Consider the following 72,089-nt stretch of genomic DNA (forward strand, 5'->3'; position numbering starts at 1 on the left):
ACTAGTAAGGAAGTGTGGAAGGTGAAACCAAGAAAAAATGAACCCAATATCCAGTGCATCAATGTTTTCTGCATAACTGTGGCTCTATCCTTCAGTTGAACCTTTGAGTAATAACGTAGAAACTGCTTCACAAGCGTCCTACCAAAGATGGAGAGAGTCTAAAATATATAGCCACAAAATCCTATACCCCTACAGTTGGAAATTGTCGCAGGGGGGTGTTAATTCCTCTGTTTAGTCCTCCAATTCCAGGTTGTGTCTGTTTTTGGCTACATGGCCTTTCGAGGCAGAGAGCAAAACAGAGAATGCCTTAGCAGAAAGCCACAAAGTGCAGGGAACTATCCACCACCACTGTGCTGAAATCAAATGGGCAGAAGGAATATGGTATAGGGCACCACAAATATCAGCTCCAGTCTTATTCTGTTAAGCAGTGAATAGGCAGGCCCTGGTTTTACACTAGATGGAAAAAAATCTCTGTTGGCCTGTCCATCTCTTCATTGATAAACTCTCTTCTTATTCTTCCCCATCCACCATCCTACACTAACCTTCACACAAGCCCTACTTGCATCTTGCCATCATGAAACACATTATGTGCATCAACAAAAATACTAAAGTGGTGTTAATTGATAAGCTATATTTCACAGCCACAATTAAATTTTAATCACCTGCCTTCAAAGAAGGGGAAGATTCATGGAACAAAGAAATGTATTACATGACAGCTGGATCGTGAGACCATCATTTTAAGGCTGGGTTTTATTCTACCTAATTAAAACAGGGATACTGGAAATGAGAAAGAAAAATAAATATGTTCAGGGAAAATGTGTTCACCAATTCACTCTCATTTGTGTTTGTAATTATTCAACACTGCTTTATAAAGGGCCTCATATGTCACAGACATGGTGTGGGATATTACAGACACTACAAAATACAGCTTAGAACAAGCTTAGAACAAGGTGGAAAAAGTCACAGGTCACAAAACTCAAGTAACTTTGGCTTAGAGAAGAGATATGATGAATATGTAACAAATAAATTAATGGGACAATTGCTTATTCCAGTAAGTGTTATGAAGGAAACCAACACAGTAATAAAATAAAGAATTACTGAATAGGAAATAATGGGTAGGAGAGCTTTACACATGGTTGGGAGTAAAGCCCTCTTTGACCATATATACGCGAATTTCCTTAGAATGGAAAAACAGTCCACCATTTTCAAAAACACCCGGAAAACCAGTCATATCACAGTCCAAATGAATGCTGTCAGATGGGGCGCCTGGGTGGCTCAGTCGGTTAAGTGTCCGACTTTGGCTCAAGTCATGATCTCGCGGTTTGTGAGTTTGAGCCTCGCGTCAGGCTCTGTGCTGACAGCTCAGACCCTGGAGCCTGCTTCAGATTTTGTGTCTGCCTCTCTCTCTGCCCCTCCCCTGCTCATGCTCTTAACAAATGAGTGTTGTCCTTGGAGTTGTGTTGTGCACAATGCATAGTCATATGTGATAGCATTGATGGGAAAGAAGATTTGGAAAGGAGCTTTCTAGGCCAAACAAAGAGCAAACATAAATGCTCTTAGTTGGGAAATTATAAGTTTAATTTTGGAGATGAATGTGTGCGGGAAAAAATAGGGAGAAAGTGGTTAAAAGAAACAGACAAGAGTCAATTATACAGAATCTTGTTGACCATGAGAAGGGGGGTATGAAGAAGATGGGAAAAGAGAAAAAAAGGAAATAAGAAAAAGATGGTGAGAAAGAAGAAGAGGAGTAAATAGAAAAGGAGGAGAAAATTAAACCAGATAGAACCAAAGAACCAAAGAGTGGTAATACCGTCGAGGGATAAAATCGAAGAGCCCAGTGATTTAGGAGAAATTATCAAGATGCAGAAAACAAAAATGGTAGAACTCATCGCTATCTTAGAGAAGGGAATACCCTAAAAACCTTAGAAGGTATAATAAGTATACTTTCGGATACGTGAAGAACTTTAATCTGGAAGGAAAACTGATGAAGAGGTAGGAAGCGTTTACTCTGATTTACTGAGCTTTTAAATTTTTTCTCATGTTTGTTTGTTTGTTTGTTTTTCTCATGTTTATTTAGAGAGAGAAAATAAGTCGGGAGGGGCAGGGAGAGCCCAAGCAGGCTCCGTGCTATCAGTGCAGAGCCCTACACAGGACTCAGTCCCAGGAGCTGTGAGATCATGACCTGAGCCGAGATCAAGAGTCTAACACTTTACTGACTGAACCACCTACATGCACGTATTCTGCTTTACTGGGATTTGAAAGCCACGCTTATTCAGTCGTCCTTATGGAGACAAGTATGGACAGACAGTCCTACAAAATCTGTTAAAAAAATTCCAGTCTCTTGTACTATATTTTATTTATACTATAGTAATCCCAGGAGACAGATTTCCCATGTTCTTGTGTTGACTTAATTTCAAATGTGTGGAAAAGAAAAAAAATCGAAGCAGTTATACAGCTTGACAGGCACAAACAGGTTCTGCTCTGCTACCCACATATTCTGTAAGATTGTCATTCTTTTTGTCTTTGCACTTGGCATTCACAATGTACAGTACCAATTATTCAGTTGTGGAGAAATTCCTGTGTTGTTTTGAAATGAGTTATAATCAGTTATAAAATTTGACATGCATGTAATGTAATGTCCAAAGACATTAGAGCTCCCGGATATGTTTTCTATTTGTGGTGGTGATAGGGACAAGATGAGGATTTAATTTGCTACTTCTCACCCAGATGAAAGGTGCAACCTTTGTTCTTCTTTCTTAAATTTCTCTGTGGAGAGATATGAAAAAATCTGGCCTCTGAGTTCATTGTGTGTTTCGTGTTTGATTTAGCAGACGGAATATCAGACGGAAGCAGCACCCAGCATGATGGGCATAAGAACACATATGAAATACATCTGGCCAAGAGTCACTGGGCTTGTCAATGGCTGGGCTGCTTAAAAAGAGTTTAACATCTTAGATCAAGTGCCCAGCACGTGAAGAATTAGGACAGGACTGCTTGCCCTCATGGATGCCATTTGTATGAACGGAAGGGCTAATGTATCCCCATGCCTCGTACATACCTGGTGCTCTCCCATGGTCATCGCCAGCAACCAGACTGCCTTCTGGAAGGAGCACGTCATGTTGACTTAACAATGGAACGCACTTGGTGTTAAATTCTATTATTGCTTGGCTACCCTAGAAAGTGAAGCCCCAAATCCACGAGAATCTCATGTCCGTGTTAGCACCCATTTCTTTTTCATTCCTTCCATTCAATTGCTTATTCGACGAAGATTTATTATGCACATGTTTTGTACCAGGCAATGTGAGAGGGAATGGAACGTCGAATTCCCTAAGATCCCCTCTGTGCAGTATGGTGCTACATCAAATCAGCCTGTTCCAGCGGCTGCCCCGGTGTTATTTCAGATCTTTAATGGCATCATATCGTAGCGATCTCATGGGAGGGCTGAGTGGGATTCCTCACTTCTCATAATATCAGGAAATAAAATGTCCAAAAGCTCATGAGACCAAATCATCTATGAAGCCTGAATACCTGCAGTTAGATGCTGTGACTGTCTCTAGTTTGTGAACAAGAAAACTTTAGGTACTGAATAAGTAGAAAAGCCTGGACACGTTCCTGACAAGGTGCTTTGGTCCATAGGACAATTTTGATTTGTTCGCTGTTCGATGTGAGTTTCCTAGTTGGAAATAACAGTCTTTGAATAAGGAATCTGTGAATATGCCTCAGAAAATAATGGGTGGTATGGCCACTTGTTTTTAAGTGTAAAACACGCAGTATTTACATCTAGAAATGAGCTGCTTAGAGACAAGCCTCTATAGGAGATGCCGTCTACCTAATGTACCAGAGTCAGAATTTCATCTGATATTCAGAGTTGAACTTTCTTGCGCGAATAGTGATATGCCCATAACTACAGCTATGTCTATCTATTTAGCAGTTTTCGTAACTGTACATATATGCCCCGTAGGATGAATTATAAACTTTGGACTTCATATAAAAAGTGTTTATTTAGAGGCCCCTGGGTGGCTCAGTCAGTTAAGTGTCTGACTCTTGATTTCAGCTCAGGTCGTGATCTCATGGTTCATGGGATCGAGCCCTGCTTTGGGCTCTGTGCTGACAGCCAAAGCCTACTTGGGATTCTTCTCTTTCAGCCCCTCCCTGGCTCTCTCTCTTTCAAAACAAATAAATAAACATTTTTTTAAAAAGCACGTATTAAAAAAATGTGTGTGGGGGGAGGCACTCGGGTGGCTCAGTCAGTTAAGCGTCTGACTTTAGCTCAGGTCATGATCTCGGGGTTTGTGGCTTTGAGCCCCGCATCTGGCTCAGTACTGACAGCTCAGAGCCTGGAGCCTGCTTTCGATTCTGAGTCCTCCCCACCCCTTTTCTGCCCCTCCCCTACTCCCTGTCTCTCTGTATCTCTCAAAAATAAATAAATGTTAAAAAATTTTTAAAAAGAAAAGAAAAAAAAAGTGTGTGTGTGTGTGTGTCTGTGTGTCTGTGTGTCTGTGTGTATTTACACTGGGATTTAGGTATTCTCCCAGACCATTGCATTAAGTGATGGATCAGTGACTCTTATCCTGTGTTTTTTGACTTCAGTTTTTAGACTCCAACACCTCCTCCCACATAATTAAAATCTAACCCTTATAATAAGTTAATTATTTAAAAAAAATAAGTTTATTTATTTTTGAGAGAGAGAGAGAACAAGCATGGGAGGGGCAGAGAGAGGAGGAGACACAGAATCGGAAGCAGGCTCTAGGCTCTAGGCTGTCAGCACAGAGCCCGACGCGGGGCTCGAACTCACAAGACATGAGATCATGACCTGAGCCAAAGTCAGACGCTCACCCGACTGAGCCACCCAGGCGCCCCTAATGATTCTTATAATACCCAGGATGGGTGGGCTTCCAGGTTAACTTTTGACTGATAATATGTGGGGTGGATGGAGGAACAATAACCTGTGCTTTAAATGGATCACTCTGGTGTTTGGAAGGCGTGTAAGAAAGAATTAATAGGCCTTGCTAAAATGTTAAAATACTTTATAAATATCCATTTTTAGATTTCTGAATCTTGAAAAATGTAAGGTTCTGACAATATTGGCCAATGATGAGCTGAGTAGTTGCTTCCCCTTAATTGGAACAGGTGGCCTGTGGTTTTTCCCAGTCTCCATTGGTCCTTATTATCTTATACATTTCCCATTTTCTTCCTTGACAATACACGTCTGGTTCCTCTATGTCAGCCTTTTCTTGAGTGTTTAATAAACAATACTCTTTTTTTCTATGATGCCGTTATTATTGTTAAGAGGTTTCGTGGAAGAATGGAAAGAATATCGGGCTTTGAGCCAGAATCTCGGAGCACAATTAATGTGTCACTAATTACTCCAGTTACACTGGACCTTTCAGAATCTCCTAATCTGTAACAGTGAGGATAGAAACATCTGTTCCACCTCCCCACAGAGCTGCTGTGAGGATCTAATGGGGGCAATAACTCTCCTTCTCTGGCTTTCGTACCATGCAGAGTCTGCCTCTCACTTTATTCTGCCTCCCGTTTTAATTCCTCATGTAGTTTGTACGTTGTTCGTCACCACGAGGTCGCTAAGTCCTTGAGGACTAGTAACGCGCTCGATTCATCTTTGCAGCTCTCGTTGTTGAGCAGAGAGCTTCAAACACAGTGATGCTAAGTAACAATTTAAGTTTGGTAAGCAGTGTATAGGAGATGTTTTATAAACTGTGAGCGGATCCAAACATATAAAAGTTTAGCACATTCCTGAGTCTACATCTTGCTTCTCGGACTACCGGCCTGTAATGGGATCACCTGAGCGGTATGGGTAGGTCCACCGTCAACCCGAATCTACAGGCTGAGCCTGACTGTAGCCGTGAGTTGATCGTGTTGGCAAATTTCAAGAAATCCAACTCAAAGTGACTGAAGCTCTGAGAGACTGAGAAGCTCACAGGTTGGAAATGGTCCAGATGTGGCTTGATTGAGTACTGCTGGTTCTTCTCTGATTCTTATGCCTTGGCTTTTTCTCTGTATTTCTTGTTTTACTTGAAACTGGATTGCCTAGTTGTGAAATGACAGGCATAAAATGCTGTAGCAATTTTAGGTTTCATATCTGCTCACAACACTATATAGAAGAGACGACATTTGTGTCCCAGAACTCCTAGCGAATATCCTGGTATCCATGTTCATTGGACACACAGGGTTTCGCAAAGGAGTAGGTCACCTCGAAATATGACAAGATGGGCTGCGTGACTTTGGATGATACTCATAAGGGGTGTTATTGACTTTTTTGGGTGTAACATTTCTTTTTTATGTGGAAACATGCATATTTTTTCTTGCTGCCACTCAGTGTAGTGGCACCTTGTAGGAACTGAGATAACTGAAAATGTCCCCCTCTGACTGACTTCACTTGGGGTGCCTCATTGGTTAAAACTAATGAGAGTTCTTTCCTAAAGCTGGCGTGGAATCAGATGCTGCTATGCATTGAAGAAATTGTGGAATATCTGTCGGGGATTCAACTAGAATGTCTGTAATGCACTGAATGTCCCTCAGCCCCACTTCTGCCCAAAGTCATATATTGATATCCTAATCTCCAAAGTGATGGTGCTTTGAGGTGAGAACTTTGGGAGGTATTAGAGTTAGATGAAGTCATGAGGGTGGAGCCCCATGATGGGTAAGTGCCCTTAGATGAAGAAAAGCAGAAGAAGAAGAAGAAGAAGAAGAAGAAGAAGAAGAAGAAGAAAAGAAAGAGGTGGGGGAGGAGGAGGATTAAGGTGGGGGAGAAGGGAGAGGGGAAGGAGGAGGAAGAAAGAAACACCATAGTGCATGCACTCTTGCATCATTTCTCTCTCTCCCTCTCTCTCACTCTCACTCTCGCTCTACCATGTGAGAATATAAAGAAAAGGAGGACATTTGCAAACCAGGAAGGGAGCTTTCCCCAGAACCTGACCATTCACTCAAATCATGGGACTTCCAGCCTCTAGACGTGTGAGAAATAAATTTCTGTTGTTTAAGCCACCCAGTCTATCATATTTTGTTATGGTGGCCAGACATGACTAAGACAGCATCCAATACATTGTCAGGCAGCCAGAAACCTCAATGAGACTGGTGGCCACTTCCGTTATGTAGAATCACAACACAGAGGCCAAGAAATACTTCTCTTCCTCCAATTCCATTAAGAAAAAAAAATGGCAATCATTTATCGCCATTACATTAGGCACTTTATCTCATGTAATATTCCTAATAATTCTGCAGTCAGTGTTAACATCCCCCCTCAGATAAGGAAACTGAAGCTCGTAATGTGTTAGTAAATTTTGCGTTGACACAGCTGGTAGGAGGCTATGTCAGGAGTCAGCAAATGTTTTAGGGACAGATAGTTAATATTCTAGGTTCTGTGGACGATAGTGTCTGTCACAACTACTCTGTCACAAAAGCAGCCATGAACTATATGTAAACAAATGGGCATGCAGCTTGCTCCAATAAAACTATTCATAGCCACTACAATTTGAATTTCATATAATTTTCACGTGTCATTAAATAATGCTTTTTCTTTTGATTCTTTTTAACCACATAAAAGTGCCAAAACCATTCTTCGATCATGAGCACATGAAAAGAGGCAGTACGCTGGGTTTGGCCTGTGGGTCATACTTTGCTGATTCCTGAGGTACACCATATTGCCACCCAGAAAAGTCTCACTGGATTCTAGGATGGAAGTAGGGGAATTTCTGTGGCCAACTGGTTGTGAAGGCACCACTCTTAGCTTCATACCCTATGGAAAGTGCTCTCGATAACCACGTTGTCAGGGATGCACAGTCTAGAGGTTCTTCAGGACTTTTTCGGCTCTTAATGACTCTTGGACCATTGGGTCAACCCATTTACATGGATTCAAGTCTTCAGTTGTCACCAGGGTATGTTCTGTGACGACATCATAGAATGCCTGCCTCAAATCCGGCCAACGATGTCTGTCACCTCTTTGCTGTGCTACCATTGTTTATAATTTTGCATTCATTAAGAAAACATATTCTTTAGCCTGATAATGCCTGTTAATTTTTCTAACGTATGTTTCTTTTAACACAAACATTAAAAAGATACATTTTAGGACAAGTGTTTGGTAGCTCTTTTCTTCCCCCTTTAAGAATAATCCCAGGCCACCAAAGGCAATCAGGAACCGACACCTGTCATTTAGCACCAGTTGGATTTGCTCATCAGTGATTCATCCTGGACCAAGTTCAGGACCAGCCTGAGGCAGAGGCAAGTGAGGCAGCTGCCTGGGGGAGAATCAGTACAATGTTGAACAGGTGCCTGGAGGCCTGAATACTTCAAATATTTAAGATGGGAAGCTTGCCCACAAATAATTTTAAACACACACATTTATCTTCTGGTTTTGCCTTCAAGTCCATTTTTGTAAAAGCATTTCAGTTTCCTTCTGTAGGTTCACTCTTCATTTTAGAAAGTTTCATATTTTTTTCTTTTTTTTAAGATGGAAAGTCAACATATTGTCAAATACTCAGCTTAGTGAGCTGTTTTACATTACACACACACACACACACACACACACACACACCCAAGTCTCCAAACTAAGGGGGAGAAAAAGACTGAATCCTATAAAATCTCTTATTAAAAGTGCAAGGTAGATAATTCTGCCTTTAATATTCCATTGTAATTCAGTTCTGAATTTCCGTTGTATGAACCCACTGACTTCTAGACACAGCCATAAGGAGCCATTTATGAGTACTTGTGAGCTATGGCTGTACTGGGCAAGCCTTGGTCTCCTGAATGCAATTTAAGGTAAAGTTTAGGCACTTAGAATGTCTGGAGATTTCTTTCGGGGGTCAATATCCAAATCATGTGGCCCTGGGAGTTCGTTCTCATGCCCATCTGGACAGGATCAAGACTGTTGGAAGAATGTTATTTAAATACCTTGCTTTGTGATTTTGTTTGCTGTTTGCTATCGTTATTTTTTAGTTTCTTTTTGTTTTGTTGCTTGGTCGCTCTCATTTCATAACCTCAGCATTACCCCACTAAATGTAATTCACATTTTTTTTTAATCTCAAAGAATAAAGGCACAAGTTTGGCACATTAACAACTTAAGAACATGTCAAATGTCTTGGGCCTTTATTTTGTTTTCCTCTTTGCAAAATTTTTATTTCGTTTGATGCATTTCTACTGAGTTTCTTATGTTGCTATTATTCCTAAGAAATGTTACCATTGTTCTAGCATGTCTATCAACAAAGAAGCATTTACTAACACATGTTGATGGAAATGTTACAGACAGTAGGAAAACCATCCACTCATCCTTTTACGACATTATACTGACTGAATTTCTCCCACATGTTAAGCCCTCTGTGGATGCTGAGGATACAGTTTAAAATAGGTCAAACACATTTCCCTAACCTGATGCAGTCACCGATCTAATAAGGGAGGTACAAAATAAGTAATATGGGGTTATGTTTTAGAATATAATGTGGTGTGTGAAAATGTCATTAAAACCAAGTCTAATAGTGCTAAGTGTCCTGCCCTCCCCAAATACATGTGTGACTGACTGTGGCAGTACCTGGAGAAGGAAAAGTTGATGGGTAGATCTGGGCTGAGTAGATACTAATAAGGAATAGGACCATCAGAAAATGTTTTATGAATACCCACCTCAGTTATGAACTGGGGGTACCATCCCAGTTTTTCAACTGAAGAAATTGAAGTTCAGAGAGGTGAAGTGCCCAGGAGGGTTTGGCACTAAGTGCTCTGGCCAAGATTTGGAGAGACAGCCTCGTGCACATGTTGGTGAACATGCACGTAAGTGGAACCTCTGCCATTTGCCGGCTTTGTGATCTTGGCATGTTGCTTAACCTCTGTGTGACTCAGTTTCTTTATCTATAGGATGGGTGTATGAAGAATCCCTCCTTCATTTAAATTACTGTGAAGATTAAATAGGTAATATTAGCCAAGAGTTTAGAACGGGACTGGTATACAACTAGATCCACATAAACATTTGCTAAATAAAATTAATTTAAAATATGAGTATCAGGTCTGTCTGACTCCAGAACCTGTTGCTTTTATACTCTGCCCTGTGCTATCTCTTGGGGCGCAGCTACTGGTACTAAGTTTATCCCTCTTTCCTTCTCTTTCCCACCAGCTGCAGCCTTGTGAGGTCAGAAGAAGAGACTCAGAGATAGGGTGGAAGTAAGGAAACATGAATTCTCCATTCTGGCATTATGACCATCATGCTTACTTTTTCAAAAAAAAGGACGAAATTGGGTTTGTTTGGCAGGACAGGCTAAACAAACTTATTGTTTCTCTAGGGCCTTCATGGAAAGAAAATAAAACCAAGAAGGAACAAAAACCTTTCCTTTGTTTTAATGCATGACATTTCATTTGGAGGGAAGATTTCTTCCATCCTCCAACTGATGTTTTTAGACAAAACAGTTAAGTTCATATAAACAATTCCATGCCTCCTCCCAGAGGGTGTATTAAGCTAGGTATTGTAGCTGGGTAGAAGTTGAATCATCTAGCAACTTAAAAAAAATTTTAATGTTATTTATTATTGAGAGAGAGAGAGAGAGAGAGAGAGAGAGCAGGGGAGGGACAGAGGGAGAGGGAGACACAGAATCTGAAGCAGGTTTCAGGCTCTGACCTGTCAGCACAGAGCCCAACGCGGGGCTCAAACTCATGAACCGCGAGATCATGACCTGAGTAGAAGTCGGATGCTTAATCGACTGAGCCACCCAGGCGCCCCATCATCTAGCAACTTTTAGACAAGAATTGAATAAATTAATGGCTATTTATTTTATTTTAAAGTATGTATTTAATTTAAAATAAAAATATTTATTTATTTTTAACCAGTACAAAATTTCTAGCCATTGAGGGCAAAATAATGTTGCTGTGATAGCTTTGAATGTATCTAGGATTATTTTACACCATAGGGCGCAGTTATATATTTGGTTACAAACATTCTGGTGGAAAATAGTCTCATTTTATCAATGAGATAAAGGGACTTGAAATAAATATCACTTTGATCTGCTTAGTTATTTATAACCTCTAATAAAATAGATAAATCAGGTTAGCCAGTATCTCCTTGAAGTCCAGAAATGCTGTTTTCTAGATTTTAAAAAAAGTTACCTATCAACACTCCATAGAACAAATAAATCTTATGATTAATTCTCCATAAATAGTCTGATTCATAACATTCCCCGGGCGCAGAGTAAATCAAACTGTAAAAATGTCTGATCTGCCATAACAGGTTGATGTTTTATCAAATGATGCTAAATATTTAAGAACTGGAAAAGTAACTTAGACTGTATGCATTCTATTGTAAGCCTTTTAAGAGTGTAACACCTTATTAAGGTAGAGTTACCACTGTAAATCCAATAATTCGAGTTTTGTATTAAATTGTTTTCTAAAATTTATCCATGTGCCGGCCTCAATAAATCCATAACAAGTTTAATGAAAAATTTTGAAAGATACACCAGCTTGTGCTTCTCAGGGAACTACTCGGGTGTCTGGCTTCACCTTTATAAATGAGCTAAATCGATTTTAAGTTTCATTATTTTTCTTTTATTTGTCATCTTCTGGAAAAGCTTAATTTCTCTAGCCCCTACACTGTCCAACTTCTGGCTGAGAATACCAAATCCAACAATTGCAACTCTTTGAATCACAGTTTAATCCTCTCTGCAGTGGAGAATAATTTTACCTCTTTTATGGTCTTGTGAGAATTAACTAAAATTCTACACGGAAAGCTCTTGGAAAAAGTACTTGGCAAATATTAAGCACTCAATAAAAAGACACTACTGTTAATATTAAAATTAAAAATGTACATTCATGCACCTGCCCAGGCACAAAGTGAGACTTTGAGAAATGTTTTCTCTTCCTTTCCAGTATTCTTCTTCTTTTTCTTCTTCTTCTTCTGTAGGATAAAGTAATTTTTAAAAAATTTTTAATCTCTATTTCCAAGAGGGTATCATGTTTTTGTTAAAAAAAATTTCAACACATAAATGTAAGACCTTTAAAGGAAATGAAGTTGATTAATTGATACATACATTCAGCAAATATACCAGTGAACCTCTCTGTGACAGACTATACTCATGTTCAGAATAAACAAAAAGGATAATGAATGCACTATACCTCTTAGTCCAAGCACCTCACCACTGAAAGGGAGATAAGGTGCAAAATGGTTTTTACAATTTTGCCATTCGTGGGTAAAGTGTTATAATGGGAGTATTAGAGAAGTTTGGTAGAACCCAGAACTTACTAAGTTTTAAAGCTAATGACCAATGTTTGTTAAGCACGTTACCAATATCTGAGTATTGGTTGCTTACTTACATCTACTTATGTAAAGATTGGGATTTTTGTTCCTTGCCTTTGTAGTTCTCACAACATAATCAAACAGTAAAAGTATATAGTATCAAGAGTGTAGTAATAATACAAATCAGCAATATAAGTAACGTCAAATTGCAGCGAAAAACCACCTCAAAGGAGGGAGAAGTCAATTAGGGTCGAATTTTCTTCAAAAAAGACTTTCTGGTGGGAAAAGGGCTTTAACTGGTTTTTGATATATAGATAGGACTGAAGTACCTAGAGACTATAGAAAGGAGATATTTCTAGGCTTGTGTCAAGTTTTTAGGTTCGCCCAGGTACCGATACAAAAAAATGCAAGTGGAAAGCACTGGGCTGGCCGGTGCTGCTTTTTGGCTACGCGAAAGCTTTGTGGGAGATTTAAGAGACAGCCCGTGGATTCTGAGGTTCCTTGATTACAATGTAAGGCAATCATCTCTTGGAGGCATAGGAGAGGGTTATAGTCCCCTCTACATATTAGGTAATTAATAAATAATTCAAAATAAAAGAATGTGTACCTGCTTGTATTCGTGCCCTCACAAAGTGCATTTTGAAAACAGGAGGTGCTAAACTAGAGACCCAGTTAGGGATTGAGCTAATAAACCAGCAAGAGACAACTAGAAGTACTTCCTGTGTGCAGAGTTGAAAAAGTCATACTCAATAGCTTTATGCTAATAGACTGCAGTAATTTAAAATGGCAAAGTTACAGAGGACACAAAGTTTGAAAGCCTCAGTGAAATGAATCACTGAATTGAAACCACTGGTCCTTTGTCTCAGATCTCAGGTGAGTACCATGGAAGGAGGAGCACCTAAGACCTGGGAGCACCCGTCCTTAGGTTCAGATTTTTACTTCTCTACATACAGTTCGCTAATAGTATTAAGACAATATGTCAATAAGGCACTGATTTTGCCCCATGACTTACTATTGTGCAACTGTTTTTATTTTCTTCCATTTCCCTTAGTCTTTACCCTGTGAAAAGCTCTTTTCAAAAAGTCTTCGTCATTAAATACCTGCAATTTTGTAGTCTTTATTTTCACCAACTCCATTGCATATATTTATCTTGTTGCTTCGGTAATCATCGTTACAGTTGTAACGGTTATCTGATGTTTTTTTGACTTAATGTCTTATCATTTACTGTCTTTCTATTGTTGGATACTTAGGTGGTTTCCTCTTTTTTATTTTACCAGTAGAGTTAATGCTGTAATTAATAATTGTATGCATCCAGTCGTGTTCCTTTTTTGAATTATTTCTTTAGGATACACTCTCGGGAGAGATATTACTGGGTCAAAGGTATAAAGGTTTTTATAGCTTTTCAGACAGGTTGCCAAATTGCTTTCCGAAAGGATTTTACTACATCAATTTATAATACCCCAGGTGCCTCTCCTGATAATAATGCGTGTATTTTCACTCACTTACTATCCCATGCTATCCATTACAGCATCGTCTATGAGTATCCAAGCTGAGGATCAGGTGGATTATTCTTATTTCATCTCTATTCTCCCCAAGATAATCATGTCTTCTTCTGTTGCTTTAATACCGTGAGGAATCTCCTGTTCCCATTTATGGCCCCCTGCAGAATCACTATCATCTAGGATTTTCCTTACGATAGGCAGAGGATAATTGGGACTTCTGCCTCATTGAGAGAAATTTTTGAAAAGACTTTGCAGAGGGAAGAATAATGGATTAAGACAGAATCAGTGACACTCAGTATTTGTTGAGCCAACTAGGTTTCCCTGGCCTCCCAGGATGTTAGAATCTAATCTAGTATTTTATCTTTTCGATAAATTATTTATAAATCCATGATTACTTGTGATTTTGTCCAGACCCTCTGGTTCAGGAAAGCATTATTATTGCAACATTTCCTCCTCAAACACATAAGGCACAAGGATCATTAAGAGTGCTCATTTGGCGGAAGACCTGGCCTCAGATTCTGATGCCACAGCGTCTAAACCTTGAGGCTATGGAAACTGATATGAATTCTCTAATCCTTGAATTTCTCATTCATTAAAAGAGGATGATATTAACTCCTACGTTATCCTACTGTGAAGACTGAATGAGATAATGCAGGTAGAGAGTTCTGTGGAATGCTTAGGACATGGCACACCCCCAATAAATATTAACCCTGAGAAGACAATAGCACAGATTAAATATGTTTTCTCCATTAAAGCTAGTTGAAATATACCAAGCCCAGTGGTGGGAAAATCTCACATACTGTTTCAAATATCCTGAGAGTATTTCTGAAACATTTTCCAGCCCCGGGTGTATGAGAACATTTGTTGAAAGCTATCAATCCTCTCTCCCTAGAAAAATACAAGCTGCCTCCAAGCTCTCTAAGCTGAGTTCGCTAACCTCAGGTTAAAATCCCTCTTTTTATATTTAATTACAAATATGAAGAAACCAAGCCTCCAAGAACTTGTGTAGTCTGTTCAATATTGCATAATTTTCTAAAATCATAAAGCAGATCAGAATAACTATGCCTGCTATTTTTCTAAAAATGTATATTCAGAAGCATCCAGTGACAGCTGAACTTAGTTTTTTTTTTGTAAAGACAAAGACTGTAAAACAAAAGTTCATTTTTATGAAAACAGAATTTTCAGTCATTTTGACTACTTTTTTCCCTACCAGTGTCAAGGATTACATTTGCTAGACAATATAGAAATTTTACTTCTTTGGGGTGCATGGGGAGCTCTGTCGATTAAGTGTCCAACTCTTGATTTTGGCTCAGGTCATGATCACATGGTTCCTGAGATCAAGCCCTGTGTCGGGCTCCCCCTCCTTCTGCCCCTCCCCTGCTGGTGCCCATGCACACACACACACACACACACACACACACACACACACACACTGTTTCTCAAACAAACAAACAAGCAACCAAAAATAATAAAAAAAGATATTTCACTTCTTTATATTTTCTAATTCACATTTTCTGGTGTATCATTCCTGCCCAGCCTCTGTTACAGACCAGGAAACATCAACACATTTAGTTATACGGTATCAACTTTCAAGATTATTGACTCAGAGGCAAGTAACAAAAGAGAATTATTTTCCCCCGAGGCTTAGTTCTTCATAGTGTCTAATTACATTTAAAGTTCTGTACATCCTAATGTTTTCAAAGTTCAAAGAAATAGAAAAAGCAACTCATATTTCCTTAAAATCGGGGGGAGAGATCTACAGTGAAAGGAAGATGCCTGATCCACAAATCCTTAAGAGTTAGTAGATAAGTAGGTTTATAAAAATAGTAAGCCATGTACTTAAGACACTTCTTCCTTTATCTAAAAATCTACCTTTTTGTTTATATGGCAAATAGATAATGAGTAAAAAGTAGAGAATATGGAAGTAGGTCCCGGAATACCTGTTACACATGTCAATATAATTTAATATATTATAAATTGATAGTTTACTTGGTGAAATTATTCTATAGGGTTGCAAATATGACCGGGTGCCTACATAATTTAATAGATGTGTCAATATAATTTAATATATCATAAATGAGGTATTTTATTTGGTGATATTATTTCATAATGGTGCAGGTAAGATGGGCTGCCTATCTGGTAAAAATATAAGATTGGATCCTGTAGCGGATGCTATGATGTGTTTCCAGATTCCTCCTCTCTCCCAGTGGCTGAGAGGGTTCCTTATAGACAGTCTTGTCAATCTTGTTTGGAATTGCCCAGCTGAAAAAAACTGCTTAACCCAAGTTATAGCACCTACCTGGGGCAGCCGTGACCAATAATTGGACCAGCCTCCTCACTCTATTCCAGTTTCGGAGGCTTCACGGACTTGACTAGAGCCCTCACTGAGATGTCATGGCCATCCAGCTACTCCCTCAGCCCAATCTTACTTCCACAGGTTATAATCCCAAGAGCATGCCATGATACACTGTATGCTCAGTAAATCTTCATTTTAGAGTCAGTGTCCCAGGGAACCAACCTGTGTCAGACTCCAGTCTTAATCTGAATTTATCAATTCTGTATGTAAAATTAAACAATACAAATAAAAATATGGTCAGAAAATCTAAAAGACTATATTTACCTACGGGAGAAACTTTATTAATCAGGACTAGAAACCCAAGGCATTAAAAAAAAAAGATGGACATACATTAATACGATTAAAATTCTTCTGTATGACAAATATTTTTGGTTACTCCTTTTCTTCCTTTCATTCTTTTAAAAATCTGTTCCAAATAGGATTTTGTCACATCAAATATTTTTAAGTACTTGATAAATGTGTATTGCATTAATGAATAAATAGATAGCAAAAAAATAGCAAAATAAATTCTAAAGATAAACATTTGATTTTAGAAAAAAAAGTATTTTTGATTCAGACCTCAATTTATAATATTCAATAGCTCCTCAATTTTGACTAAAAGGAAACAACCCAACAGAAAAATGTGTAAATGTGGGAAAGCAAAGAAGCAAATGTAGACATATCACAGACATATGGGAAAAAAAATGTTAAAGCTCAATAAAATTCAAGGAAATGTAATTCCTAATGAAATTATATTTTTACATCCATTACGGTAATTTAAACAAAGAAATAAAAAAAGAGAAAAAAAATCTATTGCTGGTGAAAACTTGGAATTGTTAGAGTTTTTCCAAGAATACTCTCATAACATCTCTAGAATTAAAAATACACATACGTTTGGAACAAGAAATTTTATCTTGAAACTTTTCTTGACAGATAAAAAAGTACCAGAACCTTGGAACATAAGAATTTAGAGTAGTAAAGCAACTATGGCCAAAAAAAAGAAGAAAGAAAAGAAACGGGAATGTTCTTCAGTAAGAAAACAATTTGATCAATTATGAGACATGTACACATATCCTGGAATATGTTACAGTTATTGAAGATAATGAATTAGAGCTGTATGCCCACTGTGGTGTACGAAACAGGTGTGGGAGGAGATGGTGGGGACAAATTACCTGGATAAAAGCAAGAAGGTGGTTCATTGTCATCTGTATGCTCAACTCCAAGTCACCCCACTGGCTAGTACTTTTGTATGCTGGTGATTCTGATAACATTAATGGTACATTCTTCACCAGTCAATATCCTTCTCCTATTGACTGGTATCCCATTGTGTTCTTGGTATCCCACTGCCTTGCTCTTGGTATCCCATTATGTTCCAGTTAACTTGGGAACCTTTCCATAAAGTGCTGTGTTGAGTGGCAAAAGAAAAATACAAAATTTGTATATCATGTATTCTATTTTTTTTAAATAAAGGTCAAAAATCCTGTACCTATACCCAAATGTATGTGAGGATACATCACACATGTAATGCATTGCAGAGATATTCATACATGATTAAAAGGATTATCTGAGCATTAGAAGAAAGATTGAAGGCCACCTACTAGACTGTGAACATGGGCTCTTGGGGACTGGGAGACAGCAGTGGACAGGAAGGAAAAGAGAAGGCAGGATAAGCAAAAACTAAAGTTTCAACTGCTGCATTAAAAATGTATATAGGGGGGCACCTAGGTGGCCCAGTCGGTTAAGCATCTGACTTTGGCTCATGATCTTGTGGTTCTTGAGTTCGAGCCCCGCATCAGGCTCTGTGCTGACAGCTCAGAGCCTGGAGCCTGCTTCAGGTTCTGTGTCGCCCTCACTCTCTGCCCCTCCCCCGCTCACACTGTCTCTCTCTGTCTCTCAAAAATGAATAAATGTAAAAACATAAAATGAAAAAAAAAAGCAGAAAATAACAAATTGTCATACCTTCTTTTTATGCTTATTTTTCTATTTCGAGAGAGGAGAGAGAGCAAGAGAGCAAGAGGGCGGAGGGGCAAAAACAGCGTGCGTGAGAGAATTCCAAGCAGACCCCATGTGGGACTTGATCCCAGGACGTTTAAATCATGATGGGAGAGCTGAAACCAAGAATCGGACACTCAACTGACTGAACCATCCAGGCGCCCTAATGTTTCACACTTAAAAAAATTTTTTTTAAATATTTATTTATGGGGCACCTGGGTGGCTCAGTCGATTGTGCGTCCTACTTGGGCTCAGGTCATGATCTCACGGCTTGTGGGTTTGAACCTGGCGCGGGGCTCTGTGCTGACAGCTCAGAGCCTGGAGCCTGCCTCGGATTCTGTGTCTCCCTCTCTCTCTGCCCCTCCTCCACTTGTGCTCTGTCTCTCTCTGTCTCTCAAAAATAAATAAATGTAAAAAGAAATTTTTTTTAATATTTATTTATTTTTAAGAGACAGAGAGAGATTGCGAGCAGAGGAGGGGAAGAGAGAGAGAGAGGGAGACAGAGAATCCAAAACAGGCTCTGAGCTGTCAGTGCAGAGCCCAAGGCGGGTCTCAAACCCACAGACCATGAGCTCATGACCTGAGCTGAAGTTGGACGCTTAGCCGACTGACCCACCCGGGTACCCGCCTCCCCCAAATTTCTGTACTGTTAAGCTGAAATTTTGGAATCCGGATTTTGGAGCTCCGTACCGTGTGAAGATTTAAGGATCTGAAATCCAATGTGAAAGGCTGCACTGACAGACCAGGGTAGGAAGAGAGCTGATGAACTCATACGTGCCCCTAAAATCCAAGGTTCCCTTCATCAGGGGGATCCCACCACCTGCTTACCTAGCAAGTGGAGAAAACAGATTCATTTAGTGCAATATGAATGCATATCCAGGATACTTACACACCACTGCAGTGCAAATTAGTATTCAGAATGAAGACAAATTTTCAACCTTATTTTCTTTAGAATGAACATAATCAAATGGTTAACAGAGAGTTCCAATCGTTTTGACTTCCTCATTTCCCGGTTTGTTTGCTTATGTGTTTAGTTATCCAGGAAATTCTCACACAAATGACTTAGATTTTGACTGGAAGCTTTATAAACACAAAAGCTAAGCCTCTACTAGTTCGAAGAAAGCAGAGCTGGGGCGAGGTTGGGGGTGATAGTTTGTACCTGACACAAAGCAAACATTTTAATTATATCTAATCAGAAACAGATTTTGTTTTGAATTCCAATGTCAAAGCCAGCAGTCTGCATTGAGGAATCTGCACGGAGGCACAATAGATTTCTCCATTAGTCATTCCGGCTGCTTTGTTCATGTCACTGTGACCTTTCAGAGAACACAGTATCCTTGGAGACTTTAAAATCATGTTCTAGGTGAACCTCATAAAGTACATGAAGGCTATAATCCTACCCCGTGTAAAATATTGTGAATTTCCTAACAAAAGAAAAAGCGTCTTGTTTTGTTTTGCTTTGTTTTCTGGATTAAGAGACATGTTGGGATTTAGGGAGTCTATTGCTTGTATCTACGTTACTGGATTCGTAACATCAGCAACTTACTACAAATAAATAGGAAGGGTTAAATATTTTTGAGTTGAGTCTTTTAATTTTAGGCAGAGAGACAATATAGCAAATCAAAAAGGATGTTTGGCAAGTACAACCTTTCAATTCCATGTCTACCTTAGTGAATGGGTAGTGCTGAATTCTTTCTAACAAAGAAAAACAAAAATTGATTTCTATAAAGAGCTTCATTTTCAGGGCGCCTGGGAGGTTCAGTCATTTAAGCATCCAACTCTTGATTTTGGCTCATGATCTCATGGTGCGTGAGTTCGAGCTCTGCGTGGGGCTCTGTGCTGACAGCATGGAGCCTGCTTGGGGTTCTCTCTTGCCTTCTCTCTCTGCCCCTCCCTCTCTCTCACTCTCAAAACTAAATAAATAAATAAACAAACAAACTTTTTTAAAAAGTTAAAAAAATGAAGAGCTTCATTTTCAATCTCTGCAATAGGGTTTTGCCACACATTGCTTTAATTAAATACTTAAAGTCCATGTCATAAGACCACTTCCAAGTCTTTGAGATTTTTGAGCTGCCAAACTCATATGAGTGCAGCAAGACTGGGTCATGTTGTTATTCAAATTTCTACACCTCAAATAGAATTATATCAGGGCCTATATTATTTTTAGAAAGAAATAAACTTCTATTTTGCAGACGTGGAAGCTGGATTAAGAATTTGGATCTGTTCACCTCAGCATAGTACGTGTCACTTTGGAGTCTAATTCCTTGTCCATGTATGAAAATGGGTCATTCACCCCAAGCCAAAATTCTGATCAGGCACCTTTTCCTGGAACATTCTGAAATTCGATGGCAAAAAATAAAGGCAATTAAATATTTCCTCAGATTGTAAGCAAATAGCCTGAGTCTTGCAATGACTACTTGACAAAGAATTTTGGCTTGTAGATTTTCTTAGCAAGCTTCTCAAGAAATTATTACAGTTGTTGACTTGAGACCCATTTAGTTTATTTTTGTTTCATCCTTTTGTTTTTTTTTTTTTAATTCAACACTCATGGCATGAGTTTAAAGAACCAAAGGCAATATAACTTATGTTTAATTTTCACATCCGTGTCCCTTAATAGTTACATTATTAATATCTATCTGAGTTTTTAATTTTCACATCCGTGTCCCTTAATAGTTACATTATTAATATCTATCTGAGTTTTTAAAATTAGAGATATAGAAAAAATAATCTAGGTCTAAAAGAGCTTTTGGAAACAGTAAATTTTATAGATGACATGTAATGCTTGGATATATTTGAGAAAAACAAGCATACTGTTGAGTTGAGTTTGATACTTTTCAACTTGCAGAAGAACCTTTCAACTTTTCAACATGGAGAAGATAACCAACCTATAAACTCAAGCACTGACCGTAAATGCAAAATTAAAAAGAAAATTACATACAAATTTAATTAGACAAACAAATTCTAATGGTGTTTTGGAAAATAACTGAATAGGATTCATTTCCTTCCTATTCAGCTAAACCTAGTTCACCTAGTCATAATGATGAACATTTACTGCAGGTCTTAGTTTGTGTTGGGAACTCTGGTAAACTCTTTATATGCATCATTTTATTTAAGCTCCTCAACAACCCTACGTAGTGTGCATTTGTATTAATTATAAGAAAGCTGACTGCTATAACAATAAAACCCCGTAATTTGTCTCTTTATTAAAATCCATTTTTTTCTCACTCATAACATCCAATTAATCACAGTTTGGAGCATGGGAAGGTACCTTTTTCACACAGCCATTCAAGGACTTAGACTGAAGGAGGCAATACCATATACAAAACACATGATTTCCAATAATCACTATGGACAACAAAATCCACCAATCACATGGAGGAAAAGAATGGTTGGAAGATAACATGGGATAATTTTATTGGCCAGGTTTGGAAGTAGCATACAAAGAATTCCACCATACGGTCCCATGTTACTTTAAAGAAGGCTGGGAAATGTTGACTAGCTCTGTGCCCAAGAGGAATGGGAAACTAGCAGATTTGGTGAGTAGCTAGTCAGTCTCAACCACAGAACAAGTATGGATTCTACTGTTCTGCTAAGGAAACTAAGGCTTTGTTAAGTTTCAGCTCTAGCATATGACGAACAATAAGGCATGTCTTTTTCATGGTCTTGATTTGTGAATAGCTTAGTTTATTACCTGAATAAATCATTTATATTCTGTATTTATGTGCTGGACAAAGTCTATTATGTCAGTCAGAGACAGACAAATATCATGATTTCACTCATATGTGGAATTTAAGAAACAAAACAGATGAACATAGGGAAAGGAAATGAAAAATAAAATAAGAAAAAGAGAGGAAGGCAAACCATAAGATAACTCTTTTTTAAAATTTGTTTTAGTGTTTATTTATTTTTGACAGAGAGCGAGAGAGACAGGGTACAAGCCGGGGTGGGGGGCGGGCAACAGAGAGAGAGGGAGACACAGAATCAGAAGCAGGCTCCAGGCTCTGAGCTGTCAGCACAGAGCCTGACTCGAGGCTCGAACTCACAGACTGTGAGATCATGACCTGAGCCGAAGCTGGTCGCTCAACCAACTGAGCCAACCAGGTGCCCCATAAGATAACTCTTAAATACAGAGAACAAACTGAGGGTTGCTGGAGGGAAGCAGGTGGGAGGATGGGCTAAATGGGAGACGGGTATTAAGGAGGGCACTTGTTGCGATGAGCACTGTGTGTTACGTGTAAGTGATGAATCACTGGGTTCTACTCCTGAAACCAATGCTACACTGTATATTAACTAACTTGAATTTAAATTAAAAATATATATATATTTAAAAAGTCTATGCTCCTTGATATAACACCCAGTTTGTATGTAATAGATGTTCAATAAATAGTTTGATGAAGTCGGTTAAACATCTGACTTTAGCTCAGGTCATGATCTCACGGTTCATGAGTTCGAGTCCCACATTGGATGAGCTTGATCTCTGCTCTGGGTTAGCACGAGCCCTGCCTTGGGTGAGCCCCACTTTTCTCTCCCTCTCTCTCTGTCTCTGCCCCTTGTGTGATTCTCTCTCTCTCTCTCCCTCTGCCCCTGGTTCACTCGTGCCCTCTCTCTTAAAAAAAAAAAAAAAAAGTTTGATTAAACATTTTTCAAGTAAACTCAAAAAAACCACTTTGGGACTTGTATTTATTTTTATTTTTTGACTTATTTATTAAGGGAGAGAGAGTGAGCATGAATAGGGGAGGGGCAGAGAGAGAGGCAGAGCGAATCCCAAGCAGGCTCCACACTGCCAGCACAGAGCCAGACGCAGGGCTTGAACTCATGAACTGTGAGATCATGGCCTGAGCTGAAACCAAGAGTCAGACACTTAATGACTGAGCCACCCAGGCGCGCCTCCAAGTAAACTTTCATTTTATTTGGCAGCTGGTTAAATCCTTGTAGGTTTTCAGTAGCCAGATACATAAAAATTAAGCATGTGATGAAACTAAATAGTCAAAGGAGTCTTGATTGGATAATGGCTATATTTGGCAAGTCTAAACTGACTGACAATCAAAGGCAATGAAATGACAACCTGGGGGCGCCTGGGTGGCGCAGTCGGTTAAGCGTCCGACTTCAGCCAGGTCACGATCTCGCGGTCCGTGAGTTCGAGCCCCGCGTCAGGCTCTGGACTGATGGCTCAGAGCCTGGAGCCTGTTTCCGATTCTGTCTCCCTCTCTCTCTGCCCCTCCCCTGTTCATGCTCTGTCTCTCTCTGTCCCAAAAATAAATAAACGTTGAAAAAAAAAAATAAATTTCTAAAAAAAAAGAAATGACAACCTGGTGTAGCTGAATGAAAGACAGCATATATCCAGACCTGCACATAGTGCCTTCCCTGAACTGTAGGCAGGCTTGACGGACCACCAGGAAAGGGACCCGAGAGTCCAACAGGCTGTGAATAGCCCAGCTCACCATAGTCTCTTCTCTGAGCGTCTGAATCTTTACCTAAGCAATTCAGGGATGAAGAAAAGATGGGTAAAATGGATTCTTGTAAAAACTGAAGTCCTTAAGAGATTATCCATTAATTTGTGCTACCTGGATCTGGATAAGATCCAAGCTCTTGTCCTCTCTGAGGCCAAGTTGACTTTGAGCTATTCCTTTGACTTTGTGAGCCATATTTTCAACAAGTTTCTCTTTTGAATAATTTTGCTGCCATTTCTGTTGCGTTCAAGTTAGAACAGTAGCAAAAAATATCATATGTATCACCAGGGTATTATTTTATTGTATCACTAGCCTCAACAGCAATTAGAAAGTAAACTGTTTATGAATTATAAGGGGTGCCTCATTGGCTCAGTTGGTTAAGCCTCTGACTCTCGATTTTGGCTCGGGTCATGATCTCGCAGTTTGTGAGATGGAGGGAGCCCTGTGTTGGGCTTTGCGCTGACAGCCCAGAGCCTTCTTGGGATTCTCTCTATCTCTGCCCCTCCCCAGCTCATTCTCATTCCCTCTCTCTCTCTCTCTCTCTCTCTCTCTCTCAAAATAAATGAACTTAAAAAATAGAATTTTAAGTCAGTTTGGTCACCCAGGGAATAAAGTGTAAGAGAGCTAAAACTGTTCTTTTATCAAAAGCCAATCAAGTTTGGCTTTTCCGTGCCTAGCACAGCCCTGGCTTGTGAGCCCAAGAAGCAGCTGAAATGTGTAGCAGCTCTAAAGCACCAGATGCTGGATCAAGTGAACAGCATGTTTGCTCCTCGCTTATCTGCCAGTCCTCCAAACTGAGAGAACGTCTCCCCCTCATCATTCTCCCAAGGAACAGAGTCGAGTGTGCCTTGTCAGGAGCTGATGTAAAGAAGACCTGAGTGCCGTGGTTCCTCAAGATTGATGGCAAGGTCTGAAATGATGCTACCTACCCTGCCGGCTTAATGGATGCCATCAACATTGACAAGACTGGAGAAAAGTTCCATCTGACCTAGGACACCAACTTTTACTTTGTTGTTCATCATTTCACACCCGAGAAAGCTAAGCACAAGATGTGTAAGGTGAGGAAGATCTTTGTGGGCACACACGGAATCCCTCAACTGGTGACTGATTCACTATTCGGATTGATTTTGAGATTGGCCGGATTGCCAATTTCATCACGTATGACACTGGTAATCTGTGTGTATGGTGAGTGGAGGGGCTAACTGAGGAAGAACTGGTGTGGTCATCAACAGAGAGAGACATTCTGGTTCTTTGGATATGTTAATGTGAAAGATAGGATGGCACCAGCTTTGCAACCCAGCCCTCCAACATTTTCGCTTTTGGTGAATACAACAAATTATGGATTTCTCTTCCCCAAGGAAAAGATATCCATCTCACCATTGTTGAAGAGAGAGACGAGAGTGAGTGAAATGATTGGGAAGGTCTTTGTATTTAATTAAAGATAATACAGCATGATTTTTTGACGTATGCCCAGTTACTACAACATCTGGTTGTTGTTCAAAGTGACTTTTTTATCAGCCCCAGTGACCCAGTTGCCAATGAGAAGTGCATATAGTTAATGACTTATTGTCCATCACTTGCTGTCTGTCTATCATCTAACTAATGAATTAAACTCTTTCTGGAGGCAAAATTCATTCCAAACTTCATTGAGCTTTCAGACTCTTAAAGTTCACAAGGCAATCTTGTTCAATCTTGTTCATAATATAAATATTCTGAGCTAAGGAAGACAGGAAAGGCACATACATTCTCAGCAGGTCTTGGGGGCCAAATCTAAGCAGATTTTTTTGTTAGCGTAAAACCTCTGGGCCTTGTATTCTAATTTTTAAGTTAATATAGATTTTTGCATTCATCTCTCGAAAATATCCATGTTTGTTTTTTGTTGTCATTGTTCTTACCATTTCTACACGACTTTGGAAAATGTTTCTGCTCTAGGACAAGTGTATTGCTTATCCTATGGCATTGAGAAGTCCTAGCATATTACCATATTCTCCTGAGGGCACTTAATGACGTGTCTGTAAACCAAGACCCTATGCTGCCACTGATGATAACCTTTATGTTTTCACCTTTTGGGATATTATTACCATTATCTCTTTGCCGTCATCAGTTGTACCACTGTCATATTTGAGCTATATTTTCAGCACATATACATACTTCATTCTGATATATAGATCAGAGATCACCAGAGCTCACCTACATGTTGAAACCAAATGAAATGCTTGAGTTTGTTCATTTATTCAAGAATTAGAGTCTCTGTTCAGAAAGGCTGTAATTGGAATTGGAGAACTTGTCCTGGAGTTGACATCGCTTGACATAAGCACTGATCCATAATTTAACAATGCTACAGGCTCTCTCTCATATTTCCATAGTGTCTCAATAGAGCTAGCTGGTGACAACATGTGCTACTTTTGCTTTGCACATGCCGTCGTTCCTGTCACTGGTGTAGAGGATCATTCCAATCCATGATAGTTATCTGCTGCCCTTGAGAAAAGACATGGGGTTGGGACCCCAGCACCTAGATGTCAAAATCTAGTCAAGACACGAAGGTATTTCAAAAGACAAATAAAGGACAAAACTCTTCTTCTCCGGAGATGTGAGCTGATATCCGGAAGGCACCAAAAAATGTCATGGAGAAAAGAATCTGATTTCTTTGTATGGAAGCTGCTAATGCTGCTTCCCTCTCCCTCCTCCACCTCATCCTTCTCCTCCCTCTTCTCCCTTTTCCTGTCCTTCTCCTTTTCTTTTTCTTTCTCCTCCTTCCTCTTGTGAGTCATTATCAAAGGCATTTCTAGAGCCTACCTCCCACGAGGCCCAACGTGGCAAAATAAAAACCAACTTTGTTATGGACAGACCGAACTCCATAACAACTTAACCTAACCCAGGACCCTAAAGATCAACAGTGACTAAAAAAAAGTGGAGTTGGAAACTGCTAATATGTATTTTGTTACATAATGGTGATTTTTTTCATTTCTATGTTTCCAGTCCCTAACTCGTTGATGGGTATTCCATACCCAAGATGTTCAAACTGAGTTTGTACTGGGCTTTTCCCACAATCACTGCCTTCTCCTCAAGTTTTCTTTTGTTCTCTTCATCAAAGATAATGTCATGTCTTCCATCTTGCAGCTGCCTAGACACTTCTGTCCCTTCATTCTCCTGCTACAGCTAAACCGTTCTATATCCTCAACTCCTTTTCCCTCAATTTCTATCCAGTTGCGTTCTTTATCCACTCCCCATGTACACCTTTCCTTCTTTCATAATCTTTTGGGTCCACCAATGAACATTTCCAGACAAAAGTATTGAAATGGCTTGCAAGGTGGTTTTCTCGGACTTAGAGTCCATACCCTCCAACCAGTTTTCCATTCTGCTCCTAAAACAGAACTTCTGAAGTAAATATGATCATGATATTTTCCAGTAAAATTATCTCAATTCCTCATCTCTTACGAAATGAAGTGCATGCTTTTTATGAGGCAATGATCAGTTTTCTGTTCATCTCTGAAGCCTCATTTGGAGATTTCAGTGTCCTGACCCCAAACCACACTCAGTGACTTTTTGTTCCAAGAATGTAGACATATTAAGATTAAAATACCCACAAGAAGTGTAACATGGAGCTATAGTTCTGAGCTCTTATTTGCACAACTATGCATCATGCAAATCAAGCATCCGATACTATAACCACTGATCATCTTTCACACTTTCTTGCCTGGCTACTGGCTGTTATTTAGGTGTGCCTCTGGAATGTTCTTCTTTGGCCACTGGGCAGATACCTACTTACCCTTCAACATCCATCAGGTGCCACCTTTGAACTCATGAGGGGTATGATCTTTTTTCCTTCCAGCATAACACACATCTATTTCTATTATAGAGTCTCCTCCCACGTGCTTGTGCTGTGACAGTTTATACAACAGTCACCTATACAACATAGTGAGGCAGCAGAAGACTGAAATCTTACCTTATTTACCTGCATTTACAGATAAAAATCAGTTTCTGCAAAATAAAATAAATAATGAAGGAATAAATAAAAGGATTTAGTGAAAGGGAGATAGATGCAATATAAATGGAAGATGTTGTGCGAATGGATGAATCTGTAGAGATTACAACTATTTATGCACTGTAATATCTTTGTGAAGAAACTTTCTACCAAATATCTTAAATACAGATATATCTTGACATTTGACAAGAGATAAACAACTTTAATAATACTGGTGTTTTGAAGACTCTGAAAAATCAAATTTCTGTATTTTCATCATAAAAAAATGAGGTATATTTGTGGGAGGCAGGTTTTTTTCCTTGGGTTATGCCATCCATCCAAGCTTTTAAAGTAGAGTAAATGAAATCATAGTAATACTCTTTAATTGTCTTAATTTTCTTTAATCTTAATCTTTACTTCACGTTTCTCGAACATTTTCAAGGGGTTTCTAAATTAGCATAAAACCCAAAGTTCTTACCAGTTATACACAATCTGGCTGCTCATTATTCTGACTCCAGTCCCTTCCAACCTAGTCCTGCTCATAGTTCAGTCATATAAACTCCTTGCTCTTTGCTGAACATGCCAATCCCTGTCTAATCTCAGGGTCTTGCTGTCCTCTCTGCCTAGAACACTCTCTCTCCAGATCGTCTCCTGAGTAATGCCCTCGTATATTTCAGGTCCTGGCACCCCATTAGAATCTTTCCCTTATCACATTGGATAGAAACACTGCTTCCCATTCCTCATCATCCACGAACCCTTGCCCTGCCGTCACCACCTGACGCATCACGGGCAGGTTGAATTGCTTATTTTATGTACCCTCCCCCCACCCAACGAGAAAGGGAGCCCCACAGAATCGGAAACTGCTTTATTCTGGTGAATTTTTATCACTTAAAATAGTACTGGCAGATGAAGCATTTGATAATATTTGTTGAACTAGTGAATAAATACTTTGATAAAGTTTAAGCCATGTGAAAATATTTTACACCTTCTTAAACTTCTCATTTAAAAATTATTCTGTACAAAAGTGGCAGAGGTAGTACAAGGAGATCACAGAGGCTCTCGCGCCCATTCTGTCCCTATCAAACACTGCATCTTAATTGATTGTAGAACAAGGTGAAAAACGAGGGTATTGACATTGCTATAATAGGTGTGCATAGTTCTGAATCACTTTATCAAATGCGTGTATTCATCCGATCATTGTAATCAATACATGAGGTTATTCCGTTATCACAAAGACCTTCCTTGTGCTACCCCTTAGTAGTTACACACATCCCCCCATGTCTCTTTATTCCTAACCCCTGACAACCACTAATCTGCTTGGCATCTCCATATTTTTATTTTTATTTTTTTTTTAATTTTTTTTTCAACGTTTATTTATTTTTGGGACAGAGAGAGACAGAGCATGAACGGGGGAGGGGCAGAGAGAGAGGGAGACACAGAATCGGAAACAGGCTCCAGGCTCCGAGCCGTCAGCCCAGAGCCCGACGCGGGGCTCGAACGCACGGACCGCGAGATCGTGACCTGGGCTGAAGTCTGACGCTTAACCGACTGCGCCACCCAGGCGCCCCTCCATATTTTTAAAAATAATTTTGAGACTATTATGGATATAAAATCAGAGATCATGTGACCTTTGAGATTGGTCTTTTTCATTCAACATAATGTCCATGAGATCCATCCAATTGTTGTATCAATAGTTCATTTTTTTTTTATTGCTGAGTAATAGTCCATGATATGGATGCACCACAGTTAAACCATTCACCTATTGAGGGACATTTTGGCTGTTTCAGGTTTGGGCGATTACCAAAAAAAGTTATTTTTGTAAAAGAGAGTACAGGTATTTGTGTGGACATAAGCTGTTGTTTTTTTTTTTTTTGGATAAATATCCAGGAGTGCAATTGCTGGGTTTATTGTAATTGTATTTTCATTTAAAAAAAAATACCAAAATATCTTCTAGAGTGACTATGCCATTTTACATTCTCACCGGCAATGAACGAATATAGATCCAGTTTTTCTGTATTGTTATCAGCATTTGTCTGGTGAAAAATTGTGTGTTGTCACCGGAATACATTCTCTTTTAATAAGGGTGTAGTAATACTTCTTTTCCCTAGTGATTAGTGATGTTACACATATTTTCATACAATTATTTGTTATTGTGCTAATTACCTATTTTCTAATTGGATTCCTTTTGCTATTGTTTTCTACCTAACAGTTGAATTTGGGGAGTTCTTTACATATTTTAGACCTGAGCCCTTTGCCAGCTATGTGGTTGACAAAGGCTTTCTTCCCAGCTTGTCTTTTAATTGACATAACAGGGTCATTCACAGTTATGATAACATCTAATTAATTGATATATATTTTTTTTCTTTTATGGATTGTGCTTTTGGTGACAGTTCTAAGAACATTTTATCATGCCCTGAGGCCTGAAAATGTCCTTTTATGTTATCTTCTTAAAGTTTTATAGTTTCATATTTTCCATTTAAATCTATTATACAGTCTAAGTTAATTTTCTATGAAATGTGAAGTTGGGCTTTTTAAGGTGTGAGGTCCATTTTCTTCTTTCCTTTTTATAAACATTTGTAAAATTAGTTTATTTATTTATTTTGAGAGAGAGAGAGAGAGAGAGAGAGAGAGAGAGAATGAGCTGGGGAGGAGTAGAGAGAGAGGGGGAAAGAGAGTCCGAAGCAGGCTCTGTCCTGGCAGCAGCAAGATGATGACCTGAACCCAAGTTGGATGATTGACTGAGCCACCCAGGTGCCCCTTGTTTGTTTGTTTACAGAAGCCCAGTTTCTCCAGCACCACTTGTTGGAAAGGCTATACGTCCTCTGATGAACTGCCTTTGCTCCATCATGAAAAATTTAATGGGCATGATTTTATGAATCTATTCCTGGATTCGTCCTTCTGTTCTATTGATCTATATGTCCTTCCCTCCACAAATACCACATAGTCATGATAATTATAGCTATATATTATGTCTTGAATTCAAATAGAATATTTCCTCCCACTTTATTCCTCTTTTAACAGAGTTATTTTAGCTCTTGTAGTTACTTTGCCTTTCCATACAGTTTTAGAATAATCTCATTTATATTTCCAAAAACTCTGTGGAGATTTGATAGGATTGCATCAAACATGCATATCAATTTGGGGAGAATTGGCTCTGATCAGTCTTCTAAACCAAGGAAATGAAATGTCTCTCATTTATTTGGATTTTATTTGATTTTTTCCATCAGTATTTTTTTGTTTGTAGCAGAAAAATTTTCTACATGTTTTTGTTAGGTTTACACCTAAGTGTTTCAGTTTTAGAGCTATTGTAAAGTGTATTGGGTTTTTAATTTGTGTTTCTATATACTTGTTGCTATAATATAGAAATGTAGTTAATTTTTCTGTTTACATTGTTTCTTGTGAAGTTTCTGTTTCTGGACTTAGTCCTGGAAATTTTTTATAGATCCCTTTGGGTTTTCTACATAGACTATCAAATTATTTGCATAGAGAGAGAGAACTTTATTTTTTTTTTAATTTTTAATGTTTATTTATTTTTGAGAGAGAGAGACAGAGTGCGAGCAGGTGAGGGGCAGAGAGAGAGAGAGACCCAGAATCTGAAGCAAGTTCCAGGCTCCGAGCTGTCAGCACAGAGCCCGATATGGGGCTCAAACCCATGAACTGTGAGATCATGACCTGAACTGAAGTCCGACACCTAATTGACTGAGCCACTGAGGCATCCCGAGAGAGAACCTTATTTATTTATTTATTTATTTATTTATTTATTTATTTATTTATTTCCAACTTGCCTGTTTTGCTTGCTGTGTTGTTGTCATTTTGGTCTTTTAGTTTGCTGGCTAGAACTTCTGGTATAATAGTGGTGGCACTGGTGAGAGCAGATATACTTCCCCTGTTCCTGATTTTATGGGGAGAGCATTCAGTAATTAGAAATTAAGTATGCTATAATCTGTGGGTATTTTTGGAGGTGTTTTATCAAGTTGAGTTATTACACTATTCAGTATAATACTGGAAGCCCTGGATTAAAAGTCTGTACTGAATTGAAAAGAAAATAAACAGTTTGAAAGGAAGAAATAAAATTGCTTTTATTCAGCAAGGGAAAAAATGGATATGTAAAAAACTCTAAAGAATATACATAAATATTCCTTGAATTAATAAGTGATTAAGATAAAGGACATTATATAAAAGTGCATTGCTTACCTGTATACAGGTATTGAACAAATGAAATTTGAATTGAAAAACAAATACCATTTAGAGTAATACCATATATGAAATAATTAGGTATAAATATATCAAAATTTGCATATAATATGTTTGCATAAAACTACAAAACACTGATGAAAGCAATCATAGATAATCTCTATAAATGGAGAAATATTCCATGTTCATGGATCAGTAGACTCAATATTGTTAAAATGTTAATTCTTCCCACCGTGATCCATAAAATAAGTGGAGTCTCAAACAAAACCCTTGCAAGTTATTTTGTGGATATAAACAAACTGATTCTGAAATGTATATGGAAAGGTAAAGAACCTGAAATAACAAACACAATGTTGGAGAAAAGAAAGAACAAAGTTAGAGAACTTACAGTGCTCAAATTCAAGACATACTATAAAACTACAGTAATCAAGACAGAGGAATAGTATTGAAACAATACACACTTAAATCAATGAAACCCAACAAATAGACCCAAACAATTATATTCAAATGATTTTTGACAAAGGCAGCAAAGGCAATTCACTGGAGAAAGAATAGTTATTTTCAAATGGTGATAGAACTACTGATGGTTCACATGCCATAAAAGAAGGAGAAGGAGGAGGAAAAGGAGGAGGAGGAGGAGGAGAAGAGGAAGAAGAAGAAGAAGAAGAAGAAGAAGAAGAAGAAGAAGAAGAAGAAGAAAGAGGAGGAGGAGGAAGAGGGGGAAGAGGAGAAGGAGGAGAATGGGGAGAGGAGAAGGAGGAGGAGAAAAGAAGTCAGACACAGCTTTTGCACATTATACAAAAATTACTGAAAACAGAACACAGATGTAAATGTACAAATAACTTTTTAGAAAACAAAATAGGACATAATCTAGATGACCATGGTAATGAGTTGTTAGATACAACTAAAAAATCACCATTCATTAAATAAGGAACAGGTAATTTAGACTTTATTAGATTTAAAAATTCACATCCATGCAAGATGCTGTTATGAGAATAAGGTAAGTCACAACACAGGAGAAAATATTAGCAAAATATGTTCTTGGAACAATAACTGAAATATATAAAGACCTCTTAAACCCAACAATAAGAAAACACACAATCCATTTTAAGAAATGGGCAAAATATCTGAACAGACACTTCTCTCAAGGCGATATACAGATGCCAAGCATGTGAAAAATGCTCAATATTATTTGTCGTTAGGGAAATTCACATTAAAAGAACAACGATACACCATAATATACCTATTGGGATGGCTTAAATCCCAAACTTGACAATAATTGCTGGCAAAGATATAGAACAGCAAGAACTCTCATTTCTGGTAAAATGCCAAGTGCCACAGCCACTTTGGAAGACAGTGTGACACTTTCTTACATGATGAAGCATAGTTATGATCCTAGGTATCTACCTAATTTACACTCATACAAAATACTACACACAAATGTTTATAGCAATTTTATTCAAAACAGTTTTCAGTAAGTGAATGGATAAACCAACTTGGATACATCCACGTGATAGAACACATTTTAGCAAGAAAAAGAAATGAGATACCAAGCCATACGCAAACATGGTTGAATCATAAAAGCATATTGCTAATCTCAATAAATCAGAAAGAAAGGATGAACAATATATACTGTATATAATATAGTATGTAATACATACCATGTACTGTACAATTCTATTTATGTGACATTCTGAGGAAGATAAAATTATAGAAACCATAAACATGTCAGTTGTTGCCAGGGCTTTGGGAAGGAGAAAGAGTTGAACGGGTGAAATAGGGGATTTTCTCAGGTAGTGAAACTATTCTGTGTGATAACATACCACCAGGCGCATGAAACTAGGCATTTGTCAAAACCCACAGAACTTTACAGAAAAAAAAAAATGAACCTTAATATGTGCATATTTAAAATACCGCTTGGCAGATTGGGAGATTCCAGGATGGGAGTCACTGTGACAAAAATATGGGACTATGTTACAAATGCATCAAATAACTTCTCTCAAGAGATTAGAGGGAAAGATACTAAGTAATTTTGGAAATGAATAGAGACTATAACACAAAGACTAAAGAAAATACATATAAGCACTGTACTTGATTTGGTAAAGTTGTTTCCCATGGGGGTATCAGTTAACATTTTTGAAACCACTATACGTATATTCTAGAAGTGAACAATTAATTAAATGGAAGTTGAACGGTGGGAGTTAATTTTCTCATGCTGGTGTGGAAGCAACAGCTAAGCAAGGAAAGAAAGCTAGAATGAACCATGTATTAATGAGTTAGAGTGGAGATTCCAGCATAAATATGTTTAGTTTAATATAAATACATACATATGCAGATATAGATTTGCAAAGTACATGAAATAGTATAAATGCATATATTTTCTTGCTCTTTTCAGCTAAAAGGGCCTTGAAACAACTCTATCCCAGTAGCAATGAGTTTACCTGGTGCCCATGTCTTTGTCTCTATTGCCATTCTCAACAAAAGGAACCTAAGAATTTTGAGAAATGGCTGATTCGAGGGCTAAGTCAGAGAATCTACCAGAGGAGCCTGGATTATGTTGCAGGGCCAAAAAGTGAGGTGCTTAAAAGTACTTGAATGGGGGTATGTCAAAGGGATGTAGGAGGTAATGGAAAGCTGGAACAATTTTAGCAAGGAAATGAACAAATTAGTGTTGGATTATAGCCAATGTAAAAATAAATAGCCATGAGTCTAGGCCAATTACTTATATGGGAAAAATAAATAAAGGGGAGAAAATAAACCTCCAATGGAGGAGAATTTTAAATAATTTATGTAGATACACACCCTGCAGGAGACTCCCGCACTCACTCCCTAATCCTTAAGTGTAGACTGCACATAGTGACTTTTCCCTAAAGAGTACAGTATAGAAAGGGACACAAGAGTAACTTTACTGCAGAGAGATCTGACAAACTGTACCTCAGTCAGGAGATCAAGGTTTACTCAACAAGGATAAGTCAAGTTGATAGTACACACCTTTGATATGACATGATGGGCATGGCACTTTCTCTTTGCGGTCTTATCCCCCTAAAACGCAGCAGCCTGATCATGAGAACAACAACAGACAAATCTCATTGGCAGGACTTTCTATAAAATATCCTACCAGTGTTTTTCAAAACTACCAAGGTTATCAAAAATAAGAAAAAGCCTAGCATGGTATAATGACAGACAGTAACTGTGGGGAGCAGGGCATAATGTGTAGAGAAGTTGAATCACTATGTTGTGCACCCGAAACTAACGTAACATTGTGTATCAAATATAAGTTGAAAAAAATAAAAATTAATGTAAGTTAAATTTAAAAAAAAACAAGGTAAGTCCTAGAAACTGACACAGTGAAGGAAATCATGAGGAAACATGATCATGATGAGTAAATGTATTGTGGTACCCTGGATGATGCTACATAACAGAAGAAGACACAAATACTAGGTAAATCTGAATAAAGCATAGATTTTCGTGAGTAGCAATGCATCAGTATTTGTAACTTATGGCCAATGTCTACCACTAATGTAATGTATTAAGTATGGGAAAACTGGGTGTGAAGTATATAGGAACTCTGTACTATCTTTGCAAGCTTCTTGTAAATCTAAAACTATTATTTAAAAAATGTTATTAAAAAAAACAGCATTCTCTTCCAAAAATCATAAATATAGGAGGCTAAAAAAGTACTTATATATCTTACAGGCAGCTGATATATTATTTAAGACACAATGATTAAGAATCTCACCTTTTCTTTAAAAGTTTATTTATTTAGTTACTTTGAGAGAGTGAGGGAGAGAGAGAGAGAGAGAGAGAGAGAGAGGGAGGGAGAGAAAGAATCCTAAGCAGGCTCTGTGCTGACAATGCAGAGCCCAAGGTCAGGCTCGATCTCACAACTGGGAGATCATGACCTGAGCAAAAATCAAGAGTTGGATGCTCAACCAAATGAGCCACCCAGACACCCCAAGAATCTCACCTTTTATCTTTGTATTATATATTCATATATTGTCCACCAACACTTCACTAGAACTCACTCTTCTTTCAACCATCTCACTGGCTTAAGCAAACTTGTACTGTTATCTTCAACTTGTAGTAATAACTAATGGAAACATAAACTGAAATGCTTGAGCCAAAAATTTCTAGGAGGAAAGGAAAGAGGGAAAAAAAAAACACTGTAAATGTTAGGATACCAGACTGTAATCAATTTCCTTAATGGTAATTGATTCCTGAGGTAGTAATATTTCCCAGGTGGTAAAACTTGGAAATAAAGCATACAACAGTTAAATTTTACTGCTTAATGATAAAAATATTAGTCTAAAGGATTTTTAAAATATGGATGCTATCAACCATGTTAGATTAATACAATGAAAGCTGTCTTCAAGTCTGTTTCAGTACCCATGCTGTGAGTGCCGAACTTGTAAAGTGATTATTAATCAGAACAACCCTCGTTTGGTATTTTAGAAAAAGACTATTTTATGCTGGCAGCTTGAAGACGGATTCACTGCAACAAAGTGCAGTGTGCATCCTAGTGTGATCCAATTTCTAAGCTTTAATGATATATTCATATCAGAAGCTCTACGACAAGTCTCTAAACGTGGTAACTGCCCTCTGGTCAGTCTGGTTGTTTTAGGGTTCTTAATGCCGTGAAGGTCAAGGTCAAGAAAACATCCCTCTGTGTTTGAAACCAGTAAAAATAAATAGCAAATGGTTGGGATTCACCATCCGCAGGAAGAGTTCTCCTTAAGCAGTGATGTGTATTATCTGCTGCTAAGGAGAGTGGGGACAACCAGCTCTGATTTTCATGATGATAGCATGTCACGCACAGTAGAATGCAACGAGAGGAAGGTACAACCTAGTCCACTCACCTGTCACAGTGCAGTGTAGAGTTAGAAGGTATGAACTTTTTTGGACCATGTGGTATTGATGATATTTGTCAATTTTTGGCAAAAATAAAATGAATACTTTTGTAACCGAAAGTATTCAAACTTCAAGAGTGGTGGGGGGACCAAAGAGTAAGAACATTCTAACTAATTTTCTTAGGAAAACAGATTCTCTGGTTTTTGCTGACTCTAGCAGGTATTTCTGTAGCAATAGTCCTGAATGAGAGAAGACTGTGAATTAGGATGCCACACAATCTATTGGAACTATTCTTCTAGAAAATTCCATCTCTGGCACTCAGTGGTAATATTTGGATCTATAACTTGGCCTCCTCAGGAAACGTGCCCTTTAAAAATGACAGGAGAAGTTACCACCTCTAGTTTTCAAACCAGATGTGACTGCCATGTTAAAATGTTAATTTGGGATCCAGGATTATTAACAAGTTTCTTGAGACTTTGTTCACATGAGTCGATGCATCTAAAACTAATCAATTGTCTATGTATTGAGCTGCCCTGTTTTCAAGGAACTGTGTTGGGCATGAAGAATAAAAAAAAAAAAAAATGTAGACTCATAAAATTCAAAGGGCTCATAAACCAGAGAGGGAGATAAATATGTACGCAATCAGGTTTAATCCAAGTTCAAGCATTATGGGAGCCTAGAAGAGAAGGTGATTAATTCAAAATGTTGGAACTGGAGACCATTTCCCAGAAGAAATGAGAGCTGGGCTACACTTGAAACACACAGAGATTTACCACGTAGAGAGTTGCTAATGTAATTGGTAAACTAGAGAATGGACATAGCAGGATCATATAACCAGAAAGTACATGACGTGTTTAGGGGAGGAAATATTTTTGGTGTGAGGATGTCCTGGGACCTATGACTAGAGGATAAGAAGCTGACTTTTATTTTTGTATTTTTTATATATATATTTTATTTTTGGAAGTTTATTTATTAGCATGAGAGAGAGAGCGCGCAAGAGAGAGCCTGTGTGAGCAGGGGAGAGGCAGAGAGAGAGGGAGAGAGAAAATCCCAAGCAGATACCGCACTGTTAATGCAGAGCCCAAAACGGGGCTCAATCTCATGAACTGTGAGAACATGACCTGAGCTGAAATCAAGAGCTAAGTCGGATGCCCGACCGGCTGAGCCACCCTGGGGCCCCGGCAGCTGATTTTTAGATAGAGGAAGAAGTGGTGTAAATACCTTGCTTACTATTTCTGTAAATCTACTGATCTACCACCCTTTCTCCTCCAAATAAAAGCCATGAGTAACATTCTCTCATCAATATTATCTGTCTCTCATTATTGACGGTGATCTTCATTGCGGGAAAGAAAAGCGTACTGGGATTATAACCTGTCACCGAAAGGTTCTTAGTGCATCCCATTACGGTTCAGTGAACGATGTCCACCGGGAGCACTCCTAGATCCAAACAAGGTGGGATTTATTAATTGCGCTGCAGAAGTGCGGAGCACTTCAGAGAGGAAACTTGGGGGTGCCTATGATGGGGGTTAAGGGTGGACATTTACGGGACGTGGACTTGTGTCTGGTGAGTTTAAGGAGGAATGAGGGTAGCCGGAGTCAGCCCTGCACTGGGCGCTCTAAGTAGCAGGGGCCAGTTTGTGACTTGGTACCTTAATAAGCGTATCCCTGAGGTGGGAGGCTTGAAGCGGGGTCAGAGTTGTGATGGGAAAGAAGCCATAGCCATTCCTGTTGATCAGTGGAGGGGAAGGTTTAGTCATGCCTGTGGCGCTGGCATGGCCTCATCAGTGTTCTGGATCGAGTGTTGTTGGTGCTCTGATGGGAATGGTGCAGTCTGGTCGTCAGGAGGCCCATCCTTATTCTCGCTGATTGTCCGCACGGCTGGTTTTCATGGTGTCCCTGGCCACTCATGTTCTTCATTCTTGGTTGAATATCTGCCGAGGACACGTCCAAGTTGTCACCCGCTGCCGTTATTGTTCACCGGTGTTGTTTTTGAGCAACAGAGTGATATATCTAGATCATTAAAAATAGCTGTGGTTACCTTGAGAAAGATATGCTGGAAAGCTGACGCTCTGAAGGCATGGAAAGGAGTTAGGAGGCTATTTCAAAAATGTAGGTAAAATAACGGTAATCTTGGCCTAGACATTGAGATCAGAGAAATAAAAGTCGGGAGACACTGCCACGGTGGGATCCGTGACTCAGCAGCCAATTGACGCAGGTCATCCAGGGGTAGGTCCGAAAGGATTTTGCAGTAAGCGTATCGAATGCACATATATAATTAAGTACCTAATTTCGAAATACTCATGACGTTACATGCTTTTGTTTATGCATTGTGACTATCACAGTGGTTGGGAGATGAGTAAAATAATCTTTGCCTTCGTGCGATTCACTGTCAGGAGGGGTGCACAGATATCTGCAAATACACGATGAATATAAGTGATGCAGCGAAGGATTACGAAACCCTACAGACTTTGTGGAATTGGGAATTACCCCAGGGAGGTCACCTGGAATCTGAGACTTGAAATACAAAGGAGGGAGGACAGAAGCTGCCACAATATCGTGAAGTCTAAAGCAAACAGCTGATGCTACCAACACTCCCATACGAATATACAAACATAAAGAACGGCTCATAAGTAACTAGGAACACTAGTATAGACTGGAAGGGTGTAGCGGGGTTTTGCAAAAAATGGGTTAGGGTGTGAGTCCATGCTGAGGACATGTACATTGGAAACGCGTGGGAGCCATACGCACCATGAATGCAGTGAGCCAAAGGGACTCCTCGTATACATTAATTTGCGTTGTTATGAATCGGTAATTAAATATAAATTGGCCATGGGAAAAACCTACCATAGCCAACTTATTTATAATTTATGTTCTGCAGAATCACGCCTCTTGTATCCCGGGCATAGTAAACCCTGTTTTGTTTATAAAGACCTCCACTGACACGTATTATACCATGTCCTCTAAAATCTGGTTCCAAGGGCGCCTGGGTGGCTCAATCAGTTAAGCCTCTGACTTCGGCTCAGGCCATGATCTCCTGGTTTGGTCTGTGAGTTCGAGCCTCACCTTGGGCTCTCTGCTGTCAGCACAGAGCCTGCTTCGGATCCTCTCTCTCTCTCTCTCTCTCTCTGCCCCTCCCCCCGCTCTCAAAAATTCAACATTTACAAATCAAATCAAATCAAATCTGGTTCCAGCGTTAACAACTTTCGTTGCCAAGATCTTTTTTTTTTCCTTTTCCTCACGGCATGGTAGCGCTTTCTTCTCAGGCTTGCTGGTTCCCGCATCGTGGTGACCGCGTGATCTTGGTTGTCTGAAGCCCCAGTCGCCACCGCAATCTCAGGATCACCAAAGGCAGACAGCTTCATTTTCCTTGAACAAGCCAGGAAAGTACACTCCGTGAACATGTCCCCTGCCACCGCGATGCCGGGCCCCTTCCATTTTGGTTGGCCTGTCAGATTCCTAAGCGAACAGACAGACGAGAGATAAACTCTCTCTGCCTCGACGTGCTACGTGTCAAGCTGAAGACAAAAATCCACACCCCCCCCACACACACCCCGTGGTATTTTAAAATCCCAAGCAAAGGCCAACAAGTGACAAAGACGAGGTAGTACCCACCGCTCCAGAGCCTGACCGACAATGGCCTGTTAATGATCAAATCCAGATGTGGTGCTGGGCTGGAAGAAATGTCACCGGCCCCTGCCCTTGGCTTAGCAAGGCCGCAATGTTGCCAATATGCCAACAGACACAGTCCGAGCAGACTTCCGTGGCTTCCCTCTGCGGGGAAGGCTCTCTGGAGGCTGTGTGGAGCCTGTTTCGGTGACTGGTTTCGTGGCATCTTAACAGCCCTGTGTCCTTGCCCCTTTCATTCCCCACATCCACCTTAAGCACCTCGGCTGCCTTGCTGAGTCCCGAAAGGACACTTCTGTCTTCCAGAGGTAACCCGGTTCCACACCCTCCACCCCCATTCACTTCACCCCCCTCCTCCACAGTTAGGGAGCTTCCTGTATTTCAGACGGCCGGTGTTGCAAAGAGAAACTTCTTTTCTCGTTTTTGTCTCATTTTCTAGTTAATTATCTTAATTCTTGAAAATACCTAGTAAGGTGTCTTGCCTGTGGAAGTCCTCAGTAAAAATGTATCTCCTTTCTGTCATCTTAAACACAAAAACCCACACTCAGAGAGAGATAGAGAGAGAGAGGAAGGAGGAGGAGGAAGAGGAGAGGAAGAAAAGAATGATCTTACAAGTTAAATATGTTTTGGGAACAAAACTGCAAAAGCAGAAGTAAATCACCATATCCTCGAGAAACAGGTGTAGAACAAATTTAGACAAGCAGTGATGGCACTGATACAAAGAGAACTATCTAGATTAATTTGTACTGCTGTTGCCCTCCATCAAGAGAGTTCATCAGGAATTAAGTACTCAGACTCAACATACACCACCTCCATTGCCCCGGTCAGGTCCGGGAAATCTTCCTTCGCTCCCTTGGTCTAGCCACACTCTGGGTCTTCCTCCCAGCTCCTCAAACTTTCCAGACAGATGCTTGGCTCAGGAATTTACATTGCTTTCTTCTCCCTAACTGAACCCCCGTCCCCATGCGGTAAAACCAATATAATCCCTCACCTGCTTCAGGTCTTTTCTTAAATGCTCTCTTCTCAGCTAGGCTTTTCCTGAACCTGCTAAATTACAGGGCACGTTCCAACCATTATCACTTTTGGAAATCCTCATCATGGGAAGTAGTTTCCCATAATTCTTATTGCGATCTGACATACTACTTATCTATATGCCTATACCATCTTCTCAACTCCAACTAAAATGTCATTCAGTAGATGATCCCTGAAATAATGATGAGGGGCGACCAGGTGTCTCAGTCTATTGAGGGTCTGACTCTTTATTTCTGCTCGGGTCATGATCTCACAGTCAAGGCCCATGTTGGGCTCTGAGTTGGCAGGATGGAGCCTGCTTGTGATTCTCTCTCCCTCCCCTTCTCTCTGCTCCTGTCCCGCTTGCACTCTCTCTCTCTCTCAAAATAAATAAATACGCTTAAAAATATTAAAAAATAAAAAAAATACTGATGAAATAAATGAATGGATGGTTGTTCACATATAAAAGAATACTAAATAGTTGAAGAGTAAAATCATGAGAAGTTATAAGCTTAGAATCATGAGAATTTATAAGCTTAGAAGATGTTTATCAGTTTAACTCAGGAAATCACCCAATTGTCCATTCTCTCCCCCAAGGGGATTATTCCCTCTACCAAAATGGATAGACTCACTGAGAAGCTGATATAATTATCCTTCATTTCCCTTCTTTTTTTTAAAGTGTAATTATTTACTGTGTATGTGTGTGTGTGTGTGTGTGTGTGTGTGTGTGTGCCTGTGTGTGTGTGTGTGTGTGTGAGAGAGAGAGAGAGAGAGAGAGAGAGAGAGAGAGAGAATTCCAAGCCTACTCCACACTGTCAGCACAGAGCACGAACTCAAGTTCAAGCCCCACATCAGGCACAGAGATTACTTTAAAAAAAAAAGAAATATTATTGAATAAATGAATCAAGAAAAATAGAATACCAAAGCAATTTGAACCAAATGAAAAGCTCCGTAGACATAAATAGGCAAAAACTCTTTGGGCATAAGTAAGTAGCCCTAGATATTTAGCAGAAGGTATATCAGCAAAAGTAACATATCTCAGCAATAAAACTGATGCAGACTTTATGACGGTGAATAGTGAATAGGTAAAGATTGAAAATTATTTACAATTAACAAAATTGCTTAAAGAAAAATCCTCTGCTTGGAGCTTACAAACCAAGATAAATAGTGGCTAGACTGAAAGAGAAAGAAATAGAAACAGAGATAGAGATAAATTGACTTCCTGGAGAATGGATTACTGACCATTTTCTTAGGCACATCTTATTCACAGATTCACCAGTTCATATGTGAAAATAATTTAAAATCATGACACACACTCCTAAATTCCCTCTCCTTGAGTGTGGACCTGTAACTTGCCTGTAACCAATATAACATAGCAAAAGTGAAGAGATTTTGCAGATTTAATTAAGGTCTTTAGCTAGTTAACTTTTAGTTTATCCAAAGTGAGATTCCCTTAGGTAGTCCTGATCTGATCAGGTAATTCTTTCCAAGAGGATTTTGAGGGGCGCCTGGGTGGCTCAGCCAGTGAAGTGTCCACTCTTGATTTCGGCTCAGGTCATGATCTTATGGTCATGAGATAAAGCCTCATGTCGGACTCCGTGCTGAGCATGGGCCCTGCTTGGGATTCTCTCTCTCTCTCTCTCTCTCTCTCTCTCTCTCTCTCTCTCTCTCTCCCCTGCTCACAAATTCTCTCTCTCTCTGAAAATAAATTAAAAAAAACATTTATAAATAAATAAACAAACAAATAAATAAATAAATAAGAGAGGACTTGGGGTTGGGCATGGAAGAAGTCAGAGATTCTCCTGCTAGTTCTACCGACACAAACTACCACGTGAACCACCTCTGGGAAGACATACGTGTCAAAAATGGTCAAGCATCAGACATTTTATAAGGTTCACCTTATATACACAATGCATTGTAAATAATATGGTTGGTGCTCTGTATTAGTTATTTGTTGCTGCATAACAGATTACCATGAAGTGGCTTAGGCACCCATTTTCAATCTCTGTGTTTGCATAAGTCGGAAGTCAAGGAACAGCCTACGTGGGTTCTGTGCTCAGAGTCCTACAGGCTGACGTCCGGATATTAAGGGACCTGCGTTCTTTACCTGGTGCTCAGGGCTGTCTTCTGTCTCCCCTGAATCTATATATGATTACCATCCCAGAGATTTCTACCACTTTACTTTCTTCATTACATGTTAGCTTAAAGAACCAGATGCATGAATTGAGAGGACTTTATCTGATTATAATAGGTGATATATTATTTAGCCTACATAGGCAAAGTAAATAACATCCGTTAGTGAAAGATGCCTTAAGAAATGTTCCATTAGAAATTAGTTATTTGTTATTTATTGACATTGGGTGTTTAAAAAAGACTTTGAGAAAGCTAATTGGATCATTTCTGAAAGTATCTGAATTTCTCTTGGTAAAAAGAACTAGCTAAATATATTTAGTATTATCTGGAAGACATTCTGACACATAATTGTGTCTCAATAATTTAATTTTTCTCTAGATAAAAATTCAAATTTACCGTATTTTTACAGATAGCCGAAAAACTAAATTGAAGGCTACCTACCTAATGTCATGCTTCATTGGTCTTCTATACAGAGGCAATGTGTTTTAATATAAACTCATATGCCATGAACATAGCTAACTTGGAGTATATGAGGACAAAGGAATCTGAGAAAAGGATGTCTTAGTGCCTGCTTACACATCGGAGAGAAAAATACCAATGATTATAATGTTTCAAGTTGATTTACTTTTTGAATATTCTTTGGCATTATTTATGAACTACATAAACAGAAACCGATTGGCTAGTAAGGGCAGATGTACCTCAACTACGGAAGTGATTTACTTTTGATTTCTTTTTAGGTGAGTATTCAGAAAGATATTCAAAGGCAAAACAAATTTAACTGTAAAAATTAAAAAGGCATGGTAAAATACTATGGAAATACATATAGGGATCATTTTGTATGGAAGCATGGAATTTTCTCTTATTCCAGAAAGACATGTAAAAATAAGAATTATCATATTCTTTTATTTTATTTCATTTCATTTTCCTCCCTCCCTCCCTCCTTCCCTCCTTCTTCCCTTCCTCCATTCCTCCCTTCCCCTCTTCCTCCCTTTCTCCCCTCCTTCCTTCCCTCCTCCCTTCCTTCCTCCCTTCCTTCCTTCCTTCCTCCCTTCCTTCCTCCCTTCCTTCCTCCCTTCCTTCCTTCCTTCCTTCCTGGTTCCAAGTACTTACTGAGCTTCTACTCTGCTGGTGCACTGGGGAAATAGTAAACAAAACAGACATAATCCCTGCACTTATGTAGTGTTTATTCTATGGGAGAAAGACAATTGAAATCAATAAATATATAATATAAAGTTGTAAATAAATAATATGAACTTAAGCAGTTGAGGGCTTGGGGATGGTGGGGGTTGCTCTTTTAGCTACCAAAAACATGACCCATTGGCACATCTGGGGGAGCAAAGTGAAGGGCACTTCCGTTTTGTTTTGTTTTGTTTTGTTTGTTTTCTATTATACTGAACTAGGAGAGGTAAGGTCCGTCTCTGGGCCACACCAGGGCTGTTGTCTTCTCTAATCCCAGCTTTTCAGGTTTTCCTTTGCACCTTCTCATGAGGGTAAGAAGTCTCCAATCTGTAGAGGACGGAAAGCAGAGCAGTGCCATCTGTCAACGTACTAACGGTCCCTCGGGGACTGGATGTTCGGGAGCAGAGCAAACCACTAGGAGTGGCTTCGTGGAATAAAGGCAGAGGGGGAGGATGCAGGGACAGTGCTAAAAGGTGCCCCATGAGAGCCGCAGGAGTGCCTGGTGACAGGGAGAGGAGGCGAGGACATTTGGAGAGGTCGTGGGAAGGCTCAGGAAAGAAAGATGAAAGACTCCAAAAGCCAGCTTTTCATACTTGGCACTGGGGCCCACCAGTGACAATAGTCTTTCCAACATCTGAAAATTATCACGGGTGGCTGGACCCACTAACACGAAGCCTTAGCATGGTGCATCTGTGAATTCACGGGCACGATATGTTTCTCACTTCTAGGTGCACACACGGGCACACACTGTTAGCATGGAAAACAGCACTAAGTTTTACCTACAGGAAATATGGTTTCATTTCTTGCCCCATAGCTTATGCACTCTGTGATCTAGGACAAGTCACATCAGCCTCTCATTTCGATTTTATATTACCAGAATTTAAAGGTTCTTGGCTATGCACTTCTTCGTGAGAAAAGACCAATGCTTTTGGTGATTGAACATTTTCTCTAATTTCTGTCGTGGCTCCTTTATTATTGCCTGTCTTTCTGTGCCTGTTAGGTCTTATTTATTTCAGCATTGTTTTTATTTTGGGGCCACTTTGGATTAGCCATATTTCTTACAAAGAGAATTAGGGGATTTTGCTTTATGTTTGCATTTGTGTGTCCTAAACTTTTAATATGAAGTTCAAGCCAAATTGTTACAATATTTTAAGATCACTGATATGCTGGGGCGCCTGGGTGGCTCAGTCGGTTAAGCGACCCACTTTGGCTCAGGTCATGATCTCGCGGTTTGTGAATTCGAGACCCGTATCCCGCCGCTCTGTGCTGACAGCTCAGAGCCTGGAGCCTGCTTTGGATTCTGTGTGTCCCTCCTTCTCTGCTCCTCCCCAGCTTGCTCTCTCTCTCTCTCTCTCTCTCTCTCTCAAAAAATACATAAACATTAAAAAAATTAAAAACAAATAAATAAAAATAAAATCACTGATATGCTTATTCACATGTTTTCATCTCAATTTTTCTTTTTTTTCTCTTGTGATTTACGTATTTTCCTTACCTCTATGTCTGTTTCTGGATCACTCAATTTCTAAATTTGCTTCATTATTCTGATGCTTCAATGTAATCTATCTTTTTATCCTTTTTTTTTAAAAAAAAGTTTATTTTTTATTTTTTTCAGAGAAAGAGAGCAAGCGGTGGGGGGGGGGGGGGGGGGCGCAGAGCAGGAGGGAGTCAGAGAATCCCAAGCAGCCTCTGTGCTGCCAGCACAGAGCCCAATGTGGGGTTCCAACTCAGAGGTCATGACCTGAGTTAAAATCAAGAGTCGAATGCCCAACCAACTGAGCTACCCAGGTGCCCCCATCTTTTTATCTTTATGTAGTGAAGGTCATATAATTTTTTATATGAAATACATTATTTTCCGGTTGCATTCTTGTGGAAGCTTTACTTCATACTAAACACACACACACGTGTGCACACACACAGAATAAGTTTAGATGTTGTTTTAGTCCTAGAAAATCAAAGTATAATATGAGAAATTTTGAACTTTCATCTTTAAAGATGAGTGAGGTATATTATGTATTTGGTTACTTTTAGGATGTCAGGTGTGATAATCTTGGATTTAAATATGAAAATGAATATGATGATATAAATTCCCATTAAAATGTTGCAGCTTCCTCTATAGCTCCTTATGCACTCTGTCCTCTATAACGCACACATATTATTCTCTATTTGTTACAATTTTTTATTGTGCTGGGAATTCTTAGATGAAGTGTCCATCTTTTTACCCTTAAAATCTGCCTTACTTTTCGTGCAGTTCTTTATAAATGTGTTTTATTCTTTATATGCTCCTCAGACCTGTATTTTTAATTTATATGACCTTTTGATAATTGCTAAATGGCAGTACAAGACAAGCATTAACGAGATGACGAATTAGGTATAGGCTAGTGTGGATATGTTCTTTGCCTCTTAAGAGCTCAAAGGCATGAAGACAATTTTCTGAGGCTAAAAAAAAAATGGGCCCATTTAAAACTGGGGTTGTGTTCATCATTGGTGTCACAGTTGGAAATGAAGTGTGACAGGCGGCTGTTAACTCTGGCAACTTGTCATGTACCAGCTGTTTTGTCACAACTCAAAGGGCCCACAGGCAAATTCTATGCTGAAACAATTAAATGATAAAGAAATAGAATCACAGAAAAATAACACCAAATACCAAAAGACACTCAAGTTTCAGCAATCAATAAACAAGGTGAGGGGCGCCTGGGTGGCGCAGTCGGTTGAGTGTCCGACTTCAACCAGGTCACGATCTCGCGGTCCGTGAGTTCGAGCCCCGCGTCGGGCTCTGGGCTGATGGCTCAGAGCCTGGAGCCTGTTTCCGATTCTGTGTCTCCCTCTCTCTCTGCCCCTCCCCCGTTCATGCTCTGTCTCTCTCTGTCCCAATAATAAATAAACGTTGAAAAAAAACAAAACAAAAACAAAAACAAAAACAAGGTGAGTCCCCACGGGGAAGCATCCATCAAAGGAGAAATGGAGATTTATTTACCCTTAGTACCTTCAAAGAACAAAAAGCAAACTCTGTGATTCTTCATGATGGCCTCTAGATTCTATTTCGATGAAATTCTCAAGCTAATAGATCTAGTGTTCTTTTAAAATTCCAATCAGAATGCCATAGTACAACAGGATTATTGCAAGGATATTCCTTAAAATGAAATTTCTCCAAAGAAATACCTAAATTATAGCCACAAAGTGTAATCTCTATTCTTTCAGGGCTTTATTGTTAACACATCAAAACTCTGGGCAGAACTTCAAGACATCACAGTTTCCATGGAATTCATGTTCTAATATGAGTCGTATCACCTCAGAGAATATGGTGACTATTTCCCGATTCTTCCCTTTATTTTAATTAATTAATTAATTCTGAGAGAGAGGAGGGGGAGGGGCAGAGAGAGCAACAAGAGCCTGAGGTGGGGCTCAATCCCACAAACCATGAGATCATGACTTGAGCTGAAATCAAGAGTCGGACGCTTAACTGACTGAGTCACCCAGGTGCACCATCCCTAAATCTTCTCTTATAACTTGAGTTTTGAAACCAATGGCCTCAGCACCATTGGGTGGGATGTTCACCACTTTTGGGCTCTTAATTCACTTGTTGGGGCACTACCACTTTGTTAGCACTGGTGGCATTAATACAACTCTGCTTTGACTATTGGGGTGGTAGCCTTGAACAGAGTAAGCCAGGCTGGGTTCCTTCCTTTAGCGATCCTAGAACGCAGAACAGGAGGAGTGTGGGACACACAGAGAAAGAAGAAGCATGAGACCAAGATGAGGATACAGGACACCATTTAATGCTCAAGTCCTGGAGTAAGATAAATCCGGGTTTGAATACTGACTCCACTACCAGCTGTATGGCTATAGACACATCATTTGAACACTCTAAGCTGCAGAAGTGTTTGTCGCTAAACAGAGGAGACCCTTCCTTCTCTTAATATAACTGAGGTTTAAATCACATGATCTTTAGAGGATTGCGAGCAGAATTTGTAATACCTTAATAAACATTTCTTATTGTTTTGGTTGTTCCTGCTTGTGTTCTATTGATCACCATCGTAACTATTATTATTTTTAATTTTATGGCTTTAAACTCCACAAAATCTGCTTCAACTTTTATTTCCTCAAGGAAATAGTTTCTCATCTTTTTTCCTGTATCATGTGAGATCTATTCTACCCTAAAGCCCTTCCATATGTACCTATGCTTGCCTTACCTGAGACAGCACCAACTCACGAGTGTATAGATGAGATTTCCAGGTGCCTGGTGGCTCAGCCAGTTAAGCCTCGGACTCTGGATTTCAGCTCAGGTCACGATCTGATGGTTCTTGAGATTAAGCCCCACATTGGGTTCTGCCTGTCAGCACGGAGCCTGCTTGGGATTCTCTCCTTCCCTTCTCTGCCCCTCCCCTGCTCACACTCCCTCTTTCTCAAAATAAATACATAAACTTAAAAAAAAATCAGACTTCATCTATTTACATGTCCCTATCATATATAGCATGGTACTTTATATGTATTAAGAGCTCAGTTTTGCTTGTGGAATTGGATTGGTACCAGATTTCTGCATAATCTGTTATAGAACTTTAGTGTTCCCTCATGTAGTTGCAAAACCACTACTTGAAATTTGAATCTTTCATTACAACTTTATAATATTGTTTATGGACCCATAAATGTGTCATTATGACTTAGATTTTTTTTGACTCAAGATGACCAAGCTTCTGCCTTGTGGAATCTCAGAATCCCTAAATCTAGCTTTTCTCCTAGAAAACTGAGAACTTTCCTCTGCAAGTTGCGAATTAGGTTATTATGAAGTTGAAAATACGTTCTTGATAAAATATGCTTGGAGAGACATCACAGGGCAATTTTTTAGACATTCTATGAGCAAAAATAACTGCTTTTATTGGGCCAACCTCTGATAACACAGGAATCTATTTGATACTCTGAATGACGGAGGCGCTAGGAACCTTTGTTTCTTTGTTCATGATCTCGTTTTCAAGGATTTGAAGGGTCTTGACATGACTTCACAAAGAAGCAAGCAACTCTCAAGGTTCAATCATGACCTGTGGGACCCATCTGGATTGATTTTGATTTCCAATTTGGAATGAAAATTGGTAAGTTAATTCTTTATTTTTACCACATGTTCTGAAGTTTTCCAGAATTAGGCCAAACAGTTGAAAAAAAAAATGAATTTGATGGAAAATGAAAGACTCAAGTAGATGACCCCTTGGATACTTAAAGCAAAATCAATGTTGAGAATATCAGAAAGAGTTCTGAGCATTTGTTGATTGAAACCAAGAAGTGGGAAACTAGAGAATAATCCAAGCACAACAGAAATTGTTGACAGAGGACAGAGAGCCACAGGGTTCCTACTAGGGGAAGAGACAAACTCTGAAGCATCTGGATCCTGGCACCTTTTAAAATCATGTTTCAAAGACAGTTAAAACTATACTGGCAAACTTATTTTGTGAGTCCTAAAGGGGCATCTGTAGAGTGTCTATGTCATAGGATAAAGCTGCAATGACATGAAAAGAGAGCAGTTTTTTTTTCTTTTTTTTTAAGTGTATTTTGAGAGAGAGAGGGAGAGGGAGAGGGAGCCCGTGTGCACGTGTGAATGGGACAGAAGCAGAGAGCGGAGAGAGAATCCCAACTAGGCTCTGCACCGTCAGCACAGAGCCAGATGCTTGAACCCACAAACCACGAGATCATGACATGAGCTGACACCAAGAGACAGCCACCTAGCTGCCCCAGAAAGAGAGCTGTTCTGGTTAAAACACTAAGAGAAGTGCCAAGTGTGTAATCTCAATTAGATATGAACATTATTGTTCTTGTGCTAGGGTCTTAACCATGGCACCCAGTAGCTTAGATTATGGAATCAGAGAATGCAAATCTGGATACCATCTAATCCAACTACCTCCTTTTTTAAAGAATTTTTTAATGTTTTTGTTATTTATTTTTGAGACAGAGAGAGACAGAGCATGAACGGGGGAGGGTCAGAGAGAGAGCGAAACACAGAATCCGAAGCAGGCTCCAGGCTCTGAGCTGTCAGCACAGAGCCTGACGTGGGGTTCGAACTCCCGGACCACGAGATCATGACCCGAGCGGAAGTCGGACACTTAACCGACTGAGGCACCCAGGCGCCCCTCCTTTATTTTTTTTTTAATTATTTTTTTAAACAGAGGAAGAAGCATAAATTCAGATGGAGTAAGTTGCTCAAAATATTTATTACGTATTTCAAGTCGCAAGTATTGAGAACCCTAAAACAATTTAATTGTAACAATTAAAATTATCTCTACATTTGAAAACCCAGAGGAGGGCTGTCTTCATGAGCACCTTTGTTCAGGAGCTCAATCGTTGTCACAGGGGACTTGACTGCCTTGCCTATCTCAGATCAGTCAACTCCTCCTCTCCAGGGTTGAGGCCCCAAGCATGAAGAGGCTCTAAGTATGAACAAGGCGATAACAGGTCTGCCTCATGCCTTTGAAGTCTGAGTCTAGCAGGAAATAAATTTTCCTTCCACGTGGCCATCCACCTGTGGCCCCCACAGAAGCATGGTACTTTGCTTTAATTAGACCAACTCTAGAATTAGTCCCTACTGTGACTTAATCATTGTGGCCAGGAAGATATGAAGCAATGATTGGCTTAAATCTGACATGGGGTGGGCATTTCATCCTTAAAGATGGATGTGGGACTCAGATGCCATGGACTGAAAGTAGAAGAGGAGGGTCCCCCACGACAAAAGAAATGAGACATTTCCAAGAGAAAGCAGATACAAGCTGAGGGAGGAAGCAACTGTTAAATCAAGACTTAATTCAGAGGAATGGTCAGGACTGTCACTAAAATATTGCATCTCTTAGCGTCTTTATATAAAAAACATATAGTCCATGTATGTGGTAGGTTGTAATTATTATTCATTTGCATTTGGTGCTCCTTCTTGTGGGAAGACTGTACTCCGATGAAACCTGGATTCTCCTGTGAGCAGAGACAACATGCAACATTTCTGAGTGGAAGCTTCCAGAGCCAGCACATGGTTAACAAATTTGGTCTTCCTTCTGCCATTACAACCTGTGGTACTTTGGCTGGAAGTCTTCTCCATGAGCCTGGTCCCAGAAGTGAAGATGAATTGGTGCAGATTCATTGGCAACATATAAAGTACATAGAATGTGAGAAAGAAATGGGTTTTCCTTGTAATATACTAGCACTTAGGACATCAGAACATAACTTAGCCTGACTGATACAACATCCGAAAAACAATCACCAAATTCGCTTCCTGTTTGGCATTTGTAGACCAAGAAGAATCTTCTATTCTACTGCTTTTTTCTAATCGTATTGCCTCCCAGAAGAGCTAGGGAAATTATTTTAATTTGTCATAATTTATTTGGGTTTGGTGAAATTCACCATTTTAAGTTTTCTTTGTGTGTAATCTGAAATATGACACATGACTGTATGACCTTGGACCCATTTTTTTATCCATTAGACATTATATTCTTTAGCTCTGAAATACTGTGTTCAATCACTAAATGAGATCCAAAGTCACCTCTGTCAATGAGTATCTATGGTGCCATGAGTTCATATTTTTCATTCCTTTATAACACTTACTACAGTTTGTAATTATCCATCATCTTGTTGATTTTTAAAATCTTGATTTCTCCACACTAGACTATAAGCTCCAGGAGGGCAGGGACTAATTCTGCCCTTTTTACCATTGTACACCCAGTGCCTAGCAGAGTGACTCATATATAGCAGAATGAATCATGTTGTTATTTGTTGTTACAAGTGTTATATGGATCTTTTGGCTTAAATAGAACATTCTTTAGGTGAATAGCTTTGAGTGGGCATTATCTCATATTTGTCTATGCCAAATGTTATAAATGTCTTATGTCCAGACATAATACACAGCATTTATTCTATAAATATGCATCTTCATGAAATCAGAAATATACATCTTCTTTGGTGTTGACAGTAAAAAATAACAAAAAAAAACCTATAAATCATTGCAAATCAAAGAAAACTGTTAACCTCATAGGCTTGGCCTGTTGGAAATTAAAGCATATGAGAGTTTATGGGTTAATATTCAGTGATAGGTACACAGACTGTTAGGTTTCTTTTCCTTCCTTCCTTCCTTCCTTCCTTCCTTCCTTCCTTCCTTCCTCTTCTCCTTCCTCTTCTCCTTCTTCTTCTTCTTCTTCTTCTTCTTCTTCTTCTTCTTCTTCCTCTTCTTCTCTCTTCTTTTTAACTCAACGTTGATTTGAAGCAAAATACTAATAATGGTTAAATTTTTAAGCAATTCCCCCTTTTGCCTCTAGATGTCTCACCTGGAATTCTGATGATAGAAGATATTCTGATGCAATATTCCACTACACACTTGGCTGAAATGTCATCTTGGGAAGTAAAACAGTAAACCATGTGAAGTTAACTGCAGTTGGGTCAAAACATTCCATCAGTACTTTTTTTTTTAACTTTCTGGAAAAATGCAAATAACAGATGGTGGGAGAATAGGCAGATTTATGAGAAAAATGACTTTGTATTAGTCATTCTGATGAGCCACATCCCAAGGAGGCCTTGCCTTTTTGGCTATGATGAACAGTTTCCAGGTGTAACCCTTGATGTTGAGAAAGTGATATTTAAGACAATGGTCATCAGCCCATCTTAGCAGCTTTTTTCCTACTTCAAAAATAATTCATACCACTTACATCTCCGTAGGCGAGGTATGGAATTCAAATTATTAATATATATCTTTAAGATATGACTTATAGAAAAATAATGATGACTGTAGCATAAGAAAATTGAGTCTACAAGTTAAACCGGAAGCAAAAGTAACAGTTTTACTCCTTGAGAGGATAAGAAACATTTTTGTAATAGGCCAAAAGAGTTTATTTGTTAGGATTTTTGAACATAAGTAATGAGAAATAGTTCTCCTGCAAATATTCCTATTAGTAAAAGAGCTTTCCCAGGACCATATGTTACACAGATCAATGTATACTATATTTGCAAATCCTATGATAACATTTGGTAAGGGAAATGTGAAAAGACAGACAACATTAAATGCTTTAGAAATAATATTCCGTTTAAGATGATATTCAGACTACCTCCAAGTAGTTTAGCAAAGTAGTAATCGAAGCTAATCACTTGGGTATATTTATCTACACTGAGTTTCTACCACAAAATCGAGATTTCCCCAAAGTGAGAGAGGGACAGTCTTTTTGTCCCTGCAACTGCCTGGCAAAAGCAGATAATCAACATTTGTTTGTTACAAAAAAGTGAACTAATAAAAATCAGTACAATCTGATTATTTTCTTCATTATTTACTTAAGAAATGTTTTGTTCTCTCTGTCTCTCTCTCTTTCTCTCTCTCTCTCTCTCTCTCTCTCTCGTAGCCTTTCATTGTACTAGGCTTAAATTTCTGTGGCTTAAATTTGTTTTTTTTTTTCCTTGTTTTATTTGGGGCCTTGCAGGTCTAAAGAAAAGTTTACATTGACTTTTCCAATCATTTTGACTTGGGTTCAAATCAGACACCAATGAAACTAGCCAATGTATGATTCTCTAGGTTTCCGGCACAACTGTTTTGACAAAACCAAAAATAGTAATAATCCCAGTGTGCCCTATGTTCCCTGTGCTTCTGTTTCATTTTGATAAATCAACATTTCTTTTTAGTCAGTTCAGCTCAGTTTGGATCATGTAAGTCATATGTACAATATTTCACTTCCATAGTTGAAAGTATCTTCAGGGGTGCCTAGGTGGCTCAGACGGGTAAGCGTCTGACTCTTGATTTTGGCTCTGGTCATGGCCTCACGGTCGCGGGATCGAGCCTCACATCAGGCTCTGCTCTGAGCATGGACCCTGCTTAAGATCCTTTCTCTCCCTCCACCCCTCCCCCGCTTGCACACGTGTGCTCTCTCTCTCTCTATAAAAAAAAAATGTATAAGTATTTTCAAAGAATCATCACAAACCACATGATCATCTGTAAACTTATATAGAGCTCTCCCCAGGCTAGTGCCATTCTCCTTTTCCAGCTTCTTCTTCCTCTAATAATTCCAAAAGAATCTAAGATCTCCTCCTATATTTACTTATTGTGATAAATTGTTATTTAACTCAAATATTGCCTACTTCATGATGCCTATTCTGGTTTACTCAGGTAGTTGTGACCAAATCCAAACCCACTCTCAAAAATTGAAGAACAATTATTTGCTTCCTTGTCTCAAGCTGTTGGCTCACGACCTCAGGAGTTCCCGATGAAATCTGAATCTGGTCCCTTTACAGTGAGGGCAGGGAGAGACTGAAGAAATAGGCAGACCACTCCAGATTGGTAAGTGGCAGTTTCCACATACAAGGGAATTGACATCTGAGGCTTGCCTTGGGAAACTGTAAGACAAGTAAATTTCTTTACCTGCCCATCCGAATCTTAAAAATTTATGTAAGAGCCTTAATGGGTTCAGTCTTGTATACAGTCCAGATGGCCCTAACAACACCTTTCTCTCCCCAGACTACGTCATTGAGACAGGTACACTGTCCTGCTAGTGTAGGAGCTGTAGGCGGGACATTCATTTCCAAGACAAGGAAGATGGCGAGGAACCTTCTGTTACCTGAGTCTACCTCTCAAGTCAACTGGCAGTCACATTCTCCTGATGACCTCCTCCAACATAAGCCAGATTTTGAGGTCAGTGAGGTCAACAACTGTAGCCTATTACTAAGAAAATTGCTTGACCTTCAACAAAAGTTGGTTGAAAAAAGTTGAATTATACTTGTTAATTTACCAGCTAAAGGAATTGATGCAGACAACATTATCCACAGGAGGAAGATTGGTATAGCTCTGGTGAGTTACTAGTGGGACGTAAGACACCAGTAAGAAGAAGCTAAGAGAAAGACTGAGAGAAGTTAGTAAAAAAAGACAGAGACTGAAGAATATAAATAAAAATGAGGAGGAAGAAGTAGAAGTTAAATATAATGAGCAGCAAGAAAGGTAAGCTTTTTTTTTTTTCCTCTGAATGACATTATTTCTGGGATCTTCTGTCTTAGCTCCACCTTATCTTGAAACCCCAACTTAGGGGCAACTGGGTGGCTCAGTGGGTTAAGCGCCCAACTCCTGGTTTTGGCTCAGGTCGAACCCATTTGGGGTTCTCTCTCTCCCTCTCTCTAGGCCCCTCCCATAATCTTGCTATCTCTCAAAGTAAATGCATTAATTAAAAAAAACGAAAAAGAAAAAGAAACCCCAACTTATTTGATAGCAGTTCACTGGGATTTGACCAGCCTTTAAAATTTGGGAATCGAGCTAGGGATCAGACAACAATCCACCAGGGCTGCGCAGGTCTGAGAAGTGCGAATGTCCACCCAACTCCCTGCTCCCTTCTCCCTTTCTCTGCAGAAGATCATATTCTAATAGCCTCAGTTTCTTTTGACCAGAGTAGTACCTACTTTCCAGAGCATATTCTGGTGCTTTGTCTGTGGAGCAGCTGGAATTTTCTGGGAGACCTACGCTTGCCTATAAAACTGGGAAGTATTTAAATTTCAAAACAGTTGTATATCAGTTGTGGATGATTCACTTAGATTGCCTTGGTGGCAAATTTCAAATTCTAAAGGATGCCTCTTAGGCTAGAATTCTCACAGAACTCTTCCAGCTATGAGATTCTATTATTCTATTCTGGAAATTAAATTAGAGGTGTGAAATCCAATCCCCTAATCATAACAGTTCAATTAAATTTTTGTCTGTTACTAATGTAATAATATTTATATGTGTATATATTTTTGTATATATATAATGTACACATATATAATTTATATGTGTGTATATAATGTGTATATGTGTATATAATATGTATATATATTTATATATATAATGTACACATATATAATTTATATGTGTGTGTATATATGTTTACATAAATAATATATACAATATAATGTTTACATATAATATAATGTTTATATATAATATGTTTCTATTATATATAATATGTTTATATTTATTTATTTATTTATTTATTTATTTATTTATATCTTCCAGGTATAATTTAATTTTAAAAGAAACCTTAAAGTATTTGAAGTAGTTACCAGACTTTAAACTTTTAGATTCGTCTTTTCAGTAATATCAGAAAAGGAAGTAAGCTTTGATTTCAACACGTAAAATTGAATTCACGGCAATTGAATTGCCATGAATTCAACACGTAAAAATTTACTGAAAATCTACCAGGAGCCAACCCTTGCTAGGTGCTTGGATTGGAGCAATGAAGCCAACATTCTTTGCCCGCCACCTGAAGCAGATGCTTGAATGGACCTAAAAGCTAGCAGGTCTAATTAAATCATGTATTTTGGAAAGAGTTGGACACCAGTGCTCGTATAACTCTGATCCACAGCCATTCAGCATTTAAAAATATTTTTTCTAACATTTATTTATTTTTGAGAGACAGAGAGAGACAGAGCAGGAGTGGGGGAGGGGTAGAGAGAGAGGGAGACACTGAATCCGAAGAAGGCTCCAGGCTCCGAGCTGTCAGCACAGAGCCCGATGCGGGGCTCGAACTCACGAACCGCGAGATCATGACCTGTGTCGAAGTCGGATGCTCAACGGACTGAACCACCCAGGAGCCCCAACTTTTTCTTTAATTACAGCAAAACAATCTGTTTTTAAGACCCTTATAAGGATGTTAACAATGACAAATATATTTTCCTTAACACATTAACCGTTTCACTTATAAATGCAGCTAAGGTTTGCGAAATATAGGTGGCTTGTTGAGAATGCAGAAAACGTAAGTTGAGCTGATGCAAAGTTTATGATTTTTTTTTTAATTTTTTTTTTCAACGTTTATTTATTTTGGGGACAGAGAGAGACAGAGCATGAACGGGGGAGGGGCAGAGAGAGAGGGAGACACAGAATCGGAAACAGGCTCCAGGCTCTGAGCCATCAGCCCACAGCCCGACGCGGGGCTCGAACTCACGGACCGCGAGATCGTGACCTGGCTGAAGTCGGACGCTTAACTGACTGCGCCACCCAGGCGCCCCTATGATGTATTTTTAGAACTCTGTAGGGAGCCTGCTTGAATTTAATTCTAATAGTCCATGCAGGTGCCATGTTAGGATGTTGACAAAAACAGATGGTTCTTTCAAACGATGTAATTGACGAGTTTTTAATAAAGATATTCCCTTTTTTTTTTCAAGCGGTGTGGACAGGATTTAAAGAAACAAACAAAGGATGGGTCATCACACAGGGGCAAAGAGCTCTGAGGAGTTGTTATCACCTCTTCCCCTGAGTAGAGAAATGGGTTAGGAGAACATGGGGAATGTGTATGGACAGGACTGCCTGGGGACACTATGGCCTTTGGCAGAGTGATGCAGCCAACCTGTGGCCACTTGGCAAGGGGAGTCATGGTAAAATAGATACCCTGGCCACATTCTCCTCTTCCAACTCAGTCTACTGTCAGTGCTTCCCATCGGCCCAGCCCACAGGAAGCCAGAGAGCAAGGTAGCTCACCGATGAGATTCATAACAGTCAAGCTTCTACAGCTTAGACGAGAACGGAAAAGGCTGGTGTAGGGAATCTGGATAAAAGTGTGGAGAACATCAGAAAGAACAGTATTAATTAGAAGTCATTAAAATTATGTCATGATGTTTTTAGTTTAACATTGAAAAAATGGCTTTCATGACAGAAAAGTATATGAATTCCTCTTTTGTTTTATTTTTTTATTAAAAAATGTGTAACCTTTAATGATTTTGGGGGAAAGGGGAGAGGCAGAGAGAGGGAAAGAGAGGCTCTGAAGCAGGCTTCGCTGTGCTGTGAGCGCAGGATCGGATGCAAGGCTTGAACTCATGAATAGTGCGATCATGACCTGAGCCGAAACCAGGAGTCGGAGGCTTAACCTACTGAGCCACCCAGGCGCCCCTGAATTTCTATTTTATTTTGAAAATGATTTTCAAAATTCAAATTGTTGTCTTTTCATCGTTCACTTCAGTAGACTACGAAAACATCTGAACCCATATTTCTAGATGTTATTTATATATCACAGGGAGGACAGTATTTTCTCAAATATTAGTGAAAAAGTTCCTCTTTAGATTATTTAATAATAATGGAAGTATTTCTCAATCTTTGTATTGCTGCCTGGCATACAGTTGGCCCTTCAAAATTAATTGAATAGGGGAGCCCGGGTGGCTCAGTGGGTTAGGCATCTGACTTCGGCTCAGGTCATGATCTCACAGTTCGTGGGTTTGAGCCCCACATCGGGCTCTGTGCTGACAGCTCAGAGCCTGGAGCCTGCTTCAGCTTCTGTGTCTCCCTCTCTTTGTCTGTCCCTGCCCAGCTCACAGTCTGTCTCTTTCTCTCTCAAAAATAAGTAATTGAGTAAAAAGCATGAAAGAAGCAAAAAGGTATATTCACGTACACCAGTCATCAGAAGTATTTTGAACTGGTTCATTTTAAGTCCTAGAAATAAACAGATACTTTAAGGTACCTATTTTTAGGATATACAAGCTGATGACTACCTCCTATTTTTTGTGGAATAAATCACTTTGTTTTACTTTGCTTCGATTCATGTTTCGTAATTGACAATACACACTTCATACATAATCTGGTTTCGATCAAACTGCTGGCTCTATCAAGAGCAGCGTATTTTGGCAAAGCAATGAATTCCTTGCAGTTCCCACATCATATATTTTAAATATATATCAAATATTTTGCTACAGCTTGGCCAGTGCAGCACAGCTAGCAAACCCTTCATAAGAAAGGCCGCAATGTCACGTTGGCATGAAAATAGAATCTGGGCTGAGAAGTGGAGAGAAAAATAAAAGTTCTCTTAAGGTCAAGGGCAACAGCTGAGCAGCTCTGCGGCTACCTGCTTCAAAGGATACAGTGTCTTGTGTTTATAGATTAAATGTTGGTTTCTATGGGGGGGGAGGGTGGTCATAGGAGCAAATATCCCTGACACCCAAACAAAATAATCCCAAATAAAATGGATGATGTAGCCCTTAGTAAAAAGGGAGTTAACTATTCATGGGAAAAAATGCATGACCTCACTCTTTCAGAATACACTGTGATTCATCAGCATTTTCCAGCTTTCTTGCCCTGCTTGCTTTGAATTTACAACTCCGCCCCTTTCCCTTTCGCCCCCAAGGTTAGATAACTGAATTGAAGGTGCTGGGGGTTTGACAAGGAGGGTGAAACTTCCAAGAAGCCCAGGGTTTGTGGAAGTATATTTGGTGTCAGTAATTTAGAGGCACTGTCTTTGCTGACGACAGACTTTTCTCAAGAGCTAAATGTTACACTTGTTTCTTTACTTTTTTTTTTTTTTTTTTTTTTTTTGGTCTCAGAGTTGTCTCAGAGCTGTGCTATTGTGTTGGTTGAAAAAGAAGCCTCTGTGATCATGAGGAGAACGTAATGGGAATAATATCTAGAGATGTGTTTATACGTAGAAGGAATCAGCTAAAAATATCATGACAAGCAGGCTAATTTACAATTTTAAGTTGTCACACTTGCAAAAACGTCGAAGGGCGATCTGCCCGTCCCCTTCTTACGAAAACCACCGTAGTTTGATCAAGTGACCATGAACCCACTGCCTTGAAATTGCAACCAAATTGTTTGTGCAGTGTTATGTATCTACGGAAACAAATGGGGACGTCTAGAATTACATTATTAATTTCTTTCGAGCCATGTGCGCTTCAAAGATTTTTCAAAAACTAGTAATGCTGAGCTCCATGCTGTGGGTGGAAGCTCCAGGTTCTGTCCTTGCTCTCTGGGCATCCATGTACCTTCTCGTAATTTCATGATGTTTGGATGCTGCAAGGTGGGGAGCAACGATCCCGCCTGGTCTGTTCTACCGGACATCTACAGCTTTGTACAGGGGGTGATAGGACACGACAGATGAAAAGGTTTTTGAACCCATCTGCTGCTTTCAACTACACTCTACCAGTGAGCTGAAGCTTACACAGCACCGTGGTGCCTGTTAAAATGTAGATTCCTAGGCCCCACCTCCTGAGATCCAGCGGTGGTAGTCCTGGAGTCTGTATTTTTTTATTGGGAATCTCTGGGCCCTGAGCACTACCTGGTTTTGGGTCAGAAGACTGATTTTTAGAAATCAAATCAGGCCAATAGATTTTCATGTATGCTGAGCAATTTCTGCAAGAATCATTTCCCTGCTTCTCAGAAGCTGGTGATTTAGACCCATTAAAGTGGCAGGGATAGTCCTGGCCCTCAAAAATTCCAGACACTCTCTCTAAAAACGCATTAGCCAGGAGTGATCTGAAGAGGGTGGTTGGGGGTAGCTTAAACGTGACATATCAGTATTGCCTCCTCATTCAGCTGGCTTCATGGCTCCAGTGTAGATGAAATCCTGATTAGCAGCATCCCCTGCCCCCACCCTGGGACCTGGGTAAGTCACAGACTTCGTACTATGGCCTCATGCCTTTGGAACAGTAGGTATTTGGAGGGGAGTGAGAACTGGGACCGGGTTCCCACAGCCCCTCTCTTAGTTCAGAGGTGTATGCATGCCCGCGTGGTCTGTGGGTCTCCCATGACCTGCGTCCCCCCGCATTTCTGCTTGGCTCTCGGCCTTGATGTTGCTGGCTGGGCAGATAAAACATTTGTTTTCCCTCTGAGAGCTTTCCTTTCTGCTCTATTTGCACTTCTGTCATTCTGTATTCTGGTGATAAACCCCATCTGATTCAGACTAACCGCTTACGCTCTACTCGGTCAGCACTAGGGCTGAGTGTAAATATTCTTAGGTGTTTTCGTGAGGTTGTTTGACCAACCAAATTGCGCGATATTTCCGGGAGTCTGTTATTGCCTTTTTTCTTCTTTTAAAAATTTTTTAAAGCATTTTATTTTATTTTTTGAGGGTCACAGAGAGACAGAGCACGAGCAGGGAAGGGGCAGAGAGAGAGGGAGACACAGGATCCAAGGAGGGGATCTGTGCTGTCAGCACAAAGCCGGATGTGGGGCTCAAACCCACGAATGTGAGATCATGACCTGAGCCGAAGTCAGATGCTCAGCCTACTGAGCCACCCAGGCATCCCTCTTTTTTTCTTCTTCTTTTTTTGGGGGGTGTGCAAACGAGCAAGGGAAAGATGGAGAGAGAGAGAGAGAGAGAGAGAGAGAGAGAGAGAGAGAGAGAATCCCACGAGGGGCAGGGGTGGGTGGAGAAAGAGTGAGAAAGAAAGAGGCAGAGAGAGAGAGAGAGAGAGAAGCAGGGCTCACCCAAAGCGGGGCTCGAACTCACAAACTGTGAGAACGTGACCTGAGCTGAAGTCAGATGCTTAACTGACTGAGCCACTCCAGCGCCCCAGGAACCTGTTATTTTTCTTTTTAGGAAACCCAACTTGGGATCACTCCAATAAGCTTGTCAGTGTAAACAATTCATTACTTAGTTTATGACACTGATGCTTACTTTTTGTAATCAACATTATTTGGGGTATAATTTATATACGATAAAATCCCCATGTAAAATGCACAAGTTGGAGACTTTTTTAAACCTTTCTTTTATTTTGAAATAATTGTAGATACACAGGAAGTTGCAAAGATAGTACAGAGGGTCCCCTATACCTTCCACCCAGATTTGCTCAATACTTACATCTTACAGAGTTTCAGTATAATTCTAAGAGCAACAAAGTGATGTTAGCATAAAGTGTATGTCATTTTATCACGTGTAGATTGGTGTAGGCACCACTATAGTCAAGATACAAAACTACTCCATCACCACAAAGATTTTGCCCAAGTTACCCCTTTGCAGTTACAATCGTTACTTTCCTTCAACCACCCTAATCCCTGACAATCACTCATCTGTCGTTTTTCTCCGTAGTTTTGTCATTTCCAGAATGTTCCATAAATGGAAGCAGACAGAATGTGACCTTTTGAGACCGATTTTTCTGGCTCAACATAATGCCCGTCGGATTCATCCACGTTGTTGTAGGTTTCTTCTTTTTTATTGCTGAGTAATGTTCCCATCTAGGCTTATTTGCATACTGAACTTATCTATACACCTAAAGGCTTTGATGTGGCTTATACTGTTATACAACAACGCTAAGAAAACAGAAATACAAAATTGTGAGTATTGAAAAATAGAAAGGCCTAGTAAGCTAACCTTAGTGAATGATAACATTGTCACTATGGTTAAGTTTCAGAATGAGCTTTGAAATTCTTGGCATCCAGGTTAAAAAAAAGAACATGATAAATGGCACAACTCTCATTATTAGAAACAAGGAGCCCTGCCAGTTCTTCCATGGAGAGAACTTTCCTAAATCTAAAAGAGATAACTCAGGAGAGGTTTTATGTAGACCGTGTTGATGCAACGTATGACATTCTCGGCCACACATTTATGGCAAAAGCAAACATGGATCTTACTCGCCTGGCTACTTTTCACTCTGACTCGGCCACAAGACCAAAAGCAAGCTCTCAAGGGACAACTCCACAAATCCAATCAGCAAGACATCACAGGGGGCCCCTGGCTGGCTCAGTCGGTTAAATGTCTGACTCTTGCCTTCAGTTCAGGTCATGATCTCATAGTTCGTGGGTTCAAGCCCCTTGTGCTGACAGCGCAGAGCAGGATTCTCTCTCTCCCTCCTTCTCTGCCCCTCCCTTGAAAAATAAATAAAGAAAAAAACTAAAAAATATATAAGACATGACATGGCCAGCACTCAATACAGCATAAAGGAGGCTACGGGGGGCTCCTATGTCCTCTATGAGGAAGTACATCATATTGGAGGGATATTCAATGCCAGCACGTTATCTGTCTTGCCAGAAAATATAGCATGAGAGCTATTTGAGACACAAATGTATGACTCCAGGTGGGGTGTCAGGTGTATCCTGGATGGGAAGATGGTCCTACGTAGCCATTACGGTCTGATGCTATTAAACCGGCCTCCTTTGCACTATTTCCAAGCTAACAAGGCACCTTTCCTTTACAGTTTGTAAGCAGAAGAGAAGAGGAAGAGAAGGGTGCTGGCTGCACAACAGATGTATCCCAGGGATCCTGGCATTATATTTCTCGTTATAAAATTTGCCTTCTTGCGTAATGTGTTTCCAGAGACTTTGATTGCTGGTATATCCCTCTTCTGCTCCTTCCGGAAGGTACACTTCCTCTTCATCTGATCAACAAATTAAGCTTCCAAGATGAAAGAGTTTCAGGGCCCTAACCTTGGAGAAATCATCAAAGCCAAGGCCACTTTGTTTCCCTGATGACACCTCTGGTCCCTCAGCACGTCCTTCTCTTTCAGACATTTACAGTTACATGTGATCATCATTAATATTTTCCTCGTGGTTTTTTTTTTTTAATGTTTGTTTATTTTTGAGAGACAGAGAGAGACAGAGCAGGATCGGGGGAGGGGCAGAGACAGAGGGAGACACAGAATCCGAAGCAGCCTCCAGGTTCTGAGCCGGCAGCACCGAGCGTGACACAGGCTCGAACCCACGAACTGCAAGGTCATGACCTGAGCCCAAGTTGACTGCCTAACTGACTGAGCCACCCAGGCGCCCCACTCATAGTTCTTTTACACTCTCAGTTCGGGGATGTGATTAAAGTTAGCTGACTCCTAGAGCATCCTTGTCTAAGAACAGTTCTTTCCTGGTTCAAATGGCTCCTCACATCTCTCTGTGCTGGTCCCATCTCAACCCTGGAAGCACAGTCAGTATTCTTCCCTGTCGCCATGAAATGTCCCTTAGAAAGAACACTTCCTTTTGACTTGTTCATTATTCTTGCACCCCTCAGATGGCTACTTTCAGCTGCTCTCACGTCTCTGGGAAGGTGATTCCAGTCCTCTGCTTCCCCTGCGTCCCCTTTCGGGCCCATCAGGTCAGTGTCCCATAGACCAAATGTCCTTGTAGTGAATAAACCCCCCTTTGTCTTATTTTGCTATGTGTTCTGTCTCTCTAGTTTTGCATCTATGACTTGGGGCACCTCCAATTTATAATCTACCTCCTATGTAACTCCTACCAAGAAATGCATGTTAATAGCTTTCTATTGTTGCGTGACAAATTGCCACAAATCTGGCACCACAAAATAATACAAATTTATTACTTCACTGTTTCTGTAAATTTGGGCACAGTGTGACTGGATTCTCCATTCAGAGTCTGACTGGGATGAAATTAAGGTATAAGTGGAGGCTTTAGTCTTATCTGGCTTCATGGTCCTATTCCAGGATCACTGATGTTGACCAGAGTAGAATTTATTTCACTGAAGTGGCAGGTTGGAGACCCCATTCTCCTTCTAGTTGATGGCCAGAGACAGCTCCCAGCAACTAGAGGTTGCCTGAGGTTCCTTGCCACATGGCTTCCGTTGGTAGTTTGCAACCTACGTCACTTTCTTCCAGGACAGTTAGTGCGTATCTCTCTGACTTTCTCTTGTATGATCTGCTGGAGAAAACTCTCTGCTTTTAAAGAACACGTGTCATGAGGTCAGGCCCATCCAGATAATTTCCCTATCTCAGGCTCTACTGATGGAGGATTTTAACTACATCTGTAAAATCCCTTCACTGTGGTAGCTGGGTTAGTGGGCTAATTAACTGTGAGAAGGTGTGTACATGGAGCCACAGGAATTCTTGGAGGGACCATCTTAGAATTCTGCCTCCTGGTCAGGTTTAGAGTGAAATGAATAAAGAGTAAGTTTTGGGGTCCCTCATTTGCATAACCTTTTCCAACTCTCTAGGGAAGGCCCTAGCGATGTGTTCACATGGTCATATGTTTATATTCTTTGCGAACGTAATGTATTTTGCCCACGTTGCGGTAATGCAACTCTAACCTAATCCACTATGAAGTCCCTCTGTCTTTGGTTGTGTCATGGTATTTTGGGGACCTAGTTAAGGGGAAGATGGGTTAGGGATACTCTCAATTTCTGCATAAGGTGGTATTTTTATATGGTACCCAGTCACTTTTGGGCACTAGCTGGGAACACCTTACAGGAATGCTCCCACTGTTCACGATACCCGCACGCCTGTTGACATAACATAAAGGTGTATCTATCCAAGGTTGCAATGCATTATGAATGAGCCTCATGGGATCCAGTGCTGGAAATGTGTGTGAAGAGAAGGAGGAAAAGTAGTTTTAGCATGTGTGGAGCTGGAAGCGTTTCCTCCTTCTCTTCCTTCTCTTGGGGTGCCTAGTGTGGCCCAATCAGTTGAGTGTCTGACTCTTGGTTTTGGATGGGGTCATGGTCCCAAGGTCATAAGATTGAGCTGCTTGGGATTCTCCCTCTCTCTCTCTCTCTCTCTCTCCCTCCCCCTCACCTTTCTCCCCATTCTCTCTCTCTCTCAAAAAAAGAAAAGAATGATTTTTCTTATAAACCACCATGCATTCCAAATGTGTCTGCAGTACATGAATACAAGAGAACAAGAATGGTGAGCAAAAACCTAATCAACACAATCAACTTAATTACAGCTAGCATTTAAGATTCTGTATCTATCTATTTATTTATTTATAACTAAAATTTACCTTCCCACTTTTTATTTTTAAGTGGCATTGCTTCTCATGATAGTTTGCCATGATCAAGAATCGGAACGTTGTTTGACCGAGCAGTGGATACCTGCCTTGGTTTGCCACCATGCAGGATCCGAACACTGCTGAAGTGTGTAGGACTTCCCACTGTTTACTGAAACAACTTTCTTGTTAACCATGGCAAAATGTCCGGCTCTGAAAATACTCTTCTGAGAACCCCCATGAACTCACCACGACTCCAGTATAATGCACATTTAGAGGGATTTCTGTGAGTCTTTGAAAATGTGTGGTTTATCACAAATTGCCAAAAACTTGCCTGCAGTGCTGTTTATCAGCACTAAATTATTTCAAGCGTTCTTCCTGTTAAAGCTTTTAATGTTCAATGTGACTCCTTATGCTAACGTTATATTGATCACTGGTGTTTCTGCTCCCACAAAACAAGGCACATTCATAAAATTCGGATTTTGCACAAAGGTCGCTTTTTCTTAAACGTTGCATTTAAATTGATTCATTCTAAGAATTTCCTCTCTATTCCTATAAATCTGATACGGAGACTGTTTGAATGGATCAGTCACTGGAATGAATCAGATAATGCGTTACACATTAAGGCGAAGTAAATTTAACCTACCGCTGGTAAAAATGGAGTTGGATGTGTGCGGTTTTTGTACAACGTGCAATCTGTTGTGTTTGATCTCCTCTTTGGGGGATGGGGGTGGGAGAGGGCAGTCTACACACAAATACGCCAAATGAATATATGTTTATGCAGGCAAATAAATGATCCTTTTCTCTTCCCGCAGTCTCTTAACCCCACCTCTGATTCCAAGCGAGGCCGCAATCTCTGGGTGGAGTTTACCTACACTACTCGGCACAACTTTTCTACATATAATTCTGAAAGAGGTTTTTACTTCATAATTTTATTTGAGGGGGAAAAAAGCACAGTTACTAAGGTCGATCTGTACACAGATAGTGTATTCAAATAAATGATTTTGGATGCTTTCAAAAACCAAATGCATAGTTCTTCCAAATTTTAAGTATACCCCCTCCATAAGAGCCATATTATCATGTATGGAAGTCTCGTTAAATACAGAATTGTAGAATTGTGTCTCGGGCAACATGCAGATATGGTTCAGCCAGCTGGGCTGACTGAAGAGGTTTGTTCAGTTAAATAGCTGAACTGGTCAAAGCGAAGTTCCAGGAAAAGGAGTTGTTGACAGTTAAGTGAGTCAAAGCAGTTGAGTTGTTTATGTGTGTGAACATGAACTAGTCAGGAAACAAAATGACCTTGAAATTAAATCTCAGCATCTTGATTGTGCAGATTTTGGCATATTTATTTACCTACTCCAGAAAATTCATTCATAAAATTCTTCTAGAAGTTGTTACTTGTAAATCTCACAGGAAATTATTATCTGGTGTCTTTTCCATTTGGTGCTATAGGCCACGAGTACAAGGGAAAGAAATCCAGCACTGAAGCTCTAAGTTATCAGTGCCATTCTGAGAATGTTCTTATGGGAAAGATGATTGCCTCATTTAAAAAATGAACGCTATTACTACATAACTTGTTAAGGACTGGAGCGTGTCTCCCATATAACTTGGAGTTACTATTAATATTTGTGCTAGTCATACAAATAATAACATACAAGGTCATGTGAATTAAGTTCTTATTAATCATATGAGTAAATAAAACGCATTTAAAATACAATTCCATTCAATCTACACATGTATACTGAGGATTTTTTTTTATCAAAAAACATTTTGAGAGATTTAACAACAGCCAAACTAAGATCATGTCCCTTCCTTCTAAGGTCATCGCAGTCTGACGATGAAGTCCTATAAAGGCAAATTTCTTAGATCCAGTGGACCAAACAAAAAAACCTACTTTTAGAGGCTTCAAAAGCAAACAAAAGGCATTTCTTTTTCTCAGTAGCTCTAAAAACTTACCTATTTCTAACAACAAAATACTAATATATATTTTTTTAATTTTAATCCATTTATGTATTTATTTATTGAAGACGAGATAGAGACCATGGGGGAAAGAGATCAAGGCAGGGAGAGAGAGAGAGAGAGAGAGAGAGAGACAGAGAGAGAATCCAAAGCAGGCTCCACACCTAGCACAGAACCCAAAGAAGGGTTCATTCTCACGACCATGAGATCATGACCTGAGCCAAAATCATGAGTTGAATGCTTAACCTCCTAAGCCACCCAGGTGCCCATAATATTGTACATTTCATTAAAAAATTTTGTGTGTGTGTAAAATTAAGACCTGCGATAGTTTTTTCTTACCCAACGTGATCTACTTTATTTTCCAGGTGTAAGAACTTACCTGCGGCTTGTAGGGTTTGGTCATTGTTCCACAGCATGTTTGATGATGTGAAATAGAAAACGTGGCAAAGAAGTGATGCACTTTGAGTGTCAGAAAAGTGGAATTTAACATTGTATCCTTATATTCTATTTATATTAATTTTTATATTATGCTTTCATATTTTATTCTTTTTTTTTATTTTTTTTCAACATTTTTTATTTATTTTTGGGACAGAGAGAGACAGAGCATGAACGGGGGAGGGGCAGAGAGAGAGGGAGACACAGAATCGGAAACAGGCTCCAGGCTCCGAGCCATCAGCCCAGAGCCTGACGCGGGGCTTGAACTCACGGACCTGGCTGAAGTCGGACGCCTAACCGACTGCGCCACCCAGGCGCCCCTCTCATATTTTATTCTTAAGAAATATTTTCTTATTTGGGTTTTGTTACCTTTGATTTTGGGAAGATTTGTACAGTTCAGTTCTCTATGAATCATTTTCTGTTTGATAGAAGTCCCTATTCAATAGAGGTAAATTTCTGTAAGCAACATTGCAGTCCCCATAAACTGTTATACTCTCTGTAAGTATGTTATAGTGCTATCAAACATTTTATCTCCACTTTTTAAAAGTAAGTTGTCTCTGACTTGATATAAGAGATGTTTGGGGTAAGAGATGTTACCTGATACAGGTAACGAAGTGCATGTCTGTAGAAAGTGGACACTTTGTTATAGAACGTGGGGTTTTAACCCTGAAATATAGATCTCAGGTGCAATAAATCATTCATTAACTCTGCTTTCAATACATTAGTATAAGATCATTTCATGTTTAGTTTTTTTTGTTCAGTTCTGTTTTGTCTTTTTGCTTATGTGTATGTATGTGTTTGACTTACCCAGGTGTCTAGTTGCACGTTTTAGGAAAAGGCTAACATGTCCAAGGCAACTTGCTTTTACATCCCTTCAACATTATATCTCTTTGGGAAGAAAATGTTTTTCCCCCTTACTTATGTTTTTATAGACGTTTTTATCAAGCTATCTGTTATTAAATGCATAGTCAGAGAAATCTTCAGCAATACAAACTTACGAAACACAGGCTATAATAATTCTGTGGCCACAGCCCATAAAACTGGTGAACTGAACAATGTCCACTACAGTCAGTTGTGAACTTGAACCCATGACTTTAATCATATTAGTTTGGTATCACTGTATTTGTTTTCTCCCAAGATATGAGCTAAACTCCTGAAAATGGTCTGTGATTTCTGAGTTCATCGACAGCAAATAGTTTAAGTAATACATGGTTAGTATCTTAAAAGTCACTATTGAACTTTGACTTTCTCTAACCACTATCCCAACCTCCAAAGCACTATATTTCTTGTTGAAGGCATAGTGATAACAGTTTCAAAGGACATACCTTTATTTTTTCAACTATTCAGTGTTTCTGAGATACCAGACTCCTTGCGAGATACTTAAAATGCAGCAGGGAACAAGAGAAAATATGATGCCTTCCATCATGCAGCTTTGAGTTCGAAGGAAGACAGCATGAAACCAATTTATGGAAAAGAAAAAGCAAGAGGAGAGTAGCTGGTCCACACTGGTAGTGTTGTGAATGCCCTCAGAATTGTTCTCACAGCTCAATATAAACCAGGAGAAATGCATAGATATTTAATGTTAACTGTCAGCTCATCTCACTAAATTTAGCCTGGTGCACAACCTACCTGTATGTGTAGGCACATAAAATGGGATAACACAAATTAGTGGAAATGTTTTGTTTTGTTTTGTTTTGGACAAGGTGTTCTCAAAGTCACCACCATTAGTGCAATATGAATGTTTAAAGATATATATTTTTATACACCAACATCCAGAACTGCAAACCAACTGCTTAATCTCTTCTCATCTAATAAAATACCTATGTATTCTATTTCTGGGTTCAAAAAAAAAAAAGAAAAGAAAAGAACTGCAAACTTGTAGAGACTTTGTGATTGTCTGAAACAAAGAACAATCATGAATAATTTTCAATAGTGATGTGACCACACTCAACGTTTGCCTTATACTCTGTCTTTAGAACCTAACTTCGGGTTACATGAGACTCTACTGTATTTCTTTCCGGGGTCCAACTTGAAGAATATTACTAACTTTTTAAAAAATTTATTTCAGTGAACTTACTATATTTAGATTAATCTTAAAAAAACAGAGAGAGATAAAGTGCTATTTCTTGGCTATGAAAAGGGAAAATATTAAGTATTCTCAATATTACACAGACAGCCATTATTAGAGTAAAAATATGACCCAGATCTACTTATTGGATTTTAACAATTTTTCTTTAAGCAGGCTACTTCTTCTTTTTTTTTTTTTAATGTTTATTTATTTTGAGACAGAGAGAGACAGAGTGCGAGTAGGGGAGGGGCAGAGACAGAGGGAGACACAGAATCCGAAACAGGCTCCAGGCTCTGAGCTGTCAGCACAGAGCCCGACGCGGGGCTCGAACCCATGAACCGTGAGATCATGACCTGAGCCAAAGTCAGACGCTTAACCAACTGAGCCACCCAGGCGCCCCTAACCAGGCTACTTCTAGCAATAGGACTGGTCATTAAAAAACAAAGCAAAACAAAAATAAAAACAGAATGTATGCATCAAAATGAACTATATTTGCTGTAAGCAATCTTGTTTGTCTGTGTATCCAATTTTGCTGCTAATGTGAAGAAACTTTTGGAACTCATTTTTGGAAAGATGTCCAGAATCCGCAACATGCTCCTTGAAGGAGTCTTGACGATGGCAAGTGACAGCAGCTGGCTGTGTTGGTGAGACATTCAGGACCTTGATCTGGTCAACTAAAGGTGAGCTCTGGCAGTTCCCACGTGGGCAAGAGTCATGGTTAATTAAAGTCATGGTTAATGGTCCTAATGATATGAAAGGATCCAAAATGGTTCTCTGGCCATTTGCAAACAAGCATGAGGTGACTTTTTTTTCCCCTCATGTGTGCGTGCCGTTTCCATATATAATATATTTGCATAATGTGCTATAAATTTTGACAGAAGACTGTCCTCTGACCCCATCCTCTCCTGTAGTGCAATAGTCTGGTGAGGATTATTCACGATTGATAGATGGATTCATTTTCCAACTAGATACCTGGATCCAAATGAATGCTTTAATATTTCAACCCCTTAAAAATGTAATGAAAAACCTGTCATGGGTAATAAGTTGCAATGAAGTGTCTGAGCACCTTATTAAGTGACAGGCTCTCTGTGATTTCAAACTCCAGTTGCCCTGGATTTGAGTTATGTGTAGTTAACTAAGCTAGGGGTGGTGTGTGTTAAGAACAATGTAATAATCTTCAGAGAGATCACAGTTGGTGTCAACAACAAAAAACATCACTCTGTTTTCTGTAAAAATATGAAAATAATTTCACAAAACTTTCACACCAGACACCATGAGGTATAATCTGAAGTCCATTAGACATCTCATTTCCTTTTCTCAGCCTCCTTGCTTTGCTTGGTGTTCATTTAGCTTTTCGTCTACTCCTTTACCTATTAACCAAAATAATAATAATAATAGTAATAATAATAATATAATCCTTTGGACAAATCTGGATTGCTAGGAGAAAATAACTCAGAAAGCTTTATGAACACTTTTTTGGTGACTTCAACAATGGAAAATTAGCAATCATAAATGTTAGGGTGGCCTTTCATGGGCACGTTCTGGGTTTATATTTCAAGAATCAGCCTGCCTTACTAAATGCAGCCCAGAATCAAAAGTTCTATTACGCTGATAAATGTGACTTTCCACTTCAGGAAAGTTCCTTTTTTTCCAGTCTGTGTTTTATGTGGCTGTTTGTTACCGAGACAAACCGAATGGCGAAATCAATATAAATGGCCCTTGAGGCCCAGCGAGACCACAAGAAAGTGTAGCATCATTAAACTAAATTACAGACAAGCACTTAAGGAGACGAATAAGTATTTTGTTACCATAAGTCCTCT

The 72,089-nt window shown here is 39.5% G+C and overlaps 1 pseudogene; it reads left to right on the plus strand.

Moving 5' to 3' along the window:
- Positions 1-7,758: 7,758 nt before the first annotated feature.
- On the plus strand, positions 7,759-24,910 carry LOC112867280 (small ribosomal subunit protein eS4, X isoform-like; annotated as a pseudogene).
- The last annotated feature ends 47,179 nt before the right edge of the window (positions 24,911-72,089 follow it).

The sequence above is a fragment of the Puma concolor genome, chromosome C1, assembly GCF_028749965.1.
Source record: "Puma concolor isolate L17-30 chromosome C1, mPumCon1.1.hap2, whole genome shotgun sequence".
Taxonomy (NCBI): Eukaryota; Metazoa; Chordata; class Mammalia; order Carnivora; family Felidae; genus Puma; species Puma concolor.